This window comes from Triticum aestivum, chromosome 4A (assembly GCF_018294505.1).
Source record: "Triticum aestivum cultivar Chinese Spring chromosome 4A, IWGSC CS RefSeq v2.1, whole genome shotgun sequence".
In the NCBI taxonomy this organism is placed as follows: Eukaryota; Viridiplantae; Streptophyta; class Magnoliopsida; order Poales; family Poaceae; genus Triticum; species Triticum aestivum.
In genome coordinates this window covers 121,374,885-121,446,659 of record NC_057803.1, presented here as the reverse complement: position 1 = coordinate 121,446,659, position 71,775 = coordinate 121,374,885, and the positions used below count along the sequence as shown (strand labels likewise).

General features: G+C 44.9%; 3 protein-coding genes across 7 annotated transcripts; 1 reads left to right on the top strand and 2 right to left on the bottom strand.

Moving 5' to 3' along the window:
- The first annotated feature begins 51,406 nt into the window (after window positions 1-51,406).
- Window positions 51,407-53,844, top strand: LOC123085540 (probable RNA-binding protein ARP1). Of its 2 annotated transcripts, none has more exons than XM_044507196.1 (6): window positions 51,407-51,739; window positions 51,819-52,026; window positions 52,135-52,291; window positions 52,849-52,888; window positions 52,990-53,266; window positions 53,505-53,844. In XM_044507196.1, exons 1-6 carry the CDS (start codon window positions 51,542-51,544, stop codon window positions 53,528-53,530), a joined length of 906 nt encoding a protein of 301 aa, XP_044363131.1. In that variant the 5' UTR covers window positions 51,407-51,541; the 3' UTR covers window positions 53,531-53,844. The 2 variants fall into 2 exon arrangements, with proteins under 2 accessions (XP_044363131.1, XP_044363132.1); XM_044507197.1 differs by having other exon boundaries at window positions 51,408-51,739; window positions 52,993-53,266.
- Window positions 53,845-55,083: 1,239 nt separating this feature from the next.
- On the bottom strand, window positions 55,084-59,052 carry LOC123085539 (probable sugar phosphate/phosphate translocator At3g11320). The gene is made up of 4 exons (XM_044507195.1): window positions 58,422-59,052; window positions 57,225-57,328; window positions 56,765-56,993; window positions 55,084-55,644 (listed from the first exon to the last, which is right to left on the bottom strand). The coding sequence occupies exons 1-4, from the start codon at window positions 58,905-58,907 to the stop codon at window positions 55,495-55,497; spliced, it is 969 nt and encodes a 322-aa protein (XP_044363130.1). The 5' UTR covers window positions 58,908-59,052; the 3' UTR covers window positions 55,084-55,494.
- A 7,048-nt stretch (window positions 59,053-66,100) lies between these two features.
- Window positions 66,101-69,099, bottom strand: LOC123085538 (arogenate dehydratase 2). Of its 4 annotated transcripts, none has more exons than XR_006439809.1 (12): window positions 68,795-69,099; window positions 68,622-68,683; window positions 68,414-68,506; window positions 67,534-67,734; window positions 67,368-67,451; window positions 67,164-67,259; window positions 67,010-67,087; window positions 66,813-66,905; window positions 66,665-66,728; window positions 66,476-66,557; window positions 66,319-66,410; window positions 66,101-66,190 (listed from the first exon to the last, which is right to left on the bottom strand). XR_006439809.1 is itself a non-coding variant. In XM_044507194.1 (12 exons), exons 1-11 carry the CDS (start codon window positions 69,069-69,071, stop codon window positions 66,351-66,353), a joined length of 1,194 nt encoding a protein of 397 aa, XP_044363129.1. In that variant the 5' UTR covers window positions 69,072-69,099; the 3' UTR covers window positions 66,101-66,190; window positions 66,319-66,350. The 4 variants fall into 4 exon arrangements, 2 of the variants coding, with proteins under 2 accessions (XP_044363129.1, XP_044363128.1); XM_044507194.1 differs by having other exon boundaries at window positions 66,665-66,732; XR_006439808.1 differs by having other exon boundaries at window positions 66,101-66,410.
- Window positions 69,100-71,775: the final 2,676 nt, after the last annotated feature.

Here is a 71,775-nt window from a genome sequence, read left to right as displayed (position 1 = left end):
GTTTAGAGCCTCTGAATCCGGCATTAACTGCCGTATCCTCAGCATTGTTGTCATTAATGCGGCGCTTTTGCTTGTTGCGACGCGACCTGCCACTGTTGTCCTTGGTATCCGAATTACCAGGGCTCTTGGTCATGTTATTGCTGCAAGCTAGCCAGCTGTTTTCTCCCGCGCAAAAGCGGGTCATAAGTGTCGTGAGGGCTGCCATAGATTTCGGCTTTTCCTGTCCTAGGTGTCGTGCAAGCCACTCATCGCGGATGTTATGCTTGAAGACTGCTAGGGCCTCTGCGTCCGGACAGTCGACGATTTGATTTTTCTTGGTTAGGAACCGTGTCCAGAATTGTCTGGCCGATTCCTCTGGCTGCTGAATTATGTGGCTAAGGTCATCGGCGTCTGGTGGTCGCACATAAGTGCCCTGGAAATTATCGAGGAATGCGGCTTCCAGGTCCTCCCAGCAACCAATTGATTCTGCTGGCAAGCTGTTAAGCCAATGCCGAGCTGGTCCTTTAAGCTTGAGTGGGAGGTATTTGATGGCGTGTAGGTCATCGCCGCGGGCCATGTGGATATGAAGGAGATAGTCCTCGATCCATACCGCAGGATCTGTTGTGCCATCATATGATTCGATGTCCACGGGTTTGAAACCCTCAGGGATTTGATGATCCATTACTTCATCTATGAAGCATAGTGGGTGTGCGGCGCCTCTGTATTGGGCTATATCACGACGCAGCTCAAACGAGCTTTGTCTACTGTGTTCGGCCCGGCCGGATTGACTGTATCCGGAGTGACGATTACCGTCTCGTGCCGTGGGGCGCCAACGCGATGCGTAGATCAATCTTGTTTGGCTTGCCTTGTCCTCCAATATATCTCGTAGGTCTGGCGCATTTTCCCATGCCTTGGTATTTTTTGAGCGGCGCAGGAGTGCGGCTTGAGTGGAGGGCCGAGAGGCTTCTCTGTCGCGGCCACGGGGTGGCCGATCGGCCGCATCATGCGCTGGTGATGTAGGTTTAGGTGCTTCCTCCTCTAGTCGGGGTAGCAACCTGCGCTTTGGGTAGCTCTTGGAGGGGCGTTCGAGTTCATACTCTTCGGCCGCAAGGACTTCAGTCCATCTGTCGGCTAGCAAATCTTGATCAGCTCTAAGTTGTTGCTGCTTTTTCTGGAGGCTGCTCGCTGTGGCCATAAGCCTGCGTTTGAAACGCTCTTGTTTGACGGGATCCTCTGGCACGACAAATTCGTCGTCGTCGAGGCTTGCCTCGTCTTCGAAGCGAGGCATATAATTATCGTCCTCGACCTCTCTGTCTGCCGCTCTCTCATGAGGGTTGGCTTCTCCATCCTCCTGTGTTGAATCTTGCTGGAGGTGGTTGTCTTCGGCATTGTCCGGGTGTTATTATCTCCCGTGCCAGAATCACCGTTTTTGCTTTGCCGGGATTTAGAGCGGCGCCGCTGACGCCGGCGCTTAGGCTGCTTCTTGGAGGGGTCATCCTCCATTGTTCCATCGCCATTGCCTTCTTTTGGGGTGTCCACCATGTATATATCATACGATGAGGTGGCTTTCCAGTGCCCTATAGGTGATGGTTCTTGATCGTCTCCTGCATCGGCGTCCATACCGTCGATGTCTTCAGAGTCGAAGTCGAGCATGTCGGTTAAATCATTGACAGTGGCTACAAAGTGGGTGGTGGGTGGGCTTTGAATTTCTTCATCATACGCATCCCAACCTCACTGACCATAGTCCGGCCAGGGCTCTCCTGATAAAGAGAGAGACGTTAGTGAATTCAGAATATCGCCAAAGGGCGAGTGCTGAAAGATGTCCGCGGCGGTGAACTCCATGATCGGCGCCCAATCGGGTTCGATCGGTAGGGGCGCGGAGGGCTCGGAGTCTGGAGAGGAGTCCGGCTCCTTGGAGTCATGGGCTTCACAGAGAATAGGGCTGGTGTTCGGCTCGATCGCCGTAGAGATTGCAGCCCCCGAGGCGGTGTCCAACCACCCATCCTCGATTGGCGCAGTTGGCCCCAAATTAAGGGTCGGAGCTAATGCGGGTGCGGCCTCCAGGGCACTGTTCGGCGGCAGAGCTAGATCATGCCCATCGTGACAGTGCGGCACGCTCGGCTGCGGCTCGAACCCGTCGAAGATCAAGTCTCCTCGGAGGTCGGCCATGTAGTTCAAACTTCCAAATATGACCTGATGGCCAGGGGCATAGCTTTTGATCTCCTCCAGATGGCCAAGCGAATTGGCCCGCAGTGCAAAGCCGCCAAATACGAAAATCTATCCGAGGAGAAAAGTCTCACCCTGGATCGCATCATCGTTGATGATCGGAGGAGCCATCGGGCCTAAAAGTGACGACACAGAGGAACTCTCAATGAAAGCACCAATGTCGGTGTCAAAACCGGCGGATCTCGGGTAGGGGGTCCCGAACTGTGCGTCTAGGCGGATGGTAACAGCAAGCAGGGGACACAATGTTTTACCCAGGTTCGGGCCCTCTTGATGGAGGTAAAACCCTACGTCCTGCTTGATTAATATTGATGATATGGGTAGTACAAGAGTAGATCTACCACGAGATCAAGGAGGCTAAACCCTAGAAGCTAGCCTATGGTATGATTGTTGTTCATCCTACGGACTAAAACCCTCCGGTTTATATAGACACCAGAGAGGGCTAGGGTTACAAAGAGTCGGTTACAATGGTAGGAGATCTACATATCCGTATCGCCAAGCTTGCCTTCCACGCCAAGGAAAGTCCCTTCCGGACACGGGACGAAGTCTTCAATCTTGTATCTTCATAGTCCAGGAGTCCGGCCGAAGCTATAGTCTGGCTATCTGGACACCCCCTAATCTAGGACTCCCTCACCATCCCCAAGCTTAGGCTCCTACCACTCCTTATTCCATAGTCCATCGAATCCTTACCCAAAACTTGAAAACTTCACAACACAAAACTTAACAGAAAACTCGTAAGCTCCGTTAGTATAAGAAAGTAAATCACCACTTGAAGGTACTGTAATGAACTCATTCTTTATTTATATTGGTGTTAAACCTACTATATTACAACTTCTCTATGGTTTATGTTGGGGATATGACTATTTGTGTAAGCCATCCAGGAGGGGCCGGGTTATGCAAATAGAGGTTCATCAGAAGCCCAAGGCATGAAGATGGCGGTTCACTAAAAGGCTTAAAGGCCCACAGGCGACTCTGAGGCCCGTAAAGATAAACCGCCATGATGGTATAACTTGTACTGTAAGGTAGAAGTAACTAGTCGCCGAGCCGGACACTGTTTATGAGCCGGTCGGGACTCTGTAGGCCGCAGGGCGTCAACCCGTGGATATAAGGGGACGACCCGCCAGTGGCTTAGGGCGAGAAACAACTGATCGAGAGCCAGGCATAGCGTATCTCGCTCCCTGGTCATAAAAACCTCAAGCAATTCCAACCCAACTAGACGTAGGCCTTCCTTCACCGTAAGGGGCTGAACTAGTATAAACCTCGCGTGTCCTTGTCCCAATTAACCCCTTTAAGCTTCCTAGTTGCGATGGCTCCACGACTAAGTCCTTGCAAAAGGACATCTGCCGTGACAATTCCACGATAGTTGGCGCCCACCGTGGGGCCAGTGCACGGTGGATTTGAGTTCTTGAAGGGCAGCTTCGAAGGGCTCAAGGGATACGCAATTGGCCGGATGACCAAGAGTCGTCGCGGCAAGATCTACATCGACGACGAAGGCTGGGGCCCCGATGCCGGCTCAATTGAGTACGGGTACCGGGTCCCCTTTGGCGGAATTCACGTCTTCATCGACCGGATTGGTGAGCCGGGCCCTGAGCCGGACAGCTGCACCGACCTCGTCGAGACGGCTTAGCGTGCGAAACCCGCCCGAGCTCAACCCGTCGTGAAGCGTGCCTTTGTGGGTTGCATCCACGGAGGTGAACCTCCTGAAGGATCTGAAGGTGATGGTGAGCCGGCCGTCCTCTCTGACAGTGATTCATCCGCCGGCTCAACAGATTCGCTGTATCAAGTTCAAGATGGTGTGCTTGGGGGCTGTTCCAATGGCAGCACTATTCCGGACCCCTCAGAGTCGCCAAACTGGGCAGGAGTCTTCATGGCTGGTACTCAACCCGGCCAAAATTCTACGGCCTCAGCGGCGATAACGTCCGGGTTAGGAGCAGCTGGGGCAGGAGGCCCTGTGCGCTCACCGGCTCAGGTGCTGATGGATCTCATGGATAAACTTACGGCCTTGTTAACTGTTACAGTCGTCCCTGCGAACCAATCTGAGCATGAGGCAGAGGTGGCACAGGTTCGCGATGAGATCGCCCGGGCCAAGGAAACCTTAGCAGCTGAAGATACTAGATTAGCCACAGAGCGGGCGGCTTTGGACGTACGGGCGCAGCAACTTCAGGCAGAGGCCTTTCAGCTCACGTTGAGCTTGAATGCATCTAATGAGGTAATGTGGAGGAGACATCAGAAAACTCAGTCCCGTTTACCTCAGATTTATGATCCTCGGAATCTCTTTGCTACACCCGGGGCCGGCCCAAGTAACCCGCCAAGTGCAAATCAGTTTATGACATCCGGAGCGGGAGGCCCAGTCCAGCCTCAGGTGACGGCGCCTCTTCACGGCAATATGGCACCGCCCCATTACGTACCAATACCGCAGGTTCACTTCTCCAACCCCATGGAGAACTTAATCGCAGCATCAGCATGTTTGGCGGCTCTCCCAGTAGATGGTGATGATCCGACAACGGTGGAAACCCGGAGAATCAGGGAACTTGTCCAAACATCCCTGGCTCAGCAAGAGACCTACTCCTACAGCCGGGACAGGATTCACTCAACTCCTCTGCCCTGGTTAGCTCCGCCTCGTCAAAACCGGAGCCCGAGTTACAGTAGACACATGGAGTCAGAGGCCTTGTCAAGTAGCGCTCAGCGCCGGAACCAGCCCGGCGGGTGTAACCCGGTTCAGGATCGGATATGTCAGGAGGACGAGCGGGCGGCTCAGCTAGCAGCCCAACAGGACTCACTGGCTTACCCGACGACTTCTTTTGAGGCGGGTGTTGCTACTAGAACCGGAGGAGTTCCTTGTCTGGTACCGGCTCTACGTAATGTACGTCTGCCCAAGGATTTAAAGGGACCTCAAAAGGTGCCGAATTATACGGCCGATTTACAGCCTGGGGCGTGGATTGAAAGTTACGAGATGGCCATGGAGCTGCTGGAGGTTAGTGATGAAGCGATGGCTAAATACTTCACCATGATGTTGGACGGAACGGCCCGTTCTTGGTTAAAGGGTTTGCCACCCAATTTCATTAGGTCATGGGCGGAGCTAAAGGCCCATTTTATCCAAAACTTCAAGGACACTTGCAAGCAATCTATGTCGATTGTGGACCTGACAAATTGTAAGCGGGAGGAAGGTGAATCTACGACTCATTGGTTGCGCCGGGTCAAAGACATAATACATTCGTCTGACAAGATGGATGCCGGCTCAGCAGTTCTCATGCTGGAGAAGAATTGCTGCTTTGAGCCTCTGAGACAGAAACTGGGGCGCCTTAAGCATGATTGCAACGATATGGGGATGCTGATGGCGGCTTTAGTCAAGTATGCCGATTTCGATAGTACCAAGGATCCCACGTCTGATGAGGAAAAGACAGGGAAGGGAAAGAAGAACGGTAATGGAAAGGGTTAGCAGCATAACCCGGCAAGTCAAGGAGGCAATAAGCGTAAGGCGGACAGTAACCCGGAATTTGTGGCTAATGCACAGGGTAACAATCATAAGCACAAAGGAAAGCCACCCCCTCGGTTTGGTGGGTCAGGTCCGTCTCTTGAGCAACTACTCAATGAGCCCTACCCGAAACACGGCACCCGAGAATGACCAGCGACTCATTTATGGAAGGATTGCGCAATCATGAAGGCTTTCAAGAATTCTAATACATTTGATGGCAATCAAGGCCCAGGCGGTGGCTCAGGAGCTGGCGGCTTTCATGGCCCGGGCGGCGGTTCAGGATCCGGTTTTCAGGGAAGCCAGGGTGGTTATAATCAACAGCAGTTTGGTCAAGGAGGTCAGCAGCAGCAGCAGTCGGGTTATCAGAGTCATCCAAAACAGCTAAACAGTGGGCAGTATCACGTGTTCACCATAAGTTTGTGTAAACGTGATCAGAAAATTCATAAGAGGGCTGTGAATTCTGTTGAGCCGGCAGTCCCTCGTTACTTGAGGTGGTCAGAACAGCCTATTGTCTGGAGCAGGGAGGATCACCCTCCCGGGGTTGACAATCCGGGTCAACTGGCCCTGGTGGTGGCACCGCAGGTTGGTGGTTATAAATTTACTAAGGTGCTCATGGATGGAGGGAGCAGCATCAACATCCTCTATTACGAGACCTTTCGGCGCATGGGCTTAACTGACAAGAATTTAAATACTTCCAACACCGTCTTCCATGGAGTGATGCCTGGTAAGTCGGCGTATCCTGTGGGTAAGATTGAGCTAGAGGTGGCCTTTGGAGACGAGCATGATTCTAGGGCGGAAAAGTTAACTTTTGAAGTGGTAAAAATCAAGAGTCCATAGCACGCTTTGTTCGGGTGGTCGGCTTATACCAAGTTCATGGCGCGGCCATGTTATGTTTGTTTATATCTCAAGATGCCGGGTTACTAGGGTACCATCACTGTGCATGGAAGCCGAAAGGTGGCCCTGGAATGCAAAGAAGGTGATGCGGCTTATGCCGAGTCTGTCTGTGCAGCAGAGGAGCTCAAATTTTATCAAGATAACGTTGACCCGGCGGATATGACCTCCCTTAAGAAGCCGACTACGGAGAATGACCTGGCCATGAAGTTTAAATCGGCTGCAGAGACTAAGCTTGTTGATTTTACTCCGGGCGGTTCGTCTAAGCAATTCAGCATCAGTGCCAACTTGGATCCTAAATAGGAAAGCACTCTCATCAAGTTCATCCGTGAGAACCGGGACATCTTTGCATGGAAGCCTTCTGACATGCCGGGTGTACCGAGAGGACTCGCTGAGCACACTCTTAATATTGATCCGAAGTATAAGCCGGTCAGGCAGTTTCTGCGGCGATTCAATGAGGAACGATGAAAAGCTATAGGAGAAGAGGTCGCCCGGCTCTTGGTCCCCTTACAACGGATGCCGGGTTGTTGGGTGGAGGAGTTACCTTCTGTACTTTGGAGCATCAATACTACACCTAACAGATCTACGGGTTACACGCCTTTCTTTATGGTGTATGGAGCAGAGGCAGTCCTGCCAAGTGACATCCGTCATGACTCACCTCGTGTGGCGGCTTATGTTGAGGAAGACAATGAAAAATCTCGTCAAGACGCACTTGACTTGTTGGATGAAGAGCGAGACTTGGCAATAGCCCGCTCAGCGATTTACCAGCAAGACCTGCGCCGCTACCACAGCCGCCGGGTTAGGTCCAGAACCTTTCAGGAAGGTGACTTAGTGCTCCGACTCATCCAAGATCAATCTGACATGCACAAGCTATCCCCTCCTTGGGAAGGACCCTTTGTGGTCAGCAAGAATCTGAACAACGGATCATACTACCTTATCGACGTTCGGGAGCACAAAGACTCACGTAAGTCGGAGGAGGAGACCCGTCGGCCGTGGAATATCGCTCATCTTCGGCCTTATTATACTTGAGCCATCGGCTCTAATGTGTATATACTTATACTATGTATATTACATAAAGCAATAAAGCAGGACCTCTGTCCTTTTTTCCACTCCCAAAAAAGGTTTATGTGTTTTCTTTGTCAGGTGGTGGAGATAACCAAGGAGAAGCGGATCATATCTGAATCCGGCTTTCCTTTGGTCCGGCTTATGATCATATCTGAATCTAGCCGTGATCACTTGGGGGCTTCCTGTTCAAACATAGGTCGTATTCGAACCAAAGAGAACATAGCTGTCGATACCCACTTGATCGGCATACTGCCAAACCCACTTGGGGGCTTCTTGATCATATTTGAATCATAGCTTAACCCCTTTGGGTCTGACGTGGATCATATTCGAATCAGCGTCATTAAACAACTCTTATGGTCACTTGGGGGCTTCCTGTTCAAACATAGGTCGTATTCGAACCAAAGAGAACATAGCTGTCGATACCCACTTGATTGGCATCGCCACAGCCACTGGGGGCTAACAGATCGTATCTGAATCTTAGCTCAACCCCTTTGGAACAGTTCACTGATCGTATTCGAATCAGAAACCCTTGAATTTTGTTCATCATATTTTACAATTATCAACATTGGATATCTTGCGACCCTCTTGAAAATACAATGGAATACATTGCAATCCTCCAGGATTAATATTGGTTACATCAGGTTGTTAAGTACCAGGTGAACTTTTATGTGCCAATTTTCAGGAGTTAAACTTACCCTTGGGGGTTGGCTTATATAAGCCGGAAAAGCAGTCGTAAGCATCACAGGGCAATGCAAGACATTTCTGCAAAGGACATAACAGATTCGTATAAACTACAAAGTGCATAGTGACGGGGGCTTATGCAAGTATTAAGGGCCATAAGCATGCGCAAAGGCATAGCAAAACTCAAAGTATTTTCTACTTTGTTACAAGACTCCCCGAGTCTGAATGATGCGGCATTGTTTTTCTACAACGACATAAGCAGGTGGCGCCTGGCAATCTACTCTTGGGGTTGACTTGAAGCCTCCGGGTTATCCTTCTCCGCCGACTGCTTTGTCCTGGAAGGATGATGAGGCCCAGTCAATGCCACTCAAGGCCTCAAACTTAGCTTCATCATCTATTAAACCGGTTGGGTCGACTTCAGGGGAAAAGGTGTGCATATGGATTGGAGGGATCAAGCTGACATCGTCATAATGCGGCATGGGGATTCTCCGATTCTCCTTATCATAACCCGACTGACACTTGGTGAGGTCAGTGTCGTTTCCAATTTGAGTGGCCACAGGGCATATATCCCTCACGCAGGTGGTGAAATCATTTTCATCAAATGGAGTGCCATCCTCCTTTAAACTTGGATACCCAAGAGCGATGTCGGCCGGGTCTAGCTCTGGTAACCAGGCTTTGGCCCGACTCAAAGCGGCTATTGCTCCGGCTCTTGCTTGGGCCCGTCTCAACTCTTGAATCCGCTGAGGAAGTACAGCAAGCCGTTGTAACACATCCTGCAAGAGGTGGGGCACATCATTTGATAAGGCTACAACAGCCAAGGCACGTTGTGACCCGATGTACAGTTGCTCTACTAGAGTATACACCACCTTCAATTTGATCAGCATATTCTGCTTGAGGTTTGTGCTCCTGGGGCCTGTATTGGTAAGTATAAGGTAAACCTCAGGTAACAATTGAAGGAATATTTACAATATTTAATGCTTGCTTAAGATAACTTACCAAAGATCCTGAGACCATCCAAGATATCTGGCGTTGTAAGCTGGTCAGTTCAGCTGTTGCGTTTGCCAGCGACGCCTCTGCTGTCTCGGCCCGGGTCACCAGTCCGGCCTATTCGTCAGTCCAAATTTTCTTCTCTAACTCAAATTTTTTCTTCAGCTTCTCTTGTTTAGAGACGCTGAATTCAAATTTGGAGTTGGCCTTTTGAATTTCAATCTCCTGGGCTGCCAGGCGGTTCTTCAGGTCAGCAATCTCCGATTCAAATTGACTTATGGTGGCCTGCATTGTACCGAATAGTAGTCAAGATTACGGTAAATAATATTAAGTCCCAAGCACTTTTCAAGCAAAGATACTTGACACTTGGGGGCTAATGTACACCGAAGCTTTCTAAATTATTAAGTCGGTCCTGGATATTAAGTCCCAAATACTTTGCAAGCAAAGATACTTGGCACTTGGGGGCTAATGTGTATCGCAAGTTAAAGGTATTGTGTTACATCCGGTTTAAATATTTTTTTTCTTTAAGCCGGGCAAGCAGCTCTAACAATTTTTCTAAGTCTACAGCATATTTATTCATAAGCAATAGACTTGGGGGCTAGTACAGTAAGTATGATTGAAAGTAAGGAAGCATAAGTCATACCTCAGATTTTTGCTGTATTTGCTTCACCATGTCAATTTCCAGGTCACGGCTGTTTTGCACCTGGTTGATATAGCCTGAGACGATATCTCCAATACTTAAATGAGTATAGTCGGTGATATCCATCTTGGCCTTACGGCGTTCTAGCAACTCCTCTTTAGCCGAGCATTTGGCAAGGATGGTGGGCCTGGCCGGCTCAACGAATTGAGCCTTGAGAAATTCCACTTCTGGGTCAGTCGTTTTGACTGGGCTAGGTGCCTCCGGGTTAACAGAACCATCAAGAATATCTTGAGCCGGCTCAGGCGGCGGTTGATGTGTGGAAGAGTCGGGAGTAGCTATACCCTGTTCCGGTTCAGTCACCACAGGGGTTTGGGCCGGTTTATCCTTCTTGGTTTTCTTCCTGGGCTTAACCTGCATGTTGTGGGCAAAGCAGAGAAATGAGTAAAGAAACATGAAGAAAGAAAAACATAAGGTGAATAAATTGATATTACCCAGGGGCAGTCTTAAAAGCCGGCATGTTTGATTGCATGGACTCACCGGATGAAGGAGAGGTATCCTGGTAATTGGAGTCAGATGAATTGAGAGGTTGATGGATTAGACCCGCCAAAGGTAAAAAGGGGTATAAGTTGGAGATAACCTCAGTCCGACGCTTCCGGGTTGTGTCAGGCAGGCCGAAAGATAGCTCTGCATCCTTGCTGGTCCGGGTCTGCCTCCGGTTTTCAAATTGCTGTTGCTTCAAAAGAAAGTCAAGATCTTGGTAAGCCAAAGGGTGTGAAAATCTTACTTTCCGGGTTACTCTTCAAATTTTCTAACGCGGCCGAAGCTCGGAGTCGGAGGAGATTATAGTTACCTCTTCCTCGACGGGTTGGCTGTTGCCCGTGTCTTCCTGAAAGAAGGTTAATATCAGTAAGGTAGTGATAAAGGAGAAAGGGAAATTCAGAAGTTACCTCTTCCTCATTATCATCAGAATCATCAAGCTGAAACAGCTCAGAAGCGCTTGGCTTCCTTTTCCTTGAAGTGGTGGGCTTGGCAGTTTTCCTTTCGGCTCTCTTGGCCGCCCTGGCTTGCTTGGCTGCCTCATGATCATATTGGATTTTCCAGAAGTTATCATTTGCCTGTAAAAGGTTATAAAGGGTTATGCGTAGGAATACAGTATAACATGATAAAAAATAACCCGACGGCTGGAAACTTACTGCAGGGGCCGGGTTCTTCTTGCAAAAAGGAAGTAAGCCGAAAGCGTTACTATTCACTGTGCCCTCTTTCAACAAAGACTGAGTTGTAGCTTCCACTACGTCATCTGGTAAGTCATCAGGACTATGACGCTGAGGGTCATCTTTCTCGCCTGAATAATTACACATTAAGCCGGGGTGGCGTCTTAACGGAATTATTCTCGAAGCAACCCAGACTCGGACCAGGTCAATGCCATCTAAGCCGTTCCCTAAAAGAGCTTTAATCTTCTTGATCTTGGGGGTGAATGGCAGACGTTCAATAGCAGTCAACTTATCCGGCAGCGGGTGAGTAGGTTCAAGGCGCAATGCACGGAAGCCGGGCAGCGGGTTTTCACTAGCCAGAGAAGTATATTGGCAGTAGAACCATGTCTGGTTCCAGTCCTTTGGATGACTCGGCAATTCAGCATAAGGGAACAGGCAGTCTCTCCGCCTTTGAATCGATATGCCACCAAGCTCCAGACTGGGCTCATTGGCCCGCTCATTCTGCCGGTTCAAATAGAACAATTCCCTGAACAAAGTAGGCTGGGTTCTTCTCCAAGGTAGACCTCACAGAAAACTTGGAAGTTGCAGATATTTGACACGGAATTGGGCCCGATGTCTTGAGGTCTTAAGTCAAAGAAGTGCAAAACGTCTCTAAAGAATTTTGAACCGGGAGGAGCAAATCCCTGGCTCATGTGATCAGTAAAAATGATCTCCCCTTCGTTGGGTTGAGGTTTCTCTTCAGACGGGTCAGGAGCACGATAAGACATGACATCCTTCTTGGGCAGATGGCCAGACTTTACAAACTCAGACAGTTTGCTCTCTGTAACAATGGATGGGACCCAGTTGTAGGTAACCGGAGGTTTAACAGCTTTGGGTGCCATTGGGTAAATTGAAGCCTACAAGAAGATAAAGGAAATTTTCCGGTTTATTATAACCCGGAGAATACACATTATTGGGTTATTTAAGATGGCGGCTTAAGAAGGGGCCTAATGACATACAGGTAACTATGTGATAATGTTTAACAGCTGCAGGTATTAAAGATGATTAAGGTTTTCTTAAGTTGCCAGAGGCAAGCGGTGCTGATAGCCGGTATTATCTTAAACCGGTTACACGGACTACTATGGCTGAAACAGAATCAACAGACATAGTTTTTGGCTAAGTGTGGAGCAAACAGGTTTCACAAATTGCAATTATTATTTTGGATCAAACGATGCTCTGGAAAGGAAAAATTTCTAGACCTAAAACAGTATAGGGAAGTTCATATACTCAAGGAGGGGTTCCAAAACAAGGAAATGAGATCTGTTTTCATACAGAATAAGCACACAACATCCTCCGCAGCAGTTCTATGTGGTTTTTACGATCTGAACAAGGTATTAGAAGTAAGAACTAATGGAGGTTGCGTCGGGCGATGATGAACGTCGACGAACTCAAGACAGTACTAATGCAGATCTGAGAAAGGGGGGAAAGAGAACTCACCGATGTGGAAGAACTGCGGAGGGTTGCCGTTGTTCTCTGGTCAAAAAATAGGGTGATGCAGCGGCCTCAGTCGGTGAAGACGAGGTTTCCGACGGTGGCGGCGGCGGAGCTCGAGCGGCAGAAGAGGGAGTGCGAGGAAGAAGACGACCGGAGGAAATGAAAAAGACCTAGGTTGCGCCTATTTATAAGGAGGACCAACTAAGACGGCGCGAGAAACGAGGATACCAAGACATCATTATCTAGCGGCCCCGACGCCTCGGTTTTCGGGAGGGTCAGTAAAGGCAAAGATCCGTTGAAGATATGATGAATTAAAATATAAGTTTTTATTGAAGATGACATCATGATGATTTAACCCGGAGCCAGAGGATGATGTCACGGCGGGTTACAATTTTCACGCAAGACAGAAGACTAAAGGCCAGTTCATAGGGTTTTCAAAGATTGACATGAACCGGTTCAAATCAATCTGGGGCCTAATGTTGGGGATATGACTATTTGTGTAAGCCATCCAAAAGGGGCCGGGTTATGCAAATAGAGGTTCATCAGAAGCCCAAGGCATGAAGATGGCGGTTCACTAAAAGGCTTAAAGGCCCACAGGCGACTCTGAGGCCCGTAAAGATAAACCGCCATGATGGTATAACTTGTACTGTAAGGTAGAAGTAACTAGTTGCCGAGCCGGACACTGTTTATGAGCCGGCCGGGACTCTATAGGCCGCAGGGCGTCAACCCGTGTATATAAGGGGACGACCCGCCAGCGGCTTAGGGAGAGAAACAACTGATCGAGAGCCAGGCATAGCGTATCTCACTCCCTGGTCATCGAAACCTCAAGCAATTCCAACCCAACTAGACGTAGGCCTTCCTTCACCATGAGGGGCTGAACTAGTATAAACCTCGCGTGTCCTTGTCCCGATTAACCCCTTTAAGATTCCTAGTTGCGATGGATCCACGACTAAGTCCTTGCAAAAGGACATCTTCTGTGACAATTCCACGACAGTTTATAAACTATTTTACTAGCCATAGATTCATCAAAATAAGTAAACAACACATCGAAAACAGAATCTGTCAAAAACAGAACAGTCTTTAGTAATCTGGACCAAACGTATACTTCTGGAACTCATAAAATTCTCAAATAAATTGCTGCACCTGAGGAATTTATCTATTAATCATCTGCAAAAAGAATTAACTAAATATCACTCTCCAAATAAAAATGACAGCAGTTCTCGTGAGCACTAAAGTTTCTGTTTTTTACAGCATGATCAACAAGACTTTCCCAAAGTCTTCCCAAAGGTTCTACTTGGCACAAACACTAATTAAAAGCATAAAACCACATCTAAGCAGAGGCTAGATGAATTATTTATTACTAAACAGGAACAAAAAGCAAGGAACTAAAATAAAATTGGGTTGCCTCCCAACAAGCGCTATCGTTTAACGCCCCTAGCTAGGCATGATGATTTCAATGATGCTCACATAAAGGATAAGAATTGAAACATAAAGAGAGCATCATGAAGAATGTGACTAACACATTTAAGTCTAACATACTTCCTATGCATAGGGATTTTGTGAGCAAATAACTTATGGGAGCAATAATCAACTAGCATAGGAAGGCAAAACAAGCATAACTTCAAAACTTTAAACACACAGAGAGGAAACTTGATATTATTTCCTACAAGCATATATTCCTCTCTCATAATAATTTTCAGTAGCATCATGAATGAATTCAACAATATAACCAGCACCTAAAGCATTCTTTTCATGATCTACAAGCATAGAAAATTTACTACTCTCCACATAAGCAAGATTCTTCTCATGAATAATAGTGGGAGGAAACTCAACAAAATAACTATCATGTGATTGAAAATTAAGATCAAGATGACAAGTTTCATGGTTATCATTATTATTTAAAGCATACATGTCATCACAATAATCATCATAGATAGGAGGCGTGCTTTCATCATAATAAATTTGCTCAACAAAACTTGGGGGACAAAAAATATCATCTTCATCAAACATAGCTTCCCCAAGCTTGTGGCTTTGCATATCATTAGCATCATGGGTATTCAAGGAATTCATACTAACAACATTGTAGTCATGCTCATCATCCAAATATTTAGTGCCAAACATTCTAATGCATTCTTCTTCTAGCACTTGAGCACAATTTTCCTTTCCACCATACTCACGAAAGATATTAAAAAGATGAAGCGTATGAGACAAACTCAATTCCATTTTTTTGTAGTTTTCTTTTATAGACTAAACTAGTGATAAAACAAGAAATTAAAAGACTCGATTGCAAGATCTAAAGATATACCTTCAAGCGCTAACCTCCCCGGCAACGGTGCCAGAAAAGAGCTTGATGTCTACTACACAACCTTCTTCTTGTAGACGTTGTTGGGCCTCCAAGTGCAGAGGTTTGTAGGACAGTAGCAAATTTCCCTCAAGTGGATTACATAAGGTTTATCAATCCATAGGAGGCGTAGGATGAAGATGGTCTCTCTTAAGCAACCCTGCAACCAAATAACAAAGAGTCTCTTGTGTCCCCAACACACCCAATACAATGGTAAATTGTATAGGTGCACTAGTTCGGCGAAGAGATGGTGATACAAGTGGTATATGGATAGTAGATATGGGTATTTGTAATCTGAAAATATAAAAACAGCAAGGTAGCAAGTGATAAAGTGAGCGTAAACGGTATTTCAATGCTAGGAAACAAGGCCTAGGGTTTATACTTTCGCTAGTGTAAGTTCCCTCAACAATACTAACATAATTGGATCATAAAACTATCCCTCAACATGCAACAAAGAGTCACTCCAAAGTCACTAATAGCGGAGAACGAACGAAGAGATTATGGTAGGGTACGAAACCACCTCAAAGTTATTCTTTCCAATCAATCCGTTGGGCTATTCCTATAATTGTCACAAACAGCCCTAGAGTTCGTACTAGAATAACACCTTAAGACACAAATCAACCAAAACCCTAATGTCACCTAGATACTCCAATGTCACCTCAAGTATCCGTGGGTATGATTATACGATATGCATCACACAATCTCAGATTCATCTATTCAACCAACACATAGGACCTCAAAGAGTGCCCCGAAGTTCTACCAGAGAATCACGACGAAAACATGTGCCAACCCCTATGCATAGGTTCATGGGCGGAACCCACAAGTTGGTCACCAAAACATACATCAAGTGAATCACGTGATATCCCATTGTCACCACAGATATCCACGGCAATACATACATCAAGTGTTCTCAAATCTTTAAAGACTCAATCCGATAATATAACTTCAAAGGGGAAACTCAATCCATTAAAAGAGAGTAGAGGGGGAGGAGAAACATAAGATCCAACTATAATAGCAAAGCTCGCAATACATCAAGATCGTGCCAAATCAAGAACACGAGAGAGAGAGAGAGAGAGAGAGAGAGAGAGAGAGAGAGAGAGAGATCAAACACATAGCTACTGGTACATACCCTCAGCCCCGAGGGAGAACTACTCCCTCCTCGTCATGGAGAGCGCCGGGATGATGAAGATGGCCACCGGAGAAGGATTGCCCCCTCCGGCAGGGTGCCGGAACAGGTCTAGATTGGTTTTTGGTGGCTACAGAGGCTTCTGGTGGCGGAACTCCTGATCTAATCTCCGTCCCGGAAGTTTTAGGGTATATGGAGTTATATAGGCAGAAGAAGCACGTCAGGGGAGCCACGGGGGCCCCACGAGGCAGGGGGGCACGCCCTAGGGGGGGCCCACCCTCGTGGGAAGCTCCCATATCTTCTGACGTCGGGTCCAAGTCCATGAGGTGTGTTTCCTTCCAAAAATAACTTCTCCAGTTGATTTCGTTCCGTTTCGACTCCGTTTGATATCCCTTTTCTTCGAAACACTGAAATAGGCATAAAACAGCAAATCTGGGATGGGCCTCCGGTTAATAGGTTAGTCCCAAAAATAATATAAAAGTGGAAAATAAAGCCCAATATTGCCTAAAACAGTAGATAATATAGCATGGAGAAATCAAAAATTATAGATACGTTGGAGACGTATCAGAGCGCGACATGGAAAAAGCCCGTTCCGCATTCTATCAGCAACAGGCTCGAAGATACCAAAGCAGAGAACTATGGGCCAAAACTTATAACGTTGGCGAGCTAGTTCTACGCCTGTCGAAGAAGAAAAAGACCAAGCTCGAGCCCAAATGGGAAGGTCCCTTCATTATTAACCAAGTTCTGACCGGTGGAGCGTACCGTCTGCGGGATGCATCGAATAATCGACTTGAGCCGAACCCATGGAACGCAGCCAGGCTCCGAAGATTCTACGCCTAGTGCCGGACTCTATGTCCGTCTCCTTCCTCTGTCCATTTTTTGCATATACATTATCTGTCTTTTCTCTCTTTCTTTCTTTTATTCTTTCTCAAGGCCTTCAAGGGCCAACTTGTGCCTTGCTTGCACACTATTGACGCGCTAACTGCGCTCATTATACCTAGGGGCTTCTTACACAGAAGCTTAATTATTTATCTGGGCTTCATGCCCCGCACATGTGTTATTCTTCCGCATGTACCTTTTCTTCGCCATTATATGCATCGATATGACTTAAGTTTTGGCCAAGCTGGTTTGCCTGGCTCTTGTATTTATGCCCTACGTTCCCGTTAATTCGGCTAGGGCATAAGGGGAGCACCTTTGCGATTGTTACTGCCGGGTCAGCCGGATGTGTACCTCAGACTAGGTGAAGCCGAAAGCTAGCGTTCTTAAGGGAATATTCAGTCGGTGAACAAAAGATGATTTTTATTTATTTTCCATATGTGCCCCCAGATGTTTTTGCCTGCATCTCCTCTCGCAGTCCGGACATGCACTTTAGGGCATGCATACCCAGGGAAAGGAACCCTTAAACTATTCTCCCTGGAAGATGTTTCTTACTACCCATGTAATATAACATAACTAGTTGGGTACTTGTCTGTTCAAGCACTAATGACCCCTACGCCTGGTTTCCACGCATACCCTGGTTCTTATATAACTGAGCGGGTATTCGGATACACTCCGGACTATCGGGTCCCAAGGTTGAAGCGAAAAGGTCCGCCATGACAAATGATTTACAATCCGGCTAGAAGGCATTATACATGTCGCTTTAATTACATAGTCATCTAGACCGACTAAATTCCTCTTCTATACCATCCAACATGCTGTCTAGCCTACAATCCTGTTGGGAATACTTTGCGGCTAATTCTACTTGCCCATACACTAAGCTAACGGGGATCTCTTTCCCATCAGGCCCCACAGGTCCGACCTTGGCCATGTGGTTTGGGTCAGCCTTGGTATACCGCGTCTTCACCATGGCCCAGGCTTTCCTGGCACCTTGACGGCAGACCGATATCTTCCATAATCGGAAGCGCCGTCGTGCTCCCTTGAGCTTCTCCGCAAGCTATCCAATGCCTGCTGGCAGGGAGACGGATGGCCACAAGGCCCGGGCAATACTTTGCATCACCTGCCGAACTTGTTCGTGCAGTTGTGAGAGCTCGGGTAGAAGATCACCCACAGACCCGGGCATCTCCTCCGCGGGACGACCCGTCAGCATACCTGCAGACATCACTCTGTTAGCCGGCTTCTTCGCCGCACTCTTTTAAGGGTTCGTTCAAGCACTTACTGAAAATGCCGCGTCGAAGCTGCTTATTCTCCTTCACGGAGTCCGCAAGCTGGGCTCGAACATCTTTCAGTTCCACGCTCAGCTTGGTATTGGCGTCTTGGAGATTGTTTTTCTCCCGCATGACCTTAGTCAGCACGCGTTCGCCAGCCTTTAGCTGTCGTACGACATGTTGGTCCTCCGGATTCTCTCCGGAGTCATCTGCAATATCTATTGTTAGATCCGCAGCCATGCCGCACACTATATGGTACCTATCATTCTTTGAAACAAATGCTACCAGCTGGGGACTTTTCAGGTTCCTTCAATGCGGCAACGGCCGCCCGAAGTTGGGTCTTGCATTCCTCCAGCTCCTGTGACAGTTGAGTATTCTTCTCTGTAAGAACCTGCACAATAAATGATCCTTAAATCAGTTGTGCCAACTGTTTCAAGTCTCAGGGGCTACTGATATATATACTCATCAAACTTTCTTACCCATACATCCTTGACATACTGGTCCGTGGCTCTGGCTAGACCATTTTGAGGAGCACAGATATACGCATCTCCTGAGTTGAATGCATCAAAGGCCTCTTGGGAGAAACAAGCGTCATGGAGTACGGCTCGGCGACGCCTGTGATTCATGGCGCTCTCCACTTCAGAATTCGTAGCAGATATCTTATTTGCATCCTCTGTAGAAGGAGCATCTGGAGTGTGCCTCGTGTTAGCTTCCACCTCTGTGTCCGGCCCTGGAGCCCGGCTGGTAGAGGCGTGATCGGCGACCTCTCCGGATATTGTCCGGCGAGCATTCTTCCTTCTAGGAAACATGGGTGTTATTATGTTTTTAAATATGACAACCACAGAGTGAGGTGTTGCACCATACCTCTGCGCCGGCGTCTCCGTCTGGACCGCCTTCCTTTTTAGCCTGTCCGGCTTTGAAACCCCTTGTTGGCGAGTCGCCGCAGGCTTGGCATGGCGTCCCAAGGGCCTTCCCTATAAAACACTGTTTGTATACGATAGGTGAAGTGCGTAAAAGGAAATCCTTTTCAAAGGTAGGGACTCTGGTCTCATTTACATGCGAGGCTAGGAGTAGCCCAGTGTAGTCGACTATAATGGCCACCATGGCGTCATCACAGCTTAGCTGATAGAAAATCCTATCAATCAGCTCCACGAATATGTCTGGATCCTCTTTGAGGCCGGGGTCGAGGACCCGTTCAGGATCCTCTGGTTGTGGAGGTGGGCTATTGATCTCCCCTACCGCCTTACGCAGTTCCTGCGATGAAACGGCAAGGTAAATATTTATCATGAAAACAAGGGTAGGATGGAAGTAAAAAGAGCGGAAGCTCACCTAGCTTCGAGGGTTGTTCATGGAGAATCCATCCCGTGGCTTGATGCGGAGGAACTCCTCTTCTTCCCCCTTATACAGATCGGATAGAATTTTTGCTAGAGCAGCAACTGAGTCCGGTCCCTAGCGCTCGCAGAGAGTGGCATCATCTTCCCCGTTGAAGTGCCACATGGGGTGGCCTCGATATTGAAGTGGTTGCACCCCCCGCATAATGCATATTGCCATAACCTCGGTTATGGTCAGTCCTGATTTGGCTAGCAACTTTATCCGTCCCATCAGATAAAATGCGTATCTATCATCTTCCTCCTGTGGGCTCTGTGGGCGCCAGCTTAGGCGTTTCTTCAAAGGGGCGTTGTCGAACTCAGGTAGACCAATCCGGATAGGATCCGGGAGAGGAACATCCTCCATATAAAACCACTCCGAAGGCCAGTCCTCGGACGTCTTCTTCGGGGTACCGGATAGGTATCCAGTCCCGGCGATGCGCCATACTTCGGCTCTACCCACTTGATATATTGATCCCCTCTGTGTACGGGGCACAAGGCAGAACAACTTCTTCCACAACGCGAAATGAGCTTCGCAACCCAGAAACAGCTCGCAAAGGGCTACAAAAACACCCTGGCTCCTCACATTCTCTTGACACGTGGAAGATGGCCATTATTGGACGTAGAAGCCAAGAAGCGCAACATTTACGAGAAGCCGGACACTATTTAACAGGTACTCGGAGTTTGAAGAAGAACCCGCCTTGCAATGTCAAAGACAATCTGCGCGCCAGACTCATCGTCATTGAAGCCTGGTTCGGGGGCTACTGAGGGAGTCCTGGATTAGGGGGTATCCGGACAGCCGGACTATATCCTTTGGCCGGACTGATGGACTATGAAGATACAAGATTGGAGACTTCGTCCCGTGTCCGGATGGGACTCTCCTTGGCATGGAAGGCAAGCTTGGCAATACGGATATGTAGATCTCCTTCCTTGTAACCAACTCTGTGTAATCCTAGCCCCCTCCGGTGTCTATATAAACCGGAGGGTTTAGTCCGTAGGACCAAGAACAACAATCATACCATAGGCTAGCTTCTAGGGTTTAGCCTCTCTGATCTCGTGGTAGATCAACTCTTGTACTACTCATATCATCAAGAACAATCAAGCAGGACGTAGGGTATTACCTCCACCAAGAGGGCCCGAACCTAGGTAAACATCGTGTCCCCCGTCTCCTGTTACCATCCGCCTAGACACACAGTTCGGGACCCCCTACCCGAGATCCGCCGGTTTTGACACCGACACCCCCTAAGAGGGATGAACTAACCTTGTGTTTTGTCAATGATGACTTCATGTAGATGTTGAAGATGTGGATGCTCAATGTTGATGTAGATCATTTGGAGCAGTCCATTGGAGTGAGTTGCACTTTCAATACCTACACGGGTTAGTCCCACAAGAAACAAACAAGGATATCCATAGACATAGAGTGAAGTTCACACAAGATGATGTCCATGAAAGTGTTAGGTTACCTTGTCCCCTGTCTTACCAATAAGAGGGTTTGTGACTCCTTGAACTAGTGCAAGATGTGGAAGTTGTTTGCACTTGTTCTCGCCAAAATGATATGACTGAAGTATGTTGGCGGAGTCACCCTCAAGAACTCTCTAGTTCTTCTTCTTCGGGATCCACATAAAACTGATGGGAATCCTTGGAGTGGTAGTCGTACTTGATGAGGAAGAACTTGATGTAGTGTTGGGAACCCACTTGACCAAGGCCTTGGGAGCTTCTTCAAATGCATCAATCTCCTCTTGAAGCTTGCCCTTGCCTTTTTGCTTGGTCTTGTAGTGGAAGATTATCTTGAGCTTGTGTCTCCTTGAAATAAGTAGGATCATACTTCTCTTGTTGAGCAATAAACTTCGTCTTCGGGCATTGATCTTCTTCCCATTCAACTCCATTGGCATTGAACTTTTGTTCAAAACCAACACCTTGATTCTTCCGGTGCCTTCCTTGCTTGCGTACAATTTCCTCAAATTGCTTACTTCCGGCAAGGCTCTTGTAAACACCTTTATCTATAATTCCCTTCAATCTCCTTCTTATCATCGTCATTCATTTTATCTTGATTAGCATGATTAATAGCAAGTTCATCATAGTTTTCATCACTATAGTTGTCAATGAGTAAATCATCGTCACCTAGCAAATCATCTTCATCACTATTGAAATCGACATACTCGGGTTGTGATACCTTTGGGCCTTTAGCCATGAAGCATCTTCCAATTCCTTCATTTGGTGAGTCAAATATGTCATAGGAGTTGGTCGACACAAGTGCTAGACCGGCAAAACCTTCATCTTGAGTATATTCAGAGTCAGAGTGATATCTTCTCTCCGGTGATGGTCGGAGTCGGAACCGGATACCCATTCACCAACGTGAGCTTGATGCCTTCATTTTGTGTAGCTCCTTGATGACTTGTCCTTCCTTTCCGAATCCTTACTTCTGCGAGAGGTTCTTCATTCATAACGATCATCTCTAGTCCTTCTCTCTATTGGAGGTGATTCTTGTCTTTGGAGTAGTGTCCAGGTCTTCCACAATTGTAGCAATTACGCTCATGACTAGAAGATCTTTTGTCATTGTAGGACCTTGACTTGGAACTTCTTTCTTTGCTTCTACTCTTGTAGAACTTGTTGAAGTTCTTCACCATTAGGCTCAATTCCTCATTGAAGACTTGTTTATCACTTGATGATGTAGGAGCATCACATGAGGCTTTGTAAGCACCACTAGACTTGTTGTGAAGCTCTTCTTTATCCTTGAGTGACATCTCATGAGCAACAATTCTTCCAATGACTTTTGTTGGCTTGAGATCTTTGTAGTTGGGCATCATATGAATCAATGTGCACACTGTATCATATTTTCCATCCAAGGATCTTAGGATCTTCTTGATGATGAATCTGTCGGCCATCTCTTCACTTCCTAAGCCGGCAATCTCGTTTGTGATGAGAGCAAGCCTAGAGTACATTTCAGAGACACCTTCACCATCCTTCATTTTGAACTTGTCAAGATGACTTTGAAGCACATCCAATTTGGATTCCTTGACGGAGTCGGTACCTTCGTGCATATCAATCAAAGTATCCCAAATTTTCTTTGCATTCTCAAGACGGCTGATTTTGTTGAATTCTTTGGGGCACAATCCGTTGAAGAGGATATCGCAAGCTTGAGCATTGTATTGTAGCATCTTCAACTCTTTCGCGGTAGCTTCATGATTCGGTTATCTCCCATCGAAGAATTCACCTTGTAAGCCAATACACACAATAGCCCAAACGGCGAGGTTATATCCAAGAATATGCATTTTCATCTTATGCTTCCAACTAGCAAAATTAGTACCATCAAAGTAAGGACCTTTGCGATGGTAATTTCCCTCACTAGATGCCATACTCTCCTAGGTTGTGAAACCAAGGCTGTGATCACCAAAGCTATGGAAATCAAGGCAAAGGGAGATCAAATCTCTGATACCACTTGTAGGATCGAAAGTATGTCTAGAGGGGGGTGATTAGACTACTTGACCAAATAAAATCTAGCCTTTTCCCAAATTTAAGTCTTGGTAGATTTTAGCAACTTAGCACAAGTCAAGCAATCAACCTACACATGCAAGACTAAGAGTATAGCAGCGGAATGTAAATCATTGCATATGAAGGTAAAGGGAGGAGTTTGGAGGGAGCAAACACAATGTAGACATGGAGATTTTTGGCGTGGTTCCAATAGGTCGTGCTATCGTACATCCACATTGATGGAGACTTCAACCCACGAAGGGTAACGGTTGCACGAGTCCACGAAGGGCTCCACCCACGAAGGGTCCATGAAGAAGCAACCTTGTCTATCCCACCTTGGCCATCGCCCATGAAGGACTTGCCTCACTTGGGTAGATCTTCACAAAGTAGGCGATCTCCTTGCCCTTACAAACTCCTTGGTTCAAATCCACAATTTTGACGGAGGCTCCCAAGTGACACCTAACCAATCTAGGAGACGCCACTCTCCAAAAGGTAATAGATGGTGTGTTGATGATGAACTCCTTGCTCTTGTGCTCAAAATGATAGTATCCCCAACACTCAACTCTCTCTCACAGATCTGGATTTGGTGGATAGATGATTTGAGTGGAAAGCAACTTGGGAAGGCTAGAGATTAAGATTCTTTTGGTTGGATTGGAATATATTGCTCTCAACACAGGAGTAGGTGATTCCCTCTCAGAAAATGAATGGTAGAAGTGTAGGCACGTTCTGATGGCTCTCTTCACAAATGGAGGATGGGTGGAGGGGTATATATAGCCTCCACACAAAATCTAACCGTTACACACAATTTACCAAACTCGGTGGGACCGAATAGTTAAACTCGGTCAGACCAATTTAGTTCAGAATGTGAACATTAGGATTTTCGGTGGGACTGACATGTCAACTCGGTGGGACCAATTTCATTATGGTTAGGGCATAACGTAATCTCGGTGAGACCGATTACATAAACTCGGTGAGACCGGTTTTTGTAATAGGCAAACACAGAGTTGGTCACGCAAACTCGGTGGGACCGATCGCTCATTTCGGTGAGACCGAAACATTACGAAAAGGAAACAGAGAGTTTGCATCGCGAACTCGGTGGGACCGATCGCTCATCTCGGTTAGACTAAAATGTTACGAAGGGAAACAGAGAGTTTGCAATCCCATCTCGGTGAGACCGAGATCCCTATCGGTGAGACCAAACTGATTAGGGTTTCTGGCTATGGCTATGTCAAATGAACTCGGTGGCGCCGGATAGATCAAATCAGTGGGGCCGAGTTTGACTTTTGGTTTGGGACATATGTGGATATGAGAAAGTGGTTGAGGGATTTTGGAGCATATCACTAAGCATTTTGAGCAAGCAAGCCATTAAGCAACACCTCATCCCCTTTTAATAGTATTGGCTTTTCCTATGGATTCAATGTGATCTTGGATCACTAAAATGAAAATGTAGAGTCTTGAGTTTTTGCCAATATGTGTCCTTAGCATTTTGAGGGGTCCACATTCTTAGTCCATGCCATGTCAATCATTGAACTTTCTTAAATGATCATCTTGAAAGAGCATTAGTTCAATGAGCTATATGTTGTTAGGAATTACCAAAACCACCCAGGGATAGTTGCACTTTAATGTTTGCGTTAGGCCACCTTGCACAAACGTTTCCACACAAAGAATTGTGTGTGATATACATACCTACGGAAATGTTTTTCTGGGGTTCACCGTGTGGGATGTACATATCTACGGAAATGATTGTGTTTCGATGCCTCGCCCGACCGCACACGAGCTCATTTGGTGTCCCAAGAGGGCCTATCCCTGATGGTTTCTGGGTCGTGTCGGATGGACCCCCCTATCGCCCACACTCACTTGGCGACGGTTCCAAATGTCATTGCGGAAAGGGGTTAAAACCCGTTTCTATAGCACGTCGATGTACCAGTGCATCATCAATAACATGCGACATATTAGAAACAATAGCAGGAGCAGGTGTCTCAAGTTTACTAAAAACAGAATGAGAATCAAGTGCAGAGCTAGATAGCAGTTCCTTACCTCCCCTTGTAGTTGAGGGAAAAATCTTAGTTCTTTGATCTTTCAAATTCCTCATAGTGATCAACAGATGTAAACCCAAAGTGACTCAAAGAATAGACCTACGCTTCCCAGCAACGGCTCCAGAATAATGTCTTGATAACCCAGAAGTATAGGGGATCGCAACAGTTTTCGAGGGTAGAGTATTCAACCCAAATTTATTGATTTGACACAAAGGGAGCCAAAGAATATTCTCAAGTATTAGCAGCTGAGTTGTCAATTCAACCACACCTAAAAGACTTAATATCTGCATCAAAGTATTTAGTAGCAAAGTAATATGGAAGTAACGGTAATAGTGGCAAAAGTAACAGTAGCAGTTTTGTAGCAATCACAATAGTGGCAACAGAAAAGTAACTAAGCAAAGATCAACATGTGAAAAGCTCGTAGGCAATGGATCCATGATGGATAATTATGTCGGATGGCATTCATCATGCAATGGTTATAACATAGGGTGACACAGAACTAGCTCCAATTCATCAATATAATGTAGGCATGTATCCCGAATATAGTCATACCTGCTTATGGAAAAGAACTTACATGACATATTTTGTCCTACCCTCCTGTGGCAGCGGGGTCCTATTGGAAACTAAGGGATATTAAGGCCTCCTTTTAATAGAGTACTGGACCAAAGCATTAGCACTTAGTGAATACATGAACTCCTCAAACTACGGTCATCACCAGGAGTGGTCCCGACTATTGTCACTATGGGGTTGCCCGATCATAACACGTAGTAGGTGACTATATATAACTTGCAATATCAGATCAAGAACACAAATATATTCATGAAAACATAATAGGTTCAGATCTGAAATCATGGCACTCGGGCCCTAGTGACAAGCATTAGGCATAGCAAAGTCATAAAACATCAATCTCAGAACATAGTGGATACTAGGGATCAAACCCTAACAAAACTAAGTTGATTACATGGTAAATCTCATCCAACCCATTGATACGTCCATTTTTCATCATGTTTTTATATTGATATTTATTACATTATGGGTTGTTATTACACATTATGTCACAATACTTATGCCTATTCTCTCTTATTTTATAAGGTTTTCACGAAGAGGGAGAATGCCGGCAGCTGGAATTCTGGGTTGGAAAAGGAGCAAATATTAGAGACCTATTCTGCACAACTCCAAAAGTTTTGAAATTCCACGGGAGTCATTTTTATAATATACAAAAAATATTGGGCGAAGGAAGCACCAGAGGGGGGCCACCCACCATCCACGAGGGTGGAGGCGCGCCCTACCCCCCTGGGCGCGCCCCCTGCCTCGTGGGCCCCCTGGCAGGCCTCCGGTGCCCATCTTTGGCTATATGAAGTCTTTTGCCCTGGAAAAAATCATAAGCAAGCTTTCGGGACGAAACTCCGCCGCCACGAGGAGGAACCTTGGTGGAACCAATCTAGGGCTCCGGCGGAGCTGTTCTGCCGGGGAAGCATCCCTCTGGGAGGGTGAAATCATCACCATCGTCATCACCATCGATCTCTCATCGGGAGGGGGTCAATCTCCATCAACATATTCACCAGCACCATCTCATCTCAAACCCTAGTTCATCTCTTGTATCCAATATTTGTCCCAAAACCTCAGATTGGTACCTGTGGGTTGCTAGTAGTGTTGATTACTCCTTGTAGTTGATGCTAGTTGGTTTACTTGGTGGAAGATCATATGTTCAGATCCTTTATGCATATTAGTATCACTCTGATTATGAACATGAATATGATTTGTGAGTAGTTATGTTTGTTCCTGAGGACATGGGAGAAGTCTTGCTATAAGTAGTCATGTGAATTTGGTATTCGTTCGATACTTTGATGAGATGTATGTTGTCTCTCCTCTAGTGGTGTCATGTGGACGTCGACTACATGACACTTCACCATTGTTTAGGCCTAGGGGAAGGCATTGGGAAGTAATAAGTAGATGATGGGTTGCTAGAGTGACAGAAGCTTAAACCCTAGTTTATGTGTTGCTTTGTAAGGGGCTGATTTGGATCCATATGTTTCATGCTATGGTTGGGTTTACCTTAATACTTCTTTTGTACTTGAGGATGCTTGCAAGAGGGGTTAATCATAAGTGGGATTCTTGTCCAAGGAAGGGTAGTACCCAAGCACCGGTCCACCCACATATCAAATTATCAAAGTACCGAACGTGAATCATATGAGCGTGATGAAAACTAGCTTGACGATAATTCCCATGTGTCCTCGGGAGCGCTTTCCTTTATATAAGAGTTTGTCCAGGCTTGTCCTTTGCTACAAAAAGGATTGGGCCATCTTGCTGCACCTTATTTACTTTTATTACTTGTACCCGTTACAAATTACCTTATCACAAAACTATCTGTTACCGATAATTTCAGTGCTTGCAGAGAATACCTTACTGAAAACTGCTTATCATTTCCTTCTGCTCCTCGTTGGGTTCGACACTCTTACTTATCGAAAGGACTACGATAGATCCCCTATACTTGTGGGTCATCAAGACTCTTTTCTGGCGCCGTTGCCGGGGAGTGAAGCGCCTTTGGTAGGTGGAATTTGGTAAGGAAAATTTATATAGTGTGCTGAAATTTACTGTCACTTGTTACTATGGAAACTAATCCTTTGAGGGGCTTGTTTGGGGTATCTTCACCCCGACCAGTAGAGCAAAGAGTTGCTCCTCAACCTACTGAACCTACTGAAAATGTTTACTTTGAAATTCCTTCGGGTATGATAGAGAAACTGCTAGCTAATCCTTTTACAGGAGATGGAACATTGCATCCCGATTTGCACCTAATCTATGTGGATGAAGTTTGTGGATTATTTAAGCTTGCAGGTATGCCCAAGGATGTTATCAAGAAGAAGGTCTTCCCTTTATCTTTGAAGGGAAAGGCATTGACATGGTTTAGGCTATGTGATGATATGGGATCATGGAACTACAACCGATTGAAATTGGAATTTCATCAGAAGTTTTATCCTATGCATCTGGTTCATCGTGATCGTAATTATATATATAATTTTTGGCCTCGCGAAGGAGAAAGCATTGCTCAAGCTTGGGGGAGGCTTAAGTCAATGTTATATTCATGCCCCAATCATGAGCTCTCAAGAGAAATTATTATTCAAAAAAGTTATGCTCGGCTTTCTCTCAATAATCGCTCCATGCTCGATACTTCTTGCACTGGTTCTTTTATGATGAAGACTATTGAATTCAAATGGGATTTATTGGAAAGAATTAAACGCAACTCTGAAGATTGGGAACTCGACGAAGGTAAGGAGTCAGGTATAACACCTAAGTTTGATTGTGTTAAATATTTTATGAATACCGATGCTTTTCATGAATTTAGCACTAAATATGGACTTGACTCTGAGATAGTAGCTTCTTTCTGTGAATCATTTGCTACTCATGTTGATCTCCCTAAGGAGGAGTCGATTAAATATCATCCTCCAATTTAAGTAAAAGTAGTTGAACCTATTAAAGTTGAAAAAAAGACTATCACTTATAATGTTGATCCTATTGTTCCTACCGCTTATATTGAGAAACCACCTTTCCCTACCAGAGTAAAGGATCATGCTAAAGCTTCAATTATGGTTCGTAAGACTAATACTAGAACACCTACACCCTCTGAGAAAATTAAAGTTAAACCTAGTATTGCTATGGTTAAAGATCTCTTGGCCGATAATATTGATGGGCCTGTTATTTACTTTAGTTGTGAAGCTGCTAGAATAGCTAGACCCGATACTAAAAATAAACATAGACCTGTTGTAGGCATGCCTGTTATTTCTGTTAAAATAGGAGATCATTGCTATCATGGCTTATGTGATATGGGTGCTAGTGCTAGTGCAATACCTCATTCTTTATATGAAGAAATTATGCATGATATTGCACCTGCTAAGTTAGAAGGTATTGATGTTACAATTAAGCTTGCCAATAGAGATACTATTTCACCGGTTGGGATTGTTAAAGATGTTGAAGTCTTGTGTGGGAAAATTAAATATCCTGCTGATTTTCTTGTTCTTGGTTCCCCACAAGATGACTTTTGTCCCATTATATTTGGTATACCCTTCTTGAATACTGTTAATGCTAAGATAGACTGCAAAAAGGATATTATTTCTGTTGGTTTAGGGGGTATGTCTCATGATTTTAATTTTGCTAAATTTCGTAGACAACCCCATGATAAAGAATTTCCTAGTAAAGATGAAATTATTGGTCTTTCTTCTATTTTTGTGCCTCCTAATGATCCTCTAGAACAATATTTGCTAGACCATGAAAATGATATGTTTATGAATGAAAGAAGGGAAATGGATAAGGTATTCTTTAAACAGGGACCTATTTTGAAACACAACTTGCCTGTTGAAATCCTAGGGGATCCTCCTCCACCCAAGGGTGATCCCGTGTTTGAGCTTAAACCATTACCTGATACTCTTAAATATGCTTATCTTGATGAGAAGAAGATATATCTTGTTATTATTAGTGCTAACCTTTTAGAGCAGGAAGAAGAGAAATTATTGAAAACTTTGAAGAAGCACCGTGCTGCTATTGGATATACTCTTGATGATCTAAGGGAATTAGTCCCACTCTATGCCAGCACAGAATAAAATTGGAGAAATACGCTAAACCAGTTGTTGATCACCAACGACGGTTAAATCCTAAAATGAAAGAAGTGGTAAGAGAAGAAATACTAAAGCTTCTGGAGGCAGGTATAATTTATCCCGTTGGTGATAGTCAGTGGGTAAGTCCTGTCCATTGTGTCCCTAAGAAGGGGGGTATTACTGTTGTTCCAAATGATAAAGATGAATTGATCCCACAAAGAATTGTTACAGGTTATAGAATGGTAATTGATTTCCGAAAATTAAATAAAGCTATTAAAAAGGATCATTACCCTCTACCTTTTATTGATCAAATGCTACAGAGATTATCTAAACATACACATTTTTGCTTTCTAGATGATTATTCTGGTTTCTCTCAAATACCTATGTCAAAAGAGGATCAAGAAAAGACCACCTTTACTTGCCCTTTCGGTACCTTTGCTTATAGATGTATGCCTTTTGGTTTATGTAATGCACCTGCTACCTTTCAAAGATGTATGACTGCTATATTCTCTGACTTTTGTGAAAAGATTGTTGAGATTTTCATGGATGATTTTTCCGTATACGGAACTTATTTTGATGATTTCCTAAGCAACCTTGATCGAGTTTTGCAGAGATGTGAAGAAACTAATCTTGTCTTGAAATGGGAGAAGTGCCACTTTATGGTTAATCAAGGCATTGTCTTGGGGCATAAAATTTCTGTAAGAGGTATTGAAGTTGATAAAGCTAAAGTTGATGCTATTGAAAAGATGTCGTGTCCAAAGGACATTAAAGGTATAAGAAGTTTCCTTGGTCATGCCGGTTTTTATAGGAGGTTCATTAAAGACTTCTCGAAAATTTCTAGGCCTCTGACTAATCTCTTACAAAAATATGTTCCTTTTGGCTTTGATGATGGTTGTGTAGAAGCATTTGAAATATTTAAGAAAGCTTTGATTTCTGCACCTATTGTTCAGCCTCCTGATTGGAATTTACCCTTTGAAATTATGTGTGATGCTAGTGATTATGTTGTAGGTGTTGTTCTAGGACACAGAGTTGATAAGAAATTAAATGTTATCCAATATGCTAGTAAAACTCTAGACAGTGCCCAAAGAAATTATGCTACTACTGAAAAAGAATTTTTAGCAGTTGTATTTGCTTGTATAAGTTCAGACCTTATATTGTTGATTCTAAAGTAACTGTTCACACTGATCATGCTGCTATTAAATATCTTATGGAAAAGAAATATGCTAAACCTAGACATATTAGATGGGTTCTCCTACTACATGAATTTGATTTGCATATTATTGATAGAAAGGGAGCTGAGAACCCCGTTGCAGACAACTTGTCTAGGTTAGAGAATGTTCTTGATGACCCATTACCTATTGATGATAGCTTTCCTGATGAACAATTAGCTATCATAAATGCTTCTCGTACTGCTCCATGGTATGCTAATTATGCTAATTATATTGTTTCTAAATTTATACCACCTAGTTTCACATACCAGCAAAAGAAAAAGTTTTTCTATGATTTAAGACATTACTTCTGGGATGACCCACACCTTTATAAAGAAGGAGTAGATGGGGTTATTAGATGTTGTGTACCTGAGCATGAACAGGAACAGATCCTATGCAGGTGTCACTCTGAGGCTTATGGAGGACACCATGCTGGAGATAGAACTACACATAAGCTATTGCAATCTAGTTTTTATTGGCCTACTCTCTTCAAGGATGCCCGTAAGTTTGTCTTGTCTTGTGATGAATGTCAAAGAATTGGTAATATTAGTAGACGTCAAGAAATGCCTATGAATTATTCACTTGTTATTGAACCATTTGATGTTTGGGGCTTTGATTATATGGGACCGTTTCCTTCCTCTAATGGGTATACACATATTTTAGTTGTTGTTGATTACATTACTAAGTGGGTAGAAGCTATTCCAACTAGTAGTGCTGATCATAACACCTCTATTAAGATGCTTAAAGAAGTTATTTTTCCGAGGTTTGGAGTCCCTGGATATTTAATGACTGGCGGTGGTTCACATTTTATTCATGGTGCTTTTCGTAAAATGCTTGCTAAGTATGATGTTAATCATAGAATTGCATCTCCATATCACCCATAGTCTAGTGGTCAAGTAGAACTGAGTAATAGAGAGCTTAAATTAATTTTGCAAAAGACTGTTAATAGATCTAGAAAGAATTGGTCCAAGAAACTTGATGATGCATTATGGGCCTATAGAACTGCATATAAAAATCCTATGAGTATGTCTCCATATAAAATGGTTTATGGAAAAGCATGTCACTTACCTCTCGAACTAGAACATAAGGCATATTGGCCCATTAAAGAGCTTAATTATGATTTCAAACTTGCTGGTGAGAAGAGACTATTTGACATTAGCTCACTTGATGAGTGGAGAACCCAGGCCTATGAGAATGCCAAACTGTTTAAAGAAAAAGTTAAAAGATGGCATGACAAAAGGATACAAAAACATGAGTTTAATGTAGGTGATTATGTATTGTTATACAACTCTCGTTTAAGATTTTTTGTAGGAAAACTCCTCTCTAAATGGGAAGGTCCTTACGTTATCGAGGAGGTCTATCGTTCCGGTCCATAAAAATCAACAACTTCGAAGGCACAAATCCGAGGGTGGTGAATGGTCAAAGAATCAAACGTTATATCTCAGGTAACCCTATAAATGTTGAAACTAATGTTATTGAAATCGTAACCCCGGAGGAGTATATAAGGGACACCTTCCAGAATGTTTCAGCCTCCGAAAAGGAATAGGTATGTGGTACGGTAAGTAAACCGACTCCAAAACAGTTCTAATAGCAATTTTTCTCTATTTTGGAATATTTAAGAAAATAGGAAAATAAGAAGCAGTCCGGAAAGTACACGAGGCATCCACGAGGGTGGAGGGACTGCCCTACCCCCCTGGGCGCGCCCCTGCCTCGTGGGCACCTCGTGTGCCCTCCAGACTCCGTTTTCTTGCACGATGCTTCTTTTGGTCGGTAAAAAATCATTATATAATCTCCTGAAGGTTTTGACCACTGTACCACGCAATTATCCTATGTTTTTGTTTCGAGCTATTTTCTGCCAGAGTTGTCAAGGCCAGGCATCATGGCGTCCCCCTCCTCCAACAATGAGGGCGACGATGCTTGGCAAATGAAGATATAGCTGAAGAGAGAAGAACCCGGGGAGATCAACAAGGATGATGGGATCAAGAAGGCCACGGAGGGTCAAGCTCCGGTAGCAGAAGAAGAAGACATCCTTCAACCTCATTACAATCTTCTTACCCCTACTGAAATTGAAGCTTTCAAGATGATTGAAATAGTTCGTGTGCAGAACAAGTATCTAACTCATGAAAATATTCTGTTGCAAGAGCATATCATCGCACTCAAGGGTAGTATTCGTAAGTTGGAGCATCTCCTGCGCTTGATGCTGGACGACAATCCTACATCATCAACAATCTCTTCACCACCTCCGAAGAAAGAGACATAAATACATGGGTATGGGCACTCCCCTTGGCAACTACCAAGCTTGGGGGAGTTCCCCGGTATCGTATCACCATCACACTTCTATCTTTACCTTTTTCTTAGTTCGATCCTTTTGATAATATCTTGATCTAGTAGAATAAAGTTTTTAGTATGATCTAGTTTTGAGTTTTGCTTTATGATCTTTCTATGCAATCGAGTCCATGAGCTATATACAATAAAGATTAGTTTTAAGTCAAGGGCTTGATTATCTTGCTATGATCTTGAGGGAATAAAAATAAAAGAGAAGAGAAAGAATAAAAAGAATTAAAGAGATCATAAGGATCTTATGGAGAGTAATGACTTCAGATATAAAGAGTAAAAGTTGTTGAGAGTTGACAAACATAGTTTTGGTCATCGTTGCAATTAATAGGAAGTAATAAAGAAAGCGAGGTTTTCACATATAAATATACTATCTTGGACATCTTTTATGATTGTGAGCACTCATTAAAATATGACATGCTAAAAGGTTGGTGTTGGACAGGGAAAACAATGTAATGGGTTATGTTTTCTTACATCCGAAATAAATTATATTGTCATGGATCATCCAACATGTTGAGCTTGCCTTTCCCTCTCATGCTAGCCAAATTCCTTGCACCAAGTAGAGATACTACTTGTGCTTCCAAATATCCTTAATCCCAGTTTGGTCATGAGAATCCACCATATTTACCTATGGATTGAGTAAGATCCTTCAAGTAAGTTGTCATTGTTGCAAGCAATAAAAATTGCTCTCTAAATATGTATGATTTATTAGTGTGGAGAAAATAAGCTTTATACGATCTTGTGATGTGGAAGAAATAAAGGCGACGGACTGCATAATAAAGGTCCATATCACAAGTGGCAATATAAAGTGACGTTCTTTTGCATTAAGATTTCATGCATCCAACCATAAAAACACATGACAACCTCTGCTTCCCTCTGCGAAGGGCCTATCTTTCATTCTTGTCTTATACTTCATACAAGAGTCATGGTGATCTTCACCTTTCCTTTTTTACATTTTATCCTTTGGAAAGCACAGTGTGTTGGAAAGATCCTGATATATATAGGTAATTGGATGTGAGTTTTCATGAACTATTATTGTTGACATTACCCTTGAGGTAAAAGGTTGGGAGGCAAAACTATAAGCCCCTATCTTTCTCTGTGTCTGATTAAAACTTCATACCCATAATTATTGTGTGAGTGTTAGCAATTGTGAAAGACTAAATGATAGTTGAGTATGTGGACTTGTTGAAAATCTCTTATATTGACTCTTTCTGATGTTATGATAAATTACAATTGCTTCAAAGACTAAGATTATAGTTTGTTAGTGTTCAATGAAGTTTCTGATTCATACTTGAAATGGTGAATGAATTGTTACTTTAGCATAAGAAATCATATGACAATATATATATATATATATTGTTGTTGTTCTAGGAATGATCATGATGCCCTTATATCTGTATTTTATTTTATCGACACCTCTATCTCTAAACATGTGGACATATTTTTCGATATCGGCTTTTGCTTGAGGACAAGCGAGGTCTAAGCTTGGGGGAGTTGATACGTCCATTTTGCATCATGTTTTTATATCGATATTTATTGCATTATGGGTTGTTATTACACATTATGTCACAATACTTATGCCTATTCTCTCTTATTTTACAAGGTTTGCACGGAGAGGGAGAATGTCAGCAGCTAGAATTCTGGGCTAGAAAAGGAGCAAATATTAGAGACCTATTCTGCACAACTCCAAAAGTCCTGAAACTCCACGGGAGTCATTTTATAATATATAAAAAATATTGGGCGAAGGAAGCACCACAGGGGGGCCCACCTGTTGGGTTTCGTAGTAATTTCAAAATTTTCCTACGCTCATGCAAGATCATGGTGATGCATAGAAACGAGAGGGGAGAGTGTGATCTACGTACCCTTGTAGACCGACAGCGGAAGCATTGTGACAATGCGGTTGATGTAGTCGTACGTCTTCACGATCCGACCGATCCAAGCACCGTTACTCCGGCACCTCCGAGTTCTTGGCACACGTTCAGCTCGATGACGATCCCCGGGCTCCGATCCAGCAAAGCGTCGGGAGGAGTTCCATCAGCATGACGGCGTGGTGACGATTTTGATGTTCTACCGTCGCAGGGCTTCGCCTAAGCACCGCTACAATATGACCGAGGTGTAATATGGTGGAGGGGGGCACCGCACACGGCTAAGGAACGATCACGAAGATCAACTTGTGTTCATGGGGTGCCCCTTGCCTCAGTATATAAAGGATGGAGGAGGAGGCCGGCCAAGGCAATTGGTGCGGCCAGGATGTGGAGTCCTAGTAGGAGGCGCGCAGGAGGAGTCCTACTCCTACCGGGAGTAGGACTCCCCTCCCTTTCCTTGTTGGAGTAGGAGAAATGGAAAGAGGGGGGAGGAAGAAGGAAAAGAGGGCTGCGCCCCTTGTCCAATTTGGACCAGAGGGGGGGGGGCGCAGGCCTCCTTCCTTTTAGCCTCTCTCCTCTATTCTCGTATGGCCCAATAAGGCCCATATACTCCCCGGCGAATTCCCGTAACTCTCCGGTACTCCGAAAAATACCCGAATCACTCGGAACCTTTCCGATGTCCGAATATAGTCGTCTAATATATCAATATTTACGTCTCGACCATTTAGAGACTCCTCGTCATGTCCCCGATCTCATCCGGGACTCTGAACTCCTTCGGTACATCAACACTCATAAACTCATAATATAACTGTCATCGAAACCTTAAGCGTGCGGACCCTACGGTTCGAGAACAATGTAGACATGACCGAGACATGTCTCCGGTCAATAACTAATAGCGGAGCCTGGATGCTCATATTGGCTCCTACATATTCTACGAAGATCTTTATCGGTCAGACCGCGTAACAACATACGTTGTTCCCTTTGTCATCGGTATGTTACTTGCCCGAGATTCGATCGTCGGTATCTCAATACCTAGTTCAATCTCGTTACCGGCAAGTCTCTTTACTCATTCCGTAATACATCATCTCACAACTAACTCATTAGTTGCAATGCTTGCAAGGCTTATGTGATGTGCATTACCGAGAGGGCCCAGAGATACCTCTCCGACAATCGGAGTGACAAATCCTAATCTCGAAATACGCCAACCCAACATGTACCTTTGGAGACACCTGTAGAGCTCCTTTATAATCACCCAGTTACGTTGTGATGTTTGGTAGCACACAAAGTGTTCCTTCGGCAAACGGGAGTTGCATAATCTCATAGTCATAGGAACATGTATAAGTCATGAAGAAAGCAATAGCAACATACTAAATGATCGGGTGCTAAGCTAATGGAATGGGTCATGTCAATCACATCATTCTCCTAATGATGTGATCCCGTTAATCAAATGACAACTCTTTTGTTTATGGTTAGGAAACATAACCATCTTCGATTAACGAGCTAGTCAAGTAGAGGCATACTAGTGACACTTTGTTTGTCTATGTATTCACACAAGTATTATGTTTCCGGTTAATACAATTCTAGCATGAATAATAAACATTTATCATGATATGAGGAAATAAATAATAACTTTATTATTGCCTCTAGGGCATATTTCCTTCAGTCTCCCACTTGCACTAGAGTCAATAATCTAGTTCACATCGCCATGTGATTTAACAGCAATAATTCACATCACCATGTGATTAACACCCATAGTTCACATCGATATGTGATCAACACCCAAAGGGTTTACTAGAGTCAGTAATCTAGTTCACATCGCTATGTGATTAACACCCAAAGAGTACTAAGGTGTGATCATGTTTTGCTTGTGAGATAATTTTAGTCAACGGGTCTGTCACATACAGATCCGTAAGTATTTTGCAAATATTTATGTCAACAATGCTCTGCACGGAGCTACTCTAGCTAATTGCTCCCACTTTCAATATGTATCTAGATTGAGACTTAGAATCATCTAGATTAGTGTCAAAACTTGCATCGGCGTAACCCTTTACGACGAACCTTTTTTTTCACTTCCATAATCGAGAAACATATCCTTATTCCACTAAGGATAATTTTGACCGCTGTCCAGTGATCTACTCCTAGATCACTATTGTACTCCCTTGCCAAACTCAGTGGTAGGGTATACAATAGGTCTGGTACACAGCATGGCATACTTTATAGAACCTATGACCAAGGCATAGGGAATGACATTCATTCTCTTTCTATCTTCTGCCGTGGTCGGGCTTTGAGTCTTACTCAATTTCACACCTTGTAACATAGGCAAGAAACTCTTTCTTTGACTGTTCCATTTTGAACTACTTCAAAATCTTGTCAAGGTATGTATTTATTGAAAAACCTTATCAAGCGTCTTGATCTATCTCTATAGATCTTGATGCTCAATATGTAAGCAACTTCACCGAGGTCTTTCTTTGAAAAACTCCTTTCAAACACTCCTCTATGCTTTGCAGAATAATTCTACATTATTTCCGATCAACAATATGTCATTCACATATACTTATCAGAAATGATGTAGTGCTCCCACTCACTTTCTTGTAAATACAGGCTTCACCGCAAGTCTGTATAAAACTATATGCTTTGATCAACTTATCAAAGCGTATATTCCAACTCCGAGATGCTTACACCAGTCCATAAATGGATCGCTGGAGCTTGCACACTTTGTTAGCTCCTTTTGGATCGACAAAAACCTTCCGGCTGCATCATATACAACTCTTCTTCCAGAAATCCATTCAGGAATGCAGTTTTGACATCCATTTGCTGGATTTCATAAAATGCGGCATTTACTAACATGATTCGGACAGACTTAAGCATAGATACGAGTGAGAAACTCTCATCATAGTCAACACCTTGATCTTGTCGAAAAACCTTTTTGCGACAATTCTAGCTTTGTAGATAGTAACACTACTATCAGCGTCCGTCTTCCTCTTGAAGATCCATTTATTTTCTATGGCCTGTCGATCATCGGGCAAATCCATCAAAGTCCATACTTTGTTCTCATACATGGATCATATCTCAGATTTCATGGCCTCAAACCATTTCACGGAATCTGGGCTCATCATCGCTTTCTCATAGTTCGCAAGTTCGTCATGGTCTAGTAACATGACTTCCAGAAGAGGATCATCGTACCACTCTGGTGCGGATCTCACTCTGGTTTACCTACGAGATTCGGTAGTAACTTGATCTGAAGTTACATGATCATCATCATTAGCTTCCTCACTAATTGGTGTAGTAATCACAGGAACAGATTTCTGTGATGAACTACTTTCCAATAAGGGAGAAGGTACAATTACCTTATCAAGTTCTACTTTCCTCCCACTCACGTCTTTCGAGAGAACCTCCTTCTCTAGAAAGGATCCATTCTTAGCAATGAATGTCTTGCCTTTGGATCTGTGATAGAAGGTGTACCCAATAGTAACTTTTTTGGGTATCCTATGAAGACACACTTTTCCGATTTGGGTTTGAGCTTATCAGGATGAAACTTTTTCACATAAGCATTGCAACCCCAAACTTTAAGAAACGACAACTTTGGTTTCTTACCAAACCACAGTTCATACGGTGTTGTCTCAACATATTTAGATGGTGCCCTTTTAATGTGAATGCAGCCGTCTCTAATGCATAACCCCAAAACGATAGTGGTAGGTCGGTAAGAGACATCATGGATTGCACTATATCCAATAAAGTACGGTTATGACGTTTGGACACACCATTATGCTGTGGTGTTCCATGTGGCATGAGTTTGTGAAACTATTCCACATTGTTTTAATTGAAGACCAAACTCGTAACTCAAATATTTGTCTCCGCGATCAGATCGTAGAAACTTTATTTTCTTGTCATGATGATTTTTTACTTCACTCTGAAATTCTTTGAACTTTTCAAATGTTTCAGACTTATGTTTCATCAAGTAGATATGCCCATATCTGCTCAAACCATCTGTGAAGTTCAGAAAATAACGATACTTGCCGTGAGCCTTAACACTCATCGGACCGCATACATCAGTATGTATTATTTCCAATAAGTCAGTTGCTCGCTCTGGAGAACGGAGTCTTGGTCATCTTGCCCATGAGGCATGATTCGCAAGCATCAAGTGATTCATAATCAAGTGATTCCAAAATCCCATCAGCATGGAGTTTCTTCATGCGCTTTACACCAATATGACCTAAACGGCAGTGCTACAAATAAGTTGCACTATCATTATTAACTTTGCATCTTTTGGTTTCAATATTATGATTATGTGTATCACTACGATCGAGATCCAACGAACTATTTTCATTGGGTGTGTAACCATATAAGGTTTTATTCATGTAAACAGAACAACAATTTATTCTCTTACTTAAATGAATAACCGTATTACAATAAACATGATCAAATCATATTCATGCTTAACGCAAACACCAAATAACACTTATTCAGGTTCAACACTAATCCCGAAAGTATAGGGAGTGTGCGATGATGATCATATCAATCTTGGAACCACTTCCAACACACATCGTCACTTCACCCTTAACTAGTCTCTGTTTATTCTGCAACTCCCGTTTCGAGTTACTAATCTTAGCAACTGAACTAGTATCAAATACTGAGGGGTTGCTATAAACACTAGTAAAGTACACATCAATAACATGTATATCAAATATACTTATGTTCACTTTGCCATCCTTCTTATCTGCCAATCACTTGGGGTAGTTCCGCTTCCAGTGACCAGTCCCTTTGCAGTAGAAACACTTAGTCTCAGGCTTAGGACCAGACTTGGGCTTCTTCACTTGAGCAGCAACTTGCTTGTTGTTCTTCTTGAAGTTCCCCTTCTTCCCTCTGCCCTTTTCTTGAAACTAGTGGTCTTGTCTACCATCAACACTTGATGTTTTTCTCGATTTCTACCTTCGTCAATTTCCGCATTACGAAGAGCTTGGGAATTGTTTCCGTTATCCCTTGCATATCATAGTTCATCACGAAGTTCTACTAACTTGGTGATGGTGACTAGAGAATTCTGTCAATCACTATCTTATCTGGAAGATTAACTCCCACTTGATTCAAGCGATTGTAGTACTCAGACAATCTGGGCACATGCTCACTAGTTGAGCGATTCTCCTCCATCTTTTAGCTATAGAACTTGTTGGAGACTTCATATCTCTCAATTCGGGTATTTGCTTGAAATATTAACTTCAACTCCTGCAACATCTCATATGCTCCATGACGTTCAAAACGTCTTTGAAGTCCCGATTCTAAGCCATTAAGCATGGTGCACTAAACTATCAAGTAGTCATCATATTGAGCTAGCCAAACGTTCATGACGTCTGCATCTGCTCCTGCAATAGGTCTGTCACCTAGCGGTGCATCAAGGACATAATTCTTCTATGCATCAATGAGGATAAACCTCAGATCACGAATCCAATCCGCATCATTGCTACTAACATCTTTCAACACAATTTTCTCTAGGAACATATCAAAATAAACACAGGGAAGCAACAACGCGAGCTATTGATCTACAACATAATTTGCAAAATTCTCCCAGGACTAAGTTCATGATAAATTTAAGTTCAATTAATCATATTACTTAAGAACTCCCACTTAGATAGACATCCCTCTAATCCTCTAAGTGATTACGTGATCCAAATCAACTAAACCATGTCCGATCATCACGTGAGATGGAGTACTTTCATTGGTGAACATCGCTATGTTGATCATATCTGCTATATGATTCACGCTCGACCTTTCGGTCTTCGTGTTCCGAGGCCATATCTGTATATGCTTGGCTCGTCAAGTATAACCTGAGTATTCCGCGTGTGCAACTGTTTTGCACCCGTTGTATTTGAACGTAGAGCCTATCACACCCGATCATCACGTGGTGTCTCAGCACGAAGAACTTTCGCAACGGTGCATACCCAGGGAGAACACTTCTTGATAATTAGTGAGAGATCATCTTATAATGCTACCGTCAATCAAAGCAAGATAAGATGCATAAAAGATAAACATCACATGCAATCAATATAAGTGATATGATATGGCCATCATCATCTTGTGCTTGTGATCTCCATCCTCGAAGCACCGTCGTGATCACCATCGTCACCGACGCGACACCTTGATCTCCATCGTAGCATCGTTGTCGTCTCGCCAATCTTATGCTTCCACGACTATCGCTACGCTTAGTGATAAAGTAAAGCATTACAGCGTGATTGCATTGCATACAATAAAGCGACAACCATATGGCTCCTGCCAGTTGCCGATAACTCAGTTACAAAACATGATCATCTCATACAATAAAATTTAGCATCATGTCTTGACCATATCACATCACAACATGCCCTGCAAAAACAAGTTAGACGTCCTCTACTTTGTTGTTGCATGTTTTACGTGGCTGCTACGGGCTTAAGCAAGAACCAATCTTACCTACGCATCAAAACCACAACAATAGTTTGTCAAGTTGGTGTTGTTTTAACCTTCGCAAGGACCAGGCGTAGCCACACTTGGTTCAACTAAAGTTGGAGAAACTGTCACCCGCAAGCCACCTATGTGCAGAGCACGTCGGGAGAACCGGTCTCGCGTAAGCGTACGCGTAATGTCGGTCCGGGCCGCTTCGTCCAACAATACCGCTGAACCAAAGTATGACATGCTGGTAAGCAGTATGACTTATATCGCCCACAACTCACTTGTGTTCTACTCGTGCATATAACATCAACATATAAAACCTAGGCTCTGATACCACTGTTGGGTTTCGTAGTAATTTCAAAATTTTCCTACGCTCACGCAAGATCATCGTGATGCATGGCAACGAGAGGGGAGAGTGTGATCTACGTACCCTTGTAGACCGACAGCGGAAGCGTTGTGACAATGCGGTTGATGTAGTCGTACGTCTTCACGATCCGACCGATCCAAGCACCGTTACTCCAGCACCTCCGAGTTCTTGGCACACGTTCAGCTCGATGACGATCCCCGGGCTCCGATCCAGCAAAGCATCGGGGAGGAGTTCCGTCAGCATGACGGCGTGGTGACGATTTTGATGTTCTACCGTCGCAGGGCTTCGCCTAAGCACCGCTACAATATGACCGAGGTGGAATATGGTGGAGGGGGGCACCGCACACGGCTAAGGAACGATCACGAAGATCAACTTGTGTTCATGGGGTGCCCCTTGCCTCAGTATATAAAGGATGGAGGAGAAGGAGGCCGGCCAAGGCAATTGGTGCGGCCAGGATGTGGAGTCCTAGTAGGAGGCGCGCAGGAGGAGTCCTACTCCTACCGGGAGTAGGACTCCCCTCCCTTTCCTTGTTGGAGTAGGAGAAATGGAAAGAGGGGGAGAGGAAGAAGGAAAAGAGGGCTGCGCCCCTTATCCAATTCGGACCAGAGGGGGGGCGCAGGCCTCCTTCCTTTTGGCCTCTCTTCTCTATTCCCGTATGGCCCAATAAGGCCCATATACTCCCCGGCGAATTCCCGTAACTCTCCGGTACTCCGAAAAATACCTGAATCACTCGGAACCTTTCTGATGTCCGAATATAGTCGTCCAATATATCGATATTTACGTCTCAACCATTTCGAGACTCCTCGTCATGTCCCCGATCTCATCCGGGACTCCGAACTCCTTCGGTACATCAAAACTCATAAACTCATAATATAACTGTCATCGAAACCTTAAGCGTGCGGACCCTACGGTTCAATAACAATGTAGACATGACCGAGACATGTCTCCGGTCAATAACCAATAGCGGAGCCTGGATGCTCATATTGGCTCCTACATATTCTACGAAGATCTTTATCGGTCAGACCGCATAACAACATACGTTGTTCCCTTTGTCATCGGTATGTTACTTGCCCGAGATTCGATCGTCGGTATCTCAATACCTAGTTCAATCTCGTTACCGGCAAGTCTCTTTACTCGTTACGTAATACATCATCTCACAACTAACTCATTAGTTGCAATGCTTGCAAGGCTTATGTGATGAGCATTACCGAGAGGGCCCAGAGATACCTCTCCGACAATCGGAGTGACAAATCCTAATCTCGAAATACGCCAACCCAACATGTACCTTTGGAGACACCTGTAGAGCTCCTTTATAATCACCCAGTTACGTTGTGACGTTTGGTAGCACACAAAGTGTTCCTTCGGCAAACGGGGGTTGCATAATCTCATAGTCAAAGGAACATGTATAAGTCATGAAGAAAGCAATAGCAACATACTAAATGATCGGGTGCTAAGCTAATGGAATGGGTCATGTCAATCACATCATTCTCCTAATGATGTGATCCCGTTAATCAAATAACAACTCTTTTGTTTATGGTTAGGAAACATAACCATCTTCGATTAACGAGCTAGTCAAGTAGAGGCATACTAGTGACACTTTGTTTGTCTATGTATTCACACAAGTATTATGTTTCCAGTTAATACAATTCTAGCATGAATAATAAACATTTATCATGATATAAGGAAATAAATAATAAATTTATTATTGCCTCTAGGGCATATTTCCTTCACCACCCACCATCCACGAGGGTGGGGGCGCGCCCTACCCCCCTGGGCACGCCCCTGCCTCGTGGGCCCCCTGGCAGGCCTCTGGTGCCCATCTTTGGCTATATGAAGTCCTTTGCCCTGGAAAAAAGCATAAGCAATCTTTCGGGACGAAACTCCATCGCCACGAAGCAGAACCAATGTAAGGCTCCGGCGGAGCTGTTCTGTAGGGGAAGCATCCCTCCAGGAGGGGAAAATCATCACCATTGTCATCACCATCGATCCTCTCATCAGGAGGGGGTCAATGTCCATCAACATCTTCACCAGCACCATCTCATCTCAAACCCTAGTTCATCTCTTGTATCCAATCTTTCTCCCAAAACCTCAGATTGGTACATGTGGGTTGCTAGTAGTGTTGATTACTCCTTGTAGTTGATGCTATGGTTGGTTTACTTGGTGGAAGATCATATGTTCATATCCTTTATGCATATTAATACCCCTCTAATTATGAACATGAATATGATTTGTGAGTAGTTACATTTGTTGCTGAGGACATGGGAGAAGTCTTCCTATAAGTAGTCATGTGAATTTGGTATTCGTTCGATATTTTGTTGATATGTATGTTGTCTCTCCTCTAGTGGTGTCATGTGAACGTCGAGTACATGACACTTCACCATTATTTCGGCCTAGGGGAAGGTATTGGGAAGTAATAAGTAGATGATGGGTTCCTAGAGTGACAGAAGTTTAAACCCTAGTTTATGCGTTGCTTCGTAAGGGGCTGATTTGGATCCATATGTTTCATGCTATAGTTATGTTTACCTTAATACTACTTTCGTAGTTACGGATGCTTGCAAGAGGGGTTAATCATAAGTGGGATTCTTGTCTAAGGAAGGGCAGTACCCAAGCACCGGTCCACCCACATATCAGATTATCAAAGTACCGAACATGAATCATATGAGCGTGATGAAAACTAGCTTGACGATAATTCCCATGTGTCCTCGGGAGTGCTTTCCTTTATATAAGAGTTTATCCAGGCTTGTCCTTTGCTACAAAAAGGATTGGGCCATCTTGTTGCACCTTATTTACTTTTATTACTTGTTACCCGTTACAAATTACCTTATCACAAAACTATCTGCTACCTATAATTTCAGTGCTTGAAGAGAATACCTTACTGAAAACTACTTATCATTTCCTTCTGCTCCTCGTTGGGTTCGACACTCTTACTTATCGAAAGGACTACGATAGATCCCCTATACTTGTGGGTCATCACCCATCACGGTTCAGGAAGCCTACGATGGAATTACTCACGCACGGCGGTGAGCATCATGAAATTGGTGATGGAAGATGGTTGATGATGACGATGGCAACGGATTCCCCTCTCCGGAGCCCAAAACGGACTCCAGATCTGCCCTCCTGAGGAAGAACAGGGCTTGGCGGCGACTCCGTATCATAAAACGTGATGAATCCTTCTCTCTCATTTTTTTTCTCCCCAAAAGAGACTATATGGAGTTGGAGTTGAGGTCGGTGGAGGTCCAGGGAGCCCACAAGGTCGTAGGGCACGCCCCAGGGGGTGGGCGCGACCCCCTCCCTTGTGGCTAGGGTTTGGGCCCCCTGCTGCTGATTATTTCTCCAATATTTTTATTAATTCCAAAACTTGGCTCCATGAAGTTTTATGTCATTCCGAGAACTTTTTATTCTGCACAAAAATAACACCATGGAAATTCTACTGAAAACAGCGTCAGCCCGGGTTAGTTCCATTCAAATCATGCAAGTTAGAGTCCAAAACAAGGGCAAAAGAGTTTGGAAAAGTAGATATGATGGAGACGTATCAATTGACAACCCCTTTTTGGCGTTGTGTGCAAGTGTTTGTTAGTTTGTGCAGGTACATCTATTGGGCACTTGCTTGTGCCTCCTACTGGATTAATACCTTAGTTCTTAACTGAGGAAAATACTTATCTCTACTTTGCTGCATCACCCTTTCCTCTTCGAGGGAAAAAATCAATGCAAGCTCTAGAAGTAGCAGCCTCCGCAAGTTCCTGTTCTCGAGAGGTCCCATCTAGAGGACTTTTTCGGCACTCTGGTGGAGGGGGATTCGACTACGGAGGGGCTCCACATCAACCTTTCTGCCCTTCCCCTAGGTGGCCTTTTCTCTCTATTTTATCTTCAATACAATGCTCTTCTCGATGTTCTTGGAATTCTATCCAATGTAATCACTTTTTGCGATGTGTTTGTTGGGATCCGATGAATTTTGAGTTTATGATCAGATTATCCATGAATGTTATTTGAGTTTTCTCTGAACTCTTTTATGCATGATTGTTATAGCTTCATATTTATCTCTGATCTACTGATTTGGTTTAGCCAACTAGATTGATTTATCTTGCAGTGGGAGAGGTGCTTTGTAATTGGTTCGATCTTGCAGTGCTCAATCCAAGTGACAACAGGGGACATGACATGTATTGTATCATTGCTATTAAGGATAAAAATATGGGGTTTATTCAATCATGAGTTTACTTTGTCTACATCATGTCATCTTGCTTAAGGCGTTACTCCGTTCTTTATGAACTTAATACTCTAGATGCATGCTGGATAGCAGTCGATGTGTGGAGTAATAGTAGTAGATGAAAAATCATTTCGGTCTACTTGTCTCGAACATGATGCCTATATACATGATCATTGTCTTGGATATTGTCATGATTATTTGCTTTTATATCGATTGCCCAACAGTAATTTGTCTACCCACCGTATGCTATTTTCAAGAGAGAAGCCTCTAGTGAAAACTATGGCCCCCAGGGTCTACCTTTGTCACATATTAAAAATCCTAAAAATACCTTGCTGCAATTTTACTTCATTTGTTTTATTTTGTATTTTTGTTCGATCTATCTATCTATCACCATACAATTTAATCTTGAAATTAACCGGCAAGGGATTGACAAGCCCTTGTTCGCGTTCGGTGTGAGGATTTGTTGTTTTGTGTGCGGGTGCTGCTAACGAGGTGTTGCGTGATTATCCTACTGGATTGATAACCTTGGCTTCATAACTAAGGGAAATACTTATCTCTACTGTATTGCATCATCCCCTCATCTTCGGGGAAATCCCAACGCAGCTCACAAGTAGGAAGTGTCTTGCTTTTTCTCGTTTTGTTTTTGCTTCTTCGTGCTACTTTGTGATACTTTTGGTTGATGCTTGTATGAGACTACGATGCTTCTGTCCTTGATCATGCCATACTTAATGGTATGCTTGATTATCAATCTATCTAGATGATTCCCGTTATGATCATTCACTTGTATGCTTGCTGATGAGTTTTTTTTCTCTTGTACTTCATTAATATCAGTTTGTGCACTCTACCAAGATGTATGTGACATGGAAGAGTTACCCATGATCCTAATTGATTGTGCATTTTCATTCAAACGCAAATTCTAAATAATGCACAAATTTAGGGGGGAGTTCTTGCTTATCACATCCTTCTCAAAGCGACGACGATGTTCATTGACTATATCCATTGTCAAAGTTTTGATCTATATGATTTCATCAATTACCAAAAAGGGGAATAATGAAAGTGCAACTAATCCCCAGGTGGTTTTGGTAATTAATAACAACATATATGTCATTGAACTAATGCCTACTCAAAGATAGATTTCAGGAAAGTTCAATGTTGGCATGGCAAGGCCATGTGGATGTGGACCCCTCAAAATGCTATGGAAACATATTGGAAAAAGCTCCAAGACTCTTCATTTTAGGTTAAGTGATCCAAGATCACATTGAGTCCATAGGAAAGCCAATACTATTAAAAGGGGTTGAGGTTTTGATCATGACTTAGTTGCTCAAAGTGCTTGAAGATATTGCTCCAAAATCCTTAGCCACTTTCCCACGTTCCAATTTTTCCAAACTCTACATATCAAACTCGGTCCCACCGATACATCTACACCCGGACCCACCAAGTTGAACCTACACAGCGCCACAGCCAAACCCTAGAAACATGGTAGAACCGAGATGAGATTCGGTGCCACCAAAGTGTAGTGACCAAATTTCTGTAACCCTTCGATTCCATTTCGGAATTACTGAGTTGGTTTGATCGGACCTACTAAAACAAGGTCTTGCTTAGGTCATCATGAATCGGTCAGTCCGAGTGGATCCGTTCGGTGTCATTGAAATTCCTAATATTCGAATCTTTTACACAGTTCGGTCTCACCAAGATTTTGTTTCGGTGTCACCGAGATGTGCCAAAAGGTTGTAATGGTTGGGTCTTTGGTGAAGGCTATATATACCCCTCCACCCCTACTTACACTCTGAGAGAGACATCAGAATGAAACTACACTTTCACCATTCATTTTCTGAGAGAGAACCACCTACTCATGTGTTGAGATCAAGACATTCCAATCCAACCATTTGAACCTTTCTTTCTAGCCTCGCCAAGTTGATTTCCACTTCAATCCTTCTCCTACCCAAGCCAAATCTGTGAGAGAGTGATTGAGTGTTGAGGAGACTATCTTTTGAAGCACAAGAGCAAGGAGTTCATCATCAACAACAACATATATTACCTTTTGGAAAGTGGTGTCTCCTAGATTGGTTAGGTGTCACTTGGGAGCCTCCAAGATCATGTGGAGTTGAACCAATTAGTTTGTAAGGGCAAGGAGATCACCTACTTCGTGCGGATATAATCCAAGTGAGGCTAATCCTTCGTGGATGTAAGCCATAGACAAGGTTTCTTGTTCGTCGACCCTTCATGGGTGGAGCCCTCCGGGGACTCGCGCAGCCGTTACCCTCCGTGGGTTGAAGTCTCCATCAATGTGGATGTACGATAGCACCACCTATCGAAACCACGCCAAAAATCACCGTGTCTTCATTGCGTTTGATTTCTCCGATCCCTCCTTTACATTCATATGTGAAGTCTTTACCTTCTGCTGCACAACTCTTAGACTTTGCATGTGTAGGGTGTTTCTTGCCTGGGTAGAATTGATAAAACTTGCACACAGCTAAAATAGGGAAAATGATAAGTTTTTATTTTGTCAGGTAGTCTAATCATCCCTCCTCTAGACATACTTTTGATCCTACATCGCTCTTGGAGCATCTGACACTCGCCAACGAGACGCACGCACGGGCCCGGTTGGCACGACCGGACCAACCAGTCAGGGGCCAAAGGCAGCTAACAGACTGGGGTCCGGCTCAGTCGTCATGCGCGGGGCCAAAGGCCACGACGGGCAGGTTCGGCTTGGCCATTGCGGGTGAGGAAACACACAACATGGGCATTGCGGGCGCACTACCCGCCAACTAGCCCAACCAATCTAACCGCCCGGGGCCAAAGGCTACCAATAGGTGGGTCTGGCTAATCTGACGCGAGCGTGTTGGCGTGCGGGGCAACGCGCGACAGTGCCCTCAGGGGTGCTCCCAACGCCGCCCCATGACTTTCGCTCCTCGCGAGCCCCGTGGTCCTCCTGTCAGGGATCGCCCAACCAGGTCACCCGGGTGCGTATCGTCCGGATAGATCGGACGACACGAAGAGCCCCCGAGAGGCCCTCGCGATGAGCCACCGTGAAATGGACGGTCAAAGGCTCTCTTAGCCCTTAGCGAGCCCCACGAGACGAGTACTCTGGCATCCTTTCTAAGAGTAATGTGTTCTAAAGCTTGTGTAAGCAAGAGGCCATCCTACAAAGCAATCTTTGGAAGAACACACCTATATGAGCCCGACTGTTGGTCACAGTCTATTTGATAGGGTAATCTCTAGGAAGCTGATAAGTAGGTCAGGAGTGTGACTAATATGCTCCACCCGTGGGGTTAGCCTTCGGCAGCCTAGTACCGGTAAGAAAATTGGTGAAAGTTTTAAACGTCAAACTGATAATTAAGGCATGGTTCATTGTTCAGTTGTGAAGAAGTACAACCCTTTGCTTTAGGTGGATGTTAAATCTTAATCGGTCTCCACTGAAAAATACCAGTATATCAAAACAATGTTTTGGAACATAGGACAACATAATGTCTTCGGGATCTGGTGGGGAATTGTTGAATTATATATGAGCCTTGGGTCATATAAACCATAATTCCTCCCTAAGGTCCGTGTGGGATGTCATGACATGGTGGGAAGTTTAGTACCATAATGCTAATGGAGGAGAGTTGAAACATGTTTATAACGGATTCCCTTCTATATGTTATTGGATCTTGAGAAGGGGAGTGGTACATGCACGCTCCTCCTCCACTATTCGTCATGCCTTGCCTCGCCCACGCACACATCATGTTTCATGAACGAGCCGATCCGAGCTCAGATCTATGTCATACTTGCACTTTATTTTGTCAGTCGGGAATAATTAATTAATTTGAAATTAATTATGAGTCGTTAATGGATGTGCCACTTGTGAGAGGTTGGACCATGTGCTACAACTCCCAATCCACCGGACTATATGTTGGAGGTGTTTGCAACCCTAGTTGACACATTCCGTTCCTCCTTTCACACAACCTTGGTCGTCACTCCACTGTTCCAGTCACTGTTGTTGCTTCGAGTGATCCATCCAGTTGACCGCGTACACAGCCAGAGAAGGCCTCCGAAACCCCCGTTGTTTGCGATCCTACACTAGGAAAAGGGCGATAAGGTTTTGGGAGAGCGTCTTCGCACGTCTGCCCTCTTCGTCTTCGTCCTTGGCTTCGACTACTTTCCCGAGGCTCATTCGTAAAAAAAAGACTACTTTCCCGAGACCGACTCCATGGATGACGTTGCCGCTGCTAAGAAGAAAGTTGCGGAGGAAGCCGCAACCACCGCGGTTTTATCCTAGCCTAAATTAGCGAAAGGTATGATATGTTCACCCCCTATTTAACTGTTCATATGCTAGTCGTACTTACTGTCTACATAAATGTCTCGTTTCTATGTTCGATACATGCTTATGGATTAAATAAATCGAAAAGTGGTAATACATCCAGCAAACTCACTGTCCAGTACTGCTACTTTGTCCGCTATATATATACGCCTGGTGTACGGCGACAGTCTCATCTCATAGTTTCGTGTCAGCTAACATACGCACTAACATGTTGAAATCACGTGCTACAGAATGTCTTTCAGGTGTATGTGCATCGCCTTTTGCTGAATTGTATACTTGCATGAAACTGTATTCGATCTACTACTAGTCAAATACCAAGAAAGTTACCTGAAACTGAAAAGCCACCTTTAGGAACCACCAGTAGTAAAAATGCTACTGTACCGATCCTGAATGTTAATTAATCTCCTCGGGCACAAGATTACAGCAAGACAGTGCAAGGGGATCGTTCCATGTAGAGCGAGCTACGTAGCTAGTTGGCCAAGAAAAGGCGCGAGCACGTTGTGTGGAAAAGGCAAACTGCGAGGCCAGCTGTTTCCACCTTCTCCTCCCAGTCTGGCCGGCCCGGGCGTCCATCCGTTTTACTACTGCGAGCTGGTGTACATACAGTACGGATCTGCTGTCAATGAATCCTCAGAGAATACCAAAAACGAGACTGCGCATTTTTCACCTAAATCGGTTCATTCCCACATAATGGAAAATATCTTGCGTCCCATCGGGCCTTACCTGTCAGTGTCTACAACCTTCATCGCCCTCAATGAAAACACCGGATCTACACAGCCAGCCAGGCCATTTTTGTTCGTCACACTGGACAGGACACCGGCAGAAGAGGCGACGTGAGTGGCATCTCTCTCTCTCTCCATGGCGCAGCGCAGAGGCCGAGGGGAAGAGGCGCCAGGCTAGAGGAGCACTGGACCAGTCCGACAGACGAGTAGTAGTAGCGCTCCTGTTTCCGTTATCCACCCACCCCCCCCCCCCCCTCGAAATTATAAACGCCCGTCTATATAAAAACCCCCGGTGGCCTCCTCACCAGTCGCCACCCCGTCGTGCATCGCCATTCAGCTCCATCCGCGCGCCCTGCTCTCGTTGCGCCGTCGAGGTCGGCACGTAGGCTAGTTAGTTGGGTGGCAGAGCGCGCGCGCGGCCGGCCATGACGATGCTGGGGCAGGCCCAGGCGCAGCCGGCGGCGGCGTTCGGCGACACCACGCTGACCAAGGTGTTCGTGGGCGGGCTGGCGTGGGAGACGCACAAGGACACCCTCCGCGAGCACTTCGAGCGCTTCGGCGACATCCTCGAGGCCGTCATCATCTCCGACAAGCTCACCGGCCGCTCCAAGGGCTACGGCTTCGTCGGTCCCCTCTGCTTCTTCCCTCCATTGCCATGCATGGCCGTGGTATGCTAGCTTCTGACGCGTCTGCATGCAACAGGTGACGTTCAAGGAGGCGGACGCGGCCAAGAAGGCGTGCGAGGACGGCACCCCGGTCATCAACGGCCGCCGCGCCAACTGCAACCTGGCCTCCCTCGGCGCCAAGCCGCGGCCCCAGCCGCCGCACCTCCTCCGCCCCTCGCCGCCGACCACCCCGGCGCCGCACCACATGCCCGCGCTCCCGTCCCCTCACCACCAGCCCGCGCCAGGTACGCACGCAAATCCAAATCCGCGCGCGCTAAGCCAGTTGTTAGTTACTGCCGCCAACGTGCGTACTGACGGGCGATCACATGGCTCTGGAATTTATCAACTGGCAGCCATCGCGGTGGGGTCCAGGGGCGTGTCGCCGGTGCCGTGGTACTACCACCCTTCCACGACGCCGCCGCCGCCGCCGCAGGCCGCGCACTACGGCCACGGCGCTCACCAGCAGTACCACGGCGTCCTCCCGTTCTACCCCGCCACCGCCAACTACGGGTACGTACGCACGTCGCGCCCTAGCCGCACCTCCTCCTGCATCACGTATACTCTTCTTCCTCCTCGCGACGGCAATGCTTTTGGACTGCCTGCGCCTCGCGAGAGCTCTCTGCTACGTAGCGGTACGAGGATTCGTGTCCGGCGGCGGCGGCGGCTGAGCGTGACCGGCGCGTGTCGCGCTGGCATGCAGGCGGCCGGCGAGGCGACGTGGTCCCCGGCCGTCAGGGGGGCGCGGGGACCTGGTGGCGCGAGCACATGCGCGGCAGTGGGTCGCAGCACGCGACGCGACAAGGGAGGCACGGGCACAGGCTGGACCTGGACCGGACCGCGCCCCTCGGCCAGCCAGCTGCCTCGTCGTGCCCTCACGTGCCCACGTGCCGGCCTGCACGGCAGCAGGGAAAAAAGATTACAAAAAGGAAAAGAAAATTATTAACCTCGCCTTAATTACCCGATCTGCCCGCCTTGTCCTGTTTTTACAGCACCAATATTAAACTGACTGCATCTCAAAAAAATTATTAAACTGACCACTGATTTGTCTGCTTTGTGTGTCCATTCAGCTACTCCCCAAACTACGTCACTGACCTGAGCTACAACGCGGTAAGTTACCTACCAAAATGTTACTCCTATGCTGCTGCAGTGTCACTCATGGTAGATCGAGAATTAACGAGCGTCCATTTGCTGCTTCTGTGACGTGACAGCAGAAGCTGGGCCAAGCGGCGGCAGCGGCGCCAGGCGCGGGCGGGTCCTACATGCAGCCGCAGGGGCACTTCTCGTACCCGGCGGCGGCGGCGCAGGGAGGCATGCTCGCGCCCAACGGCATGATGCCCGTGTACCCCTACTACCACTATCATCACTACCACCACGGCTCGCAGGGGCTGGGCGTCCCGGCCGCGCGCTTCTTCCCGCCGGTCTCCGCCGCCGTGCCCACCGTGCCCGCCATCATCTCCAAGCCCACCGTCATGGTGCCTCCCAAAGGTAACCAACTTGCTCTACAACTGTTACTCCTAGCTAGATTGATACTGTAGTAGGATTAATTTAGGAAGAGTGAGATGAACGAAAACCAGTAGCGGTATTGCTAAAACATCATGTCGCAGCAGCTAGCAACCACCAACGTGCAACACAACAGCTTTGTATCGTATGGGCGCCATCTTAATATTTGCCGCGAAAGCTGGCGAGATCTGATCTTTTCTGCACTGTGCGTACGTGTGCGCAGTGGAGCAGGTGGCTGGGTGCAGCTGAAGGCACGGTGACGGTGCGAGGAATTAGAAGGAGGCCAGAGGTGCTCGCCCGATCGAGATCTGTCTGATTATAACAAGCTGCTGCACAAGAAGAAGAAGAAGAAGCGCTCGTCCACGTTCAATTCGTTCAATTCCCTCTAACTCCGTGCGCCCATGGGGTGGGCGCACGGCCCAGCAAAGTCTGTAACAAAGATTCATTCCGCCTCTCTCGTTTACCAACGTATTTTCAGTGGTAAACCCTTTTACCAAGTTGTCTGTAGTCCCATCGCTGCAAGGGGCAGTGAACCTGAATAAAATCCTCGTAATCCTCGGTCATTCTCTTGAGCTCGCAGTGGTGTGTGTCTGAGCTCGCTGAGTTGGTGAACTTTAGCATCACACTGTTAAACTGCCTGTATGCTGCTGTTCAAGCTGTGTCTCCACTTTGAAAACAGAACTTTGAGAGAGATCCTCTGAGGGAGAAAAAACCTGCTGGTGACCAAAAAAACAATCACAGATTGTCGGTAATGCAAGACCATGTTAATGTGAGCGTCATTACTGGCCCTCACGCGTAAAAAAACACAGGATACCAGATTTGTATCACAAAGAAATCGGCTCCCAAACCGGCTCTCACGATTTATCTCGTGGGAAATTTGGAGCGAGAGAAATGCGCACGTGTACCGTAACACTATGGTGTCGGTAGGGGTTTTTGTTGCTACAATCAAAGATGTATCCAAGCTATGGTGTGCTGGGGCAAGATATATGAGTAATGTAGTGTCGCGAGAGTAATGTGTTGTAATTCGGCTATTTGCCAAAAAAACCTCTGACCCTTCTTCTTAATCGATGAAAGTGGCAAATCTTTTGCCCAATTTCAGAAAGAAAAAAACTACACGAGCGACATTTGCTGGCCAAACTCCACACGATGGAGGTTTCAATGGTGCTATCGCTTCAAAAATAGTCCAGACCGTGTCGTGTGTGTAGCAGCGTTCAATCAGATCAACTCTACCGTTGTCAAATAAGAATACTTAAGCACATATTAGTGTATCTAGCCGTATAGTTGGGGGGAATTTGGCATATTTTCAACATGCATGAACATTCTATTCCCCTGTATTTAGGCATGCAATGGGATTTTAGAATTGGCTTATGCAATGTGTGATAAAAAAAAACTTGATATCGACCTGAGCTCTGCTTCCCTGCAGTTGTGCAATTTGTCATGCACCACGATATTCTCACACAACCCTCCATGGAAGTGTGTTGCGGAGAAAGTTTTAGCTTCAAATTTGTCTACAGATAAATCAAGAGATGAATACCTGAGTCATATACATGGCGAAGTTCATACACATGACAGAATTCACCAGAATAAAACATCCGAGAGATGACACATTGTTCACCAGGCAACACAGCATCAGGCTTAAAGATTTGCCCTTACAAAGCTTCAACAGGCAAGAACATTAATTATCCGACGCTAGATTTGCACCAAAAATCATTTGATGAGCTCCCTCAGAGAAAAATACTCTATAATAGAAAAAAAAACAATCACCAACAGTTAACTGTGACTAATTTCAAAAAAGAACAGTGTCAACAAATTCAGTGTCATAATATATTAGGAGGTTCTTTGGCAAAGTTTGGTACATGCAATCTTCAAAAGAAGAGAACTGGAGTCATGAACTTACAATAACTGATGAATAACGGAAAACAATTTCCGAAAACTAAGCGCATCAACCAATGCTGGCAGTGTGAGCCACAGCTCACAATTCTCTAAACACAAAAAATTGTATTCTATTGATCATTTCCATTAGCAAAACAAAGTGCCTCTGCGATCCAAGGGAAAACTACAGGTATTATTGGACTTCTCTGTCCTTGTTATCCGGCCTACATACAGCACAGAATCTGTTGCAATCGCCCCGGATGTAGTTCCCCGTCATATATTAGCTCTGGGCACCGACCGGACTGAGAAAGGACGGCCATATGTACGGTTTTCTGGGGAACTTAGGGTTTGCTACGCTTTTTGGATTCACTGTAAAGAATGACGCCTATAACTGTGAGGGTGTAACCAAGCATTCCGGTTACAGACACAGGATTCTTGAATATCAGAATTGAGACGACAACTGCCACAGCACCTTTTGCATTTCCAAGGACCTGGAAAGAAACATTAATATGTTAAATCGTCGAGCCGCTCATTTGCTGAAACAAGGACTTATCTGCTGGTTTTACGAACTAAGACAGCCTCGTCAGCAAAACTCAAACACATAGTTCACCTAATGCTATGCATTATGGTCAAATAGAATAGTTCTGAGATATTTACTCAACAGATGCAGACAAATATGTATATTTACTAAACATTTTCATAATCATAGAGCCAATACGAATTCCACAGCTACAATAATAGCAGTTCACTAGAATGGTAAGGTAAATCCCAAAACATTCTGGACCATGGATATTTCTAGAGTTTTGGTACATGGGTCAGTAGCCCAACCATAACACCCCCATAGTTTGAAGACAGATCTATAAAATGCTTCAGATGTACTCACACAGGCATGCTGCATTTAGTTATGGGCTGACTTGGCACACATGCCAAGACTTTTAACACAGGCAGATTCATACTGTATTGTCATTACCATTAAAAACAATCGTGTCAACAAGCCCACATAACAAAATGATTCAAACAAAACCTGAAGCTGTGTGCTCCACAGGAATTATGAACAAAAAATGAATTATGATAAGCATTTCTAGTAAAACGAGATAGTGGCAGTTAGCATATTTGCAAGCTCAGCAACTGACTGCTGTTAACACAACTGAAAAATAAGTAGCCATCTACATCCATATTTGGAACAAATTTTTTGATCCTATTCTCTATGTTACCTCAAAATGTACTCCCTCCGTCTCAAAATAAGTGTCTCAACTTTATACTAACTTTAACACAAAGTTATATTAACGTTGAGACACTTATTTTGGGACGAAGGGAGCCATGTACAAGAGCAGGGACCCATGTATCAACTTTATAGAATAGTTACATTAATTAAAAGCCATACTCTGCTGTGGATGTGAATTATATACAGGGCCATGAACTGATGATTAGAGATCATTTTACTACATTTCAAAATCAAATCTACAATGTGGTAGGTTAATGGAAGAGATTTTGGCATGAAAGGCCACATATAAAATAACTTCTTGTGCAACATGCTAAGCTATGCTCCAGTAACTTAAGTAACTTATGCACAAGAATGAATTTAATTAACAGTGAGAAAACATGACGTACCTGTAGAGTCAATGCGCTAGTATGTTTGGTCACCAAGAAATTGGTCAAATTGACAAAATATGACAAGCAAGAGTTGAACAACAGCAACCAAACAATGGTGAAATCCTTCTTGGCCAGTTCTATTGTAACGCCAACAACATTATCCTCCATAAAGAGGGTAGCAGGAAGCAAGAGAATGACAGCAATCGGAGCCATGTACAAGAGCAGGTTCATAGAATTAAGCTTCTCCCTGCAAGATGGCAGAATAATCAAGAGTCAAGATATACCTTTTTTCAGAAGGAAGAGTCAAGATATACCTAAATACACAAAGCCTAGAAGTAGACATACAACACCCAGAATATACCTAGAAATACAAATCCTAGAAGCTTCCTATTTTTTGTCTATATATTTTGCTCATGAATAGTATAGAGCATCCATTCATAATGTGTCACCCACACAAATGCAGAGAAAAACTGATTACCCCTCAGAAGACAGAAGAATTCCTTGCAACACGGTCTTCAACGCCCTTGCGGCAGTGGCTCCAATGCACATGATGAATCCAAACAGATGAAAGCTAGGCTCGCCCTGTAAATTTGGTTTGCGCCTTAATAGTTAGTTGATGAAAAACATGCAAATCTAGCTCTCCCATAGACTGCAAGAATAGCAACAGTTCACTAACTACAGAAGATGCATGCAAGTCATAATCTACTAAATGTAGTGCTGCTACCATCATCCCACAATTTGCTGACCCAGTATGTTACACTGGGAATTACGACAGCTACATAACCCAGCACCCATCGCAAGCGGATCAACTTAATTTCATAAGTAATTTCTTGTGATTCAAAACCAAAGGTCTAAGGGACAAATATAAAATCTTCCTTTTCAAGAGTATTCAAGCTATATACATCAGCATCCACAAGTAATTTCTTGAGATTTAAAACAAAAGGGTTTTTCCATCTCCAATCTTATAATATACATACTGAAAAAACCAATAAAATTGAGATATAAATAAATGTGGGTTTTTCCTGTAAAGGTCAACTTGGAAACTAAAATTTTCACTGTGGATTTTTATGGCATAACAATTTTATTTTCAGTTTTGCTAGAACTCATCCAGATGAGATATAATTTGGTCTCATTCACCTTTCATAGCCATTGGATGTGATGCTATAAGATGCGTGTGTGCTGACGTGGGTTGTTTTTGTTCTTGATTTCCAGGTGAATGAGACCAAATTATATCCCATTTAGATGAGTTCTGGGTACTCCCTTTTATTTTCTCAGGAACCCGAACTAATCCCCCCAATGACGATATGATCATGCAAACAATCAGTCAACCGGATTACTCTCCAGACAACTAAATGGCTGTTAAAGGATTAGGATGCCTGGACATGAGGCAAACTATTGCCCACCCCAACTCAACATCCCTAAAGTTCTCCCTAGGGGAGAAAGTTGTCGACGTATCAGACAGCACGCTCAATCAACTCGAGAGAGTTGCCTACCATTTTAGTCCAAGTAATTAGAGACTATTGTGGCAGATCCTCCTCTCCCCATCAGCTAGATCTCAGTCTCGCTGCTCCGGAATCCCGAGCTAGCGAAACCCGAATTCCCCTCAGATCCAACCCCGACACCAACAGATCTACCGAAAACGAGGGACGGGGAGGGAGCAGATAATATAACTTACGCCGCTGGCGATGACGACGCCGGTGACGACGGGGACGAGAGTGAGGTACGTGATCCACGACTCCCGCTTGACGGTCATGATGTAGGCGAACACGGCGGTGAAGAAAGGGGTGGTGGCACCGACAGCCTGATTGAAGGAGACGGGCAGGTAGCGGAGCGAGACGTTGCCGGAGACGACGGAGCCGCAGAAGACGAGGCTGAGCGCGGAGATCTTGGCGAGCTGGACGCGCGAGCGCACGAGCTGCATGGGCACGATCCGGAGCCAGGCGATGGCGGCGTAGGAGAAGAGCGCGCAGGCGGACATGTGGCACATGGTGAGGAAGATGGGGTACTTGAAGCCGTAGTTGCTGAGGAGGTACTTGTTGAGCAGGAGCACGCCGATGTTGGAGGAGTACCAGGCGGTGACGAGCCCCACCGTGAAGAAGCGCCCGTTGGCCGCAGCCCCCGCGCCGCCCGGCGCCGGCGACGCGCCGCCCTTGGCCGTCATCGCGGCTGGTCGCGCGCGGGCGCGCGCGGATCTGAGGAGGGGGGAGGCGCCGGTGGTGAGAATGACGGGGTGGGGTTGGGTCGCGGTTGAATTGGTGGTGGGTTTGGGCTCGGAGCGGAGGCGTATGAGCTTGTGTTTATGGGAATTGGGAGGAGACGGCTCCCTCTGTCGGTGGATGCAGCGAGAACGGACGGGGGCGGGCGACTGGTTTTCTCTTTTCCCGAGCTAAATTTGCTTCGTTTAGTATTTATAATATTATAATATAATTACTCATATTCATATTTATTCGTGTACAGTAGTCTTGTGCAATGTTAATTACTATGCATATTGCTGATATGTTGCAGTATTAAATGAGGAAAAGAATGATACTAATTTCATGTCATCATAACTTACCATAGCATTAGAGTGCTATTAAGGTCATTTAAAATACCAATTCATGTTTAATCATTTCTTAATTTTCCGATACATGGCAAGTCAGATAAAAAATGTCTACACATGCTTTTTAGCTACTAACCGCAACAAATGGTATTGAGGCTATGCCCAAAATTACTGACATCCGGTCGATGAGATATAAATGAGCTGTGATCTGTCACCGAGTTGAGTTTAAGACACGTCACCTCCCCGCGATAAAAGGCATAAGGGGTCACCATTGTCGCAACTTGCGGGTTTGGGAACACGCCATTTGCAAACAAATGGCATTGACGCTATGCCCAAAATTGCTGACATTGGATCAATGAGATGTGAATGAGCTGTGATCTGTTGCCGAGTTGAGTTTAAGGCACGTCAACTCTCCGCGACAAATTGGATTGGAAGATAAGGCATAAGGGGTCATAATTGTCGCAACCTGCGGGTTTGGAACGTGTCATTTACAAACCATACCGATATGGGTTGCTCTAGCACGTTCAAGAAAGTATAGGATCGTAATTTAGTATTGTATCATGTAATTTAAAATACCAATCCACATTTAACTCTTCCCTAAATTCATGATACAAGTTAAAATAAATTTTTTGAAAGTTCTTCTGAGGTAAAAAGTACAACAAATGACGTTACACTATGCGAAAATAGATGATAATGGGTCGATGAGATGTAAATGAGCTGTGATCGCGACAAAATATATTGGAAGACAAATCATAAGGAATCATAATTGTGGTTACCTACGGGTTTGAAAAAATGCCATTCGAAAACCCATACAGAGGTAGGAGATGATGTAATTAAGTGCGATAACATATCACGGCCAATGCTACAAGTTGTGTACATGTATGTAGGATGAACAAATGTTTGTGATACAGGTTGCACTACCAAAAAATAGCATCAGACCATATGGTGATGACATATAATACTTAGCAAAGAGTTGTATCTATAAGATTTTTCTAAAAAATAATTGTGGCTAAAAACCATAGATGTAGAATATGGATAGGAATGTGCATGTGTGAAATTTGGTAAAGTAATAAAATCATTTGTGGTCCATACTTATCATAACTTAAAAAAATTACTTTACGTAATAATTGTAACATGTGTTCATTTTACTTGATTTATTTTTCATAATTTTCTCTAAACTCATAAATCTTATTCTAGTAGTGTCTTGTTATTCATGATGTTTTTATCAAATCTTTATGATGTTTATATTGTTTGTAATAGCAATGACACAATGTGCTTGTCACCTAGTTTGTTCTTTTAGGGTGTTCATCGCAAAGGAAAAATCCATGATGTGGAGGAGAGAGGAGAAAGAACATATAAAACAAGTTCTTCTGAGACTTTACTGCAAGAAATATAAGTAACTTTTTAGGAGACTAGAACAATGCATGTGCGTTGCTATGGGGTATAAATACTATGTAAATAAATGTGATTCTGTAAATAAATGCTTACCAAATTATGTAACTAATTTACCTTATAATTTGACGAGAAGTTTCGTAAGTAAATTAAGGTGGTTGATTATCATAAGTGAAGATGCGGTCAAATATGGCACGGTGAATATTCGCAAAAAAATGGCGTGGTGAAAAAAAAACGGCTAGATGGAAAAAATCGATAAAGGGACATGGTGGCATGAGGGAAACCGGTTGACGAACAGTTCTCCTTGATAGAAAAAAGAACACCACTTATTTTTTAAGTAGTAGAGATTGTTTTCCTTTTCGATATAGAAATAGAAGTCCAAGAGTCTGCCTAGTTGTCTTCCTAGGTTGGTTTGTTCAATGCTAATTCCTCATGTAAAGTTGGCTGGTCATAATGGAGAGTAACTTAGACTAGTGTCATGCATATGACACTAGCCCAAGTTATTACCTTTATAATGCAAAGTAACATAATAGTAGTATATTAGATGGCTTTATTTATTAGCCTGTAGACTCATCTTGTCTTGAAAAACGCTATGTTACAGTAACATATTATGTTACCACTTTTCATTAATTACTTGCCACATAAGTAAAAATTTCTTGAAGTGTGTTATGTTACTAGCTAAGTTACTCCCACTATAACTAGCCTTAGACTAGTCATAATGGAGAGTAACTTAGACTAGTAACATCATACTCCCTCCGTCCTTTGAAGAGTGTACTTCCAACTTTGTTGGAAAGTCAAACTTTTTTATGTTTGACCGTATTTATACAATAATGCATCAACATTTATGCCATCAAATTAGTAGCATTAGATTCATGATAAAATATATTTTCATTATATACCTATTTGGTTTCATAAACATTGATATATTTTTGCACAAACTCGGTCAAACATTGAGATAGTTTGACCCTCCAACAAAGTTGAAAGTACACTCTTTGAAGGACGGATGGAGTATTTTACTAGGCTATGTTACTATCTTCATAGTGCGTAGTAACATATGCGTGTTGTCATGTTATGGCTCATTTATTAGCCTATAGACTCATATTGTCTTGGTATGTGTGATATTACAGTAACTAGCTAAGTTACCACCATCACCTTTCTCGTCATTAAATATGTGCCACATAAGCAAAATTATCTTGAAAAATATGATGTTACTCCCACTATGGCCAGCCTTAGAGAAATGCATCGCAAGAATGTTGAATAGTCAGCTCTCGGTGATATGCTTTAGGGCCTATTCAGTTGACAGGGAAAATGAAGAGGTTTGGCAGGGATTGGCAGGGATTACATCCTTTATAAGCCAAAACCTCCTTTAATCCACTCCAATCCACCTATGAGGAAGTGTAACCGAACAAAGCCTTAGAGAACTAAGCCCCTGATGATATGCATCGAGAGAGTCAACCACTAACTACTCTACCTTGCAACATCCTTTTTTCCTTTGGAATAAACTACCTTGCAACATCCTAATTACAGAGCTATAGCAACTACTCTAACAACATTGGTCGTACTGTAAGCCATAGCGACACAGCCCATCCGGTACCAATACAAGATCTGCGGAGCGTGTTCGGTGAGAGGTTGGGTTGAAACGAACCCGCAGCTGGCAACGACGACCTTAAATTTGGCGGCAGCGCATGAACACCGACTCTACAAGACTACAACCCAGCCCAGCTCCATTACCAGCAATTATTTAGTTGCTAGTAAAACTTTCGTAACCTAGAGAAGTGGCTACTGCCGACTGCACGCGCGGTGCGACGGATCGTGGAAACGGCCGCCGTCGACGTCTTCAGCGGCGGCAGCGGAGTGATTGCCTGCCTAATTCCTGGACCCGGTCGCTCACGGTCCCGGAACGGATACGGTCCAAGTATATAGGGGTACTCAAGTATGAACGGAACTCCTACACGAACCGGCGGCGAGGTGGCCGTGCTAGCTGGGCGCACACGAGTTGGTTTTCCACGCGCCATTTGGAGGAAGTCAGCGAGATCGTTCCTGCACCTAACCACGCTAGTTAATGCTTGATCACACTGGTAAAGTAACAACGACGCGTAGTGACGGGGACGCGTGCCAAAGTTTGTGCCTAAGTCCTTTCCAGTGTACGGTATAGACGCTGACCACTCACTCTTGTGAAGACACCCGTCGCATATCACTGGTAGTAGTTTCTATCGGCAAAGTTGGCACGATGGACCGCTGCAAGATATGTGGTACTCCCTGTGTAAACTAATATAAAGGCGTTTAAACTAGTATTCTAGACGAGTACGATCGAGTCGCTTTAACGGGAGGAAAAGGCACGGGCAAACGAGAGGAAGGCATATTCTGATTGCGCCCCATTCCCGAGGAATGGAATCGATTCAATTTTGCTGCATCTTGTGGTGACGAATCGATTCATCGCCTCGTCGCTCTGCTGATTACTCCCTCTTCACAACAAAAGCAGCAGAGCGAGGTGCGAAAATACTTGAACTGTACGATATGTGTGACCCAGTACCACGAAAAGCATTGCAGAAATCGTACGCTAATGAGCTGTCACGAGGCAGACCAGTTTCACGCGATCCCAAATTTGGCCATGTGTATCAGTGCGTGGAACCGAGCCGTTGCAAGTTTTTGCCGACCTCAACTCTCTTTCTCATCACGATTCCTTCTAGTCAATAGGACTGACTATCTCTATAGCGAGTAAGGTATATACATATGATGTCATGCAACATTTCATTTATTAGTTTGTAGACGTATCTTGCCTTGATATATATAATGTTACTCATAACGTGAGTAAATGCATCTCCAACGGCAACCAGTAAAAAATCTTCCGCATCCGTCCACGAACAGGGGACCAGTCCACAAACATGGATGCGAGAGATCGACAATTAACGCTAGCCGCATACATTTTAAATTATTTTTCAACAAACGGATGAAATTCATGCAAACATGGCCGAATTTCGTACAAACATGCGGGATTTCATACAACCACAACCGATTTAACTACATTTCGAACATTAAAAAAAAGACCCGCCCTAACCTATCCTACGGCGGCGCCGCCCGGCGTCCAAGCCCGTGTCGTCCTTCCGCCGTCTCTATGAGCACCGGCGATAAACCGATGAAGTGAAGATGCGGTCTCCGGTGAGGAAGAGTAGAACACGGGAGACGGACTGGCCCACAAGAGACACCAGGCCCCGCCGCCTCCCATGGCCTAATCATCCTCGGAGGAGTCCGCGCCTTGTCCGTCGCTGGTGGACGTGAGGTCCACGAGGGAAATGGTGGCGCCTTGGTTGTCGTTGTTCCACGGGGCCGGCTGATGGTTCGTCATCGGCGCGTAGGAGGCGCAGCTCACTATATTCTCCTCCGCAATCGCCTGCAGCCGTGCCTCCGTGGTTGCCGCTTCCTGGCGAGTGGCGGCTTGAGCGCGGACGACATCGTAGATTGCACGCTGCTCTGTGACGAAATTTGGGTTCATCGCGACCATGGCCGCCACGGCCTCCTCACCCGCACGCTAGCCATAAATCTGGCCCTCCGCCAGCCGGTGCCGCTCTAGGAGGAACAAATTGTACCGTTGTTCCTCATGCGCCTGCTGGAACACCGACAAAGGCGCTGGCGCGGGCTGCACCTCCGCCATGGCGACGTTGAACCGTGCTTGCGCCTGCTCCATGGTGAAGCCGGCCTGCACAGGAGACGTGAGAGCCGGGGCGGAGTCGTCGGAGCCCGTCTTCATCGTGGTGTCGTCCTCATCGTCGGAGATCTCAAGCGAGCTGGCTGGTAAGCCGACCTCGATCCCCCTAGCACGACTGCTATGCCAGGCAACGACAAGGGCAACCACCGCATGCTTCATCTCCGGTGACAGACAGTCCCACATCGCTTTCCTGCTGGCGGTCATGGCGGTTACAGTGCAAGGGAGGAGGATGTGGAGGGGTTGGTGTTGTGGTGAGTTAGTCGGGTGTGGCCGCCTTTATATAGTAGATTCCGGCGAGGTAGGTGTCTGGATGCGTTAATGCATGACGCCGAGTGGGTTCTTGGGCGGCGAGCCTACTTAATGGTGACAGACGAACGGACGACAACATTGAGTGGGCACGGTAGATATCCATCCCGACGCGTCACGGGCGGCGCCCTCGATCGACGCGCCGCTTCAACAACGGAGACAGTGAGAAGTTGCGTCTGCCCTGAGTCGTCTTCAATGTTTGAATGCGAGCAGCTAGTGTCGGGCGAGAGCGCGCGGGGGAGGGAGGCGTTCTTGGTGGGCCAAGGCTGCCAGAAACTGGGGTTGAGATCGGTCTGGACTCCCGCAAACATCCCCCACGTTTGTCTCTGATTTACGAGAGAAATCGCGTCCGGACCGATACATGTCAGTGTTGGATGGCTTCCGCAGTCCGGACAACGCGATGCAGAAGGTTGCGGGAGGTTTATGGGTTCGCCTTGAAGATGGCTTAACTAGCTATGTTACTCAAATCATCCCTCTCCTCACTAAATTCTTACGTTACTACTGAAGTTACTCCCACTATGGGCGTTCATCCTGAAAAGATGAATGCCTGTCACCGCTCCTGATAAGTATACTAGTAATAACTACGAATGATACATCATTCACGCAGAAATTGCTTTGTAAAAAAGAAGGGCATATAGCCATCGAGAGATATGGGCAAATTCTTGCGTATTATTTGACCAATTTGATGATAAAGAACAACCCAAGGGATACGGAATCAAGTGATCATGAGCACATGCTAGATCCAGCCCTGCTGTAAATACTAGCTGGGCACATGCCCTAGCAGCTGGAATGTTTCGCCCGCCACAGAACAATGCCTCCACACGATGATATTCCCCTGATCTGTCACTCGTAGTGGGAACTATGAACCCAACAACTTGACATTGCAATTTTACTGTTATTATTTTGGAACTTTGCTAACATGCCAATTTGTCATCCATCAAGGCAACCAAGACAGTTTTCTTCGTAATGCAGAAAGGCCAGTAAAGGTTCAGCCAGATTAGAACTGCCGGAACACCCACAGTGACGCCTTCGGTCATTCCATTACTTTAGGCGTCCTCACATTGGAGGCGGTTTGTCTATGTAAACCGCTTGCCGGTGGGGCATGTGGTTCTGCAAACCGCTTTCGTTGTGCCGAGTATTCGCGACACAGGCTTTGAAACGGAAAGGGGAACCATCGTCGGCCCATGAACGAAAACCACCTCAAAAGCCCATTCTGTACTAGTGTTCCTCTCTAGTTTAATTTAATTAAACTGGACCCTCTAGTTAAATTTATGAACAGACCTTTCCCCATCCTAGAAGGGCTTTTTTTTTGCGAGGGCCATTCTAGAAGGGCTTGTTGGGGAATTTTGAAGAAGTTTCGGCCCAACTAAATAAAGACCTTGTGACAGTATCCCCACACACACCCACAAAATCACCATATATCACTTTGTTGACCCCCACAATGCGTAGTTCAGAATTCTAGTGCTATGTTCTACCCAACCTGAGTACATCTGCTATTCTGCTGTTAAATGCACAGGTACAGTTTATTAGTAAAACCGCTTAAATCCCAATCCAAATAGGAAATAGGCTATGAGAGCTGCATCTTTCTGACTCTCCATAATTAGAACAAAATAGTTCTTGATTACTCACTAGGATGTGATTTAGCAGCAAGCACTTGTTATTCAAACTTCACTCACGTCTGTAGGATAGCTCCCCAGGACTCTTACAAAGGGTGCAAACTCCTGCAAATAAATTAAAATGAGTCACCTTTCGCTTGATGCCAGATAAAACAACTAAGAAAGACGACCTCCAAATTTCCAAGAGCTTTCAGAGCTTTTGGATCAGCCATTGATGCCTCAAGGTCAACATAAAAGAGGTAGTTGAAGTACCTATTCAGCCAAGGATCAACGGGTTAGAACTAGTGGTTTTCATATTTGGTTAAGACTTAACGAAACAAAACTGAATAAATGCGCCGGTCATAGGATTGTTATCTGACTTGACGGGTGTGGAGAAAGTATCATCAGCTACACGAAAAGGCCTTTTCTTGTGTGGGCGGCTTTCTATCTTCACATCAAAACACACTGTTGAGAATTTTACAAAGCACACATGCAAGTTATAAAACAAAGCAAGGTTGTTCAATACACCTTGGTGAGGTCGATGTCCCTCAGTGCAAAAACTGCAAGTGCCTTGAGGAGCTGCGCAGGTTTCCAATCTTCAAGTGAAAACACAATGCTGGTCTGAAAATAAAATGATCATGCAACAAATCAACCAGCTTTGTTTTTCCCATTGGGAAGGACGACCATAAAGGAAGATGAAAGTGAGTTCCCACTGCAATATGTACCTTGAATGGTTTATCAACCTGAGGTACAATAGGTTTCCGAGCAAGCATCATAAAACGGGTGACGTTCTCTTTTTCGTCCTAAGGGATGTGATGGACTAATGTTGAGGATAAAGAACAAAATACAGTGTCCTGATTTAGCATGAAACCACAATACCTGAATATTTTCAGCAAGAATATCCAGTCCATAAAGTTCAGCAGCTAATGAACTGGCAACAACACCAGTATCTTGGAGCATTTGTTCTGTAACTAACTATGAAACAAGCATATAACGTCATGGTTAATGATAATGATTTCACTTGACGAGTCACTTGAAATTCATCAACTAAAAAACCGACATGATTTTGAAGCATCATTCTACCTTTGCTGCACCAGCAGTGTCATCAACAGCTTGTCTCTGTTCAATTCCTAACTCTGTCAGTGTATGCTCACATTGAGCAAGAGCCTGAGAATATAAAATAATGTGTTTGTAAGGTTATTACAGAAATAAGTTAAAATATTAAGGCCACACTATCCTAGATGTTTACCTGGGGATGGCTCATGACACTTCTTAGGTTTCCAATCTTCACTCCACGATTGGCTAACAAACAATGCCGAACTGCAAGGCGAACATCTCCAACTATGTGTAGCTTATGACGAAGTAGAAGGTCATAGTTCCGATGTATGCTACCGCCCAGAGTATTCTCAAGTGGCAATACTGCCCTATCAACTGTACAGTTTTCTACAGCCTGATAAAGGACCAGAAGACATTAAAATTGCAACATATTCATTTGCTTGTACCACAAAGACCATGGTCTATGTATTACAATATGCCATTGAAGAGACACATATAGAAATGCTCTGATCTACTCATGTATGGAAAGGTCAGTTTAGAAGATCTTGCTAATACAATAATCTCTCCATTCCCTAAGGGATGCCATTTCGAGCATTTGTAGAGTCAACTTACGATCTTTGACTGCCAATATTTTTAAAATCATTTAAATTAGATACTTCAAACTTATAAGCATAATTTTGCCTCAACAGGGGCTTTCATGGTATATAATTGTTGGGGTACATACACTGCAGTAGAAATGAATGACCAAATGATGAGCATGCTGCCTCGGAAAAAGGAACGATCAGGGACAGGTGATATGTGCCAGTGATAGGTTCTTTCGGCAAACTAGTACGTATTTCTTGTGCAAAACTGGCATACTGCATCAAATAAACTAACACGGAGTATACCCAGCTCTGTGAAAACCCCCAAATCCTCGAACAAATTTCATGCGACAAACATTTAAACTTTTTCTGATTCAATATCTATCATCCTGAAACCATGACATGAACTAAAATAAAACGCGTAACACACTGCACGGCAAACATCATACAAACATAACTGAACAGGCCCCAAAAAGGATCCTACGATGATACCTGAAATGCAGTATCGAAGTGCTCGCAAGGCACGGTCTGGCAATGTGGATAGGCCTTCTTTGCCGCGGACTCGCTGTACGCTCCTGGGAAGCCCTGAACAGACAGCAAACCAAACCCCCTTTCAGATTTACACCGAAAAAGAGCACATACACAAGCAGGGACATTGATGTGCAATGAACTGAAACAACACACGCGTTTCGTCGAGCACCTGGTAGGCAACCTTGAGCCCCTCCCCGCCCGACTCCATTAGATCCGCACTAGTGAGAGGCACTAATACCCGGTACAGTACCAACTGATTAGTTAGTTTATTATATACGGTTATTATTAGATCAGAAAAGAACGACTAGAGATCGGCTAAGAAAGCGTCGCCTGACGACTTACGAGGTAACGCATGCGGATCGCTGTACGCGGGAAGAGGGCTGTCCGCGACAGGCATAGCAGAGGCCCGGCGACGGTTGAGGTCGGCGGACCAGCCGTCCGCCAAGGGCGCCCCTGGCCGCGAGGCAAAAAGAAGGGGGGCTGAGTTGGTGTTGGTGAAGCTGGTGCGTTTAACGGGGCAGCATTGTAACGGGGAGGAGGACAACGAAGAGAAGGCGGCGGCGGCAGAGCGTGCTCGGGCTGGGAAGAAGGGGAGCCGAGGGGTAGTCATGGAGGCCATAGCCACCGCGCTGGCTAAGGAGGAAGAAGGAGGTGGTCGGGTTTATAATTTTAAGTTGCGTGTTTTCTTTTTCATTTATTTAGGTATTTTTTTTTCTTTTTCTTTATCTATTCGTATTTATTTGTGTGTTATCATAATTTTATTTTTATTTTATATGTTTTTTTACACTTGCACATACACCCGTTTGTATGAACACATGCACACCCTATCTTTATGAGCACCTCCAAGATACTAAGCCGACACATCATCTTAAAATTAACGAAGTCCCACGGATGCACTCGAAGTTGACGGGAACGTCTGTCCCACTGAAAGCGCATCGCCGGATAGCCTGAAATAAATTCAGAAAAATATGACCACCAGTGTCAAGTCTAGAACTTGAACCCTGATAGGTTGATTCCAATAGAAGGAATCTAACCATCTGGGTATAGCTCGGTTCACTTGTTTTATATGTGTTGGGTATCCCATGTGTATTTGTGTATTTTTTTCATTATGTTTTTTGCATGTGTGCTTGCGTTTTTAATAATATTATTATTGCTTATGAATGTCTTTACTTCATGAAGCACAATAAAGCAGTTAAGCATCATCAATGTGCACTCAACATTAACATGATGAAGACCTATGACAGTGTTGAGTGGGATTACTTGAGAACTATCATGATGAAATTAGGATTTTCTCATAAGTGGGTGGAAATTGCTATGAACATGGTTACCTATATCACATATTCACTTCTTTTCAATGGCAAGAATCTTCAAGAGTTCAGACCAAGCAGAGGACTTCGACAAGGGTATCCTATTTTCCCTTACCTATTTTTGTTGGTAGCATAAGGCCTTTCGTGCCTCCTAAAAATTTAGATCAATCATCTCAAATTGCTAGGATCCAAGTAGCGTCTTTGGCTCCACATGTTAATGTGACGCCCGAATAATTACGTTACAGTAATCCTCTACTAATGGTGCCAAGTCATCATAATTAATCTTTTCTAATCATCACTTTGTTCCAAACTGATCTCGAATTCAAATTTAAAAGATAAGTCAAATTATTATTTCTTCAAACTATAAAACTAAAATGTTCGAATTTTGGTATAAAATCCCCTAATCAATTGTCAGTTGTAACCAACATCAGCGCTGCTATGCACACGACAAAATCAAGCCGATGCTTGCACGACGCTATGGTTAGAACCGTCCATGCATAGAAGAAATTGTAGCCCAGCCGCTGATTTACTGTCGTCCACAAATCGTCCAAGGAAACGTCGTCCGTATAGTAGTTTCGAACCAACATCATTTGACTTACCATTTAATTTCTAGGAAAATGTAAAGTGGTCAAACAGCTACCAAAATAGCCATTTCAGAATAAACAAATGTTTACGTGTTTCCAAACCACTTAAAACTTTGTGGGCCTCTCCAAAATAATGAAGACTATTTATATGACAAGTTTCATATTTTACATAATGCTTTTGCTATTAAAAATAAATAGAAATCGGTAACTCTATTTTGTGCACAGCCCAGCCCATGTAGCCGCCATCTTCAACCTCCTGTTCACTCCATCGCGGTGAACGGCGCTCCCGCGTCCATGGCGCGGATGGCCACACGTCCGCCATCCTGCGGCCTCCCCGACGTCGTGGGTGCCTACTAGACCGCTCTCGCGGCACCTCGGCGAACCCTAGCCTCGCAATCCCCTTCCTCTCGCTCTCTTTCTACTAGAGCTCGCGCCCGAGACTCCCGTCAGCGCCGCGTCGTCGTTGCCGTGCTCCGAGGCATCCCCGAGCTGCTGCAAGGTGGCCAGGATCCTCCCCGACCTCGTCTCCTTCACCTACACCTCTGGATCGAAGCCAAAAGGCCATGTATGTTCCGCATCGAGCTGCAATCCCCACCATGGCCGCCGCGGCCATCGCCGTCGATCTCCACCACCGGCGCCTCCCCGACCTTCCCCGAGCTCGCCTACGTTCTCCCCGGTGAGCCCTCCTCCGGATCCCCCTTCCTTCGCCTCGATTCGGTCACTGTTTGCCTTCCCCGAGCACATCCAAGCCCGCGTCGCGTGTACGCGTACGCGTACTGGCGTAAGCGCGTGCGTGAGCTGCTGCTGCTTAACCACCGTCTTCTGCGGCGGCGTACTGCTGCTGAAGCGCGCCCGCCCTGGCCTCGCCTCTGCCTGCCGCTGCTCGCCGGCCATCGGCCGCGGCCATGTAGCGCGCCCCTGCTGCTCCTTGCGATGCGTTGCTGCTCATACCGCTACTCTGCTCTGCTTGCTACTGCTGTCGCTGCACTGCTGCTCCATTTGCTGCTGCTCACGGCCGCTGCTACTGCTTTCCTTGTGCTGCTGCCGCTGTTGGCCATGGCCGCCGTGGCTTGTGCCTCGTGCGTGCTAGCCATGGCAAGCACAGCCAAGGCCCGGGTGTGCCGCTGCCAATGGCCGACCCAATTAGTAGGTCTAATTAGTTTAGGCTAAATTAGGTGTTAATTAGTCTAAGGCTATTAGAAGTGGACCCAGGCTAATTAATCTAATTAACTAGAATAGTTTAGTTGTTGTCTATGATGTGTGGCTCCCACCTCTAATTAAGCTAGATTAATTAATCTGTTAAACTAAGACAATGACAATTGGGCCCCACTGTCACTGTTCATCAATGGACCAGTTAAACTTGACTGGGTCAACTGAGCCCTCCAGCCCCACATGTCATGCACACGCACACATTCCTGGGTACACTCCTGTG

Coding starts and splice junctions, on each gene's coding strand:
- LOC123085540 (XM_044507196.1), top strand. CDS start 51,542: ATGACGATGCTGGGGCAGGCCCAGGCGCAGCCGGCGGCGGCGTTCGGC. Junction 52,027..52,134: donor TCACCACCAGCCCGCGCCAG/GTACGCACGCAA, acceptor ATCAACTGGCAG/CCATCGCGGTGGGGTCCAGG. Junction 52,889..52,989: donor CTGACCTGAGCTACAACGCG/GTAAGTTACCTA, acceptor GTGACGTGACAG/CAGAAGCTGGGCCAAGCGGC.
- LOC123085539 (XM_044507195.1), bottom strand. CDS start 58,907: ATGACGGCCAAGGGCGGCGCGTCGCCGGCGCCGGGCGGCGCGGGGGCT. Junction 57,329..58,421: donor GCGTCGTCATCGCCAGCGGC/GTAAGTTATATT, acceptor CCAAATTTACAG/GGCGAGCCTAGCTTTCATCT. Junction 56,994..57,224: donor ATTCTTCTGTCTTCTGAGGG/GTAATCAGTTTT, acceptor GCCATCTTGCAG/GGAGAAGCTTAATTCTATGA.
- LOC123085538 (XM_044507193.1), bottom strand. CDS start 69,071: ATGGCCTCCATGACTACCCCTCGGCTCCCCTTCTTCCCAGCCCGAGCA. Junction 66,906..67,009: donor AGGTTGATAAACCATTCAAG/GTACATATTGCA, acceptor TTTTATTTTCAG/ACCAGCATTGTGTTTTCACT. Junction 66,558..66,664: donor ACTTTCTCCACACCCGTCAA/GTCAGATAACAA, acceptor TTGGCTGAATAG/GTACTTCAACTACCTCTTTT.